We start from the raw sequence: 71,381 nt of genomic DNA, 5'->3' as shown, positions 1-71,381 counted from the left end.
ACAGTGAATTCATTCAAGGATCTGTAATCAATGCACATCCTCTTTGTCCCATCCTTCTTCTCCACAAATAACATTGGGGCGGCCCAAGGCGAGGTACTTGGTCTGATGTAGCCTTTCTCTAACAATTCATCAATTTGCTTCTTGAGTTCAACCAAATCTGGTCCGGACACTCGATAGGCTCTCATGGAAATAGGGGCGGTGCCAGGTATAAGCTCTATGGCAAACTCAACTTTCCTTTCAGGTGGCATGCCTAGTAACTCCTCGAGAAACACATCTGGGAATTCTGATACTACGTTGATAGTTTCTAATGGCTCGATTTCCTCAATATGGGCGGTGACTTGGTGACAGCTTCCTTTCCTTGGTCCAGACAAGACCAACTCCACTAACACTTCCTCTCCTGATAAGGACACTAACTTCACCATCCTATTGTCACAGCTAAGACTTGCTTGATATTTGGTTAGCTAATTCATCCCTAGGATGACATCTATAGTCGCATCCTGGTTAGCCATAACTATTAGATCAGCGGGGAACTCTATCCCCCCTATTTGGACTCTAGCACTGGGGAAAAATCTATTTGTTTGGGTTCTCCCACCAATTGAACTAATCCTCATAGGTGGATACATAGGTGCCACTGGTATATTGTGTGATTCTACCCATGATGCAGTCACAAAAGAATGTGTTGCTCCAGTATTAAATAACACATTTGCAGAATGGTACTTGACTGAGAATGTACCTAGTGCCACTCCTGAGGTCTCCTGGGCTGTGTCGACCTCCAGGTGGTTCACCTTTCCATACTGAGAATGAGGCTGCCCACGGTTGTTGCCTCCTTGTTGCAATGCATTTTGCCTGGCAGGAGCATTGGGAGCTAGCTGCTGCTGAGCTGCTTTCTTTAGGCAATGATTCGCCCAATGGCCTTGTTCCCCACAATGGAAACATGTGCGACCTCCTCCTTGCGCCGGAGCTGCTTGGTTGTTCTGGTCTGTTGCTAGGCCAGGAAGGCGAGGTACCTGGTTGTTCTAGCGCTGGTACTGATTTCCTCCTTGCGGGTTGTTCTGACGGTACTGCTGCTGCTATTGAGGGAACTGTCTCTGATACTACTTCTGGTGCCGACGCTGATGTTGGTGCTAGTGACCTTGCTTGAACTATTGAGGTGGGTTGCCTAAGTAGCGGGGACGGCTGCAACTCCTGGCATGAGATCCACCAATCTTGTGTTTCCTGTCATCCATCTCCCGATGCTTCCTTTCAGTAATTATGGCTCTGTCGATCAAGTGCTGGAAAGTAGAGAAAGTGTGGTTCATCAGCTGATAGTGAAGGGGATCAACCAAACCTCTCAAAAAGAGGTATTGCCTCTTAGCATTTGTATTGATATCTTCTGGTGCATAGCGTGACAACTGCAGAAACTTGTCCATGGACTCACTAACAGACAACGGAACTTGCTTCAACGCTAGGAATTCCTCCTTCCTTACTATCATCGGTCCTTCAGGCACATGGTAACGACGGAAGTTGTCCCTGAACTCCTCCTAGACGATGGCTTCAGGGTCAGCATGGGTGGCTAGGTAAGACTCCCACCAGGACTGTGTTGCTGCCCTTAGCTGACGGGGACCATACAAAACTTTCTCGCGATCGTTGCACTGAGCAGTGTGCAACTCATGCTCCACGGTACGCAGCCAATCCTCATCGTCCATGGGGTCAGCAGAATGGGCAAAGACTGGGAGATGGCCCCTCATGAACTCTATCCGCTTATCTCTGGGCACCTGTGGCATATGAACTTGCACCTGAGGTTGAGGTGGGGGTTGTTGCTGCTGTATTGCTGCTAAAGTCTGACCAATGGCTTGGACTACTTGGGTTTGCATCAAGAACATCTGCTCAATAGTTACGGGGGTGGCGGTGGCAACTACTTCTGAGCTGCCTCCTCTTGGGGTGCCTGCTGCTCCTGCTAAGCACGCCTTCCACCTCTACGCCTGTTCTCAGACATCTGTAGAAAGCACACACATCAGATCTGACTCTGAAGTCTTTCAGCATAAAGAAAGATATAGGGAAATCTTCATAGCACTGAACAATTGATCATCTTCACTGACTCTCAACATAGCCAACACAACTTCTCAGATAAAGAGGAAAGTGGGAATAAATATGTTGCCCAACTAAACGACTGACTTTATTAATAACTACACCAAGTTGCAGGGGATGCCCACACCTTGATGACAATCATTACAAAGATCCAACTTCATTACAAGTTCATCACGACAAGCATCAAAACTTATGATAAGCAAACTAACTATAACTAATATTGACTAAGACTAAAACACTGAATTAAACATTATTATAGACTCTGACTCTGTCGATCTTTGGCTTTAAATCTATTTGGGTCCTGCAGTCAGGGTGCCATAATCAAAGCGACCACGGGGGCAGCGAGTGGTAAGGGTGCTGAATCTCGATAGGAGCGGGCGAACCACCATCCTGATAATGGCACGCTGCGCGCTCAGAACACAATTCCGCAACCTCCGCCCGAACCTTGCCCAACTCGTCAAGGGTGTGGTCTAGCTCGGTGTTGAGCACGACGACCAAGATGACCATGTTGTTCAGCCTAGGATTGCCCTCACCAACGGGCGAGACAATCACACCTCTAGCACTGCCGGTTGAACGGCGAGGGCACTACTTTAGGTCGAGGCCGTCAGCTACCCCACTGAATAATGAGCAGTACTGCGAAAGTGCACGTCGTGCAGCATCTTGCATGGCTGCCTCGGCAGTATCCCTCTCAGTGATAGAATAATGCTCTGAGAAGGCCTCTGCACCATGGAGATCATCGTCCGGACGACGCACCAAGCAAGTAGCCTCCCACTGGTCCAGGTATAACCGCGACGATGCTGGTAGACTACACAACGATACTCAATAGACCAAGTGTGTTGGTCGAAGGCTCGACGCAGCAAGGTGTCGAGAGTGTCATGGAAGTGACACCCGTGAGCGGCGTCGCGAGTGATGGGTCTAGCGATCCATCCCTCCGGCTCCTGCTCCTCTAAGAGCTCCGTGCTATGGCTCAAACTGCCATCAGCGTCGTCGTTGTTGTCTCCGTCAGGGTCTCCTCTAGCAGCCGGGATGCCCTGTGGTGGTGCACGGGCATCTCTGGCTGAGGTGCAGGGGAAGGCTGCCTCCCAGACTCCACCTCTTGCTAAGGCGAGGGGGAAGAGTCCTACTGCTCCTAGCGTCGGCGCTCCTGCTCCTCGTGTAGGCGATGATGCAGTCTCTCCAGATGGCTATACTGACCTGTCACCGTGCGACACAGAGGGCGTTCTGCCAGGCGGGAGGGCAAAAAGGGGATCACTGACTTACGTGCAGTGCATCTAATACGGGCCATCTACAAAAGACATCGTAAGCACAAGAGGGAGACTAGGACTATGTGACCAGCAAGTAAACATAAAGCGAAGTGAGATAATTTTTTTATAAGATGAGAATATAGATAGTAATATAACATAGAATAGGTTAAATTAACCAACTTTTGAAATGGTCAAGGTAAGGGTAGAGGTCTATAGTCCTTAGGGCGACCATTCTAGTCTAGGTTAGCGGTCCTATAGTCAACAAGGCTTTGATACCACTTATGTCACACTCGGTTTTTGAAGGCAAACCGAATGCGAACCATGTACGTGCCAGGATCAGAAACTCACGTACACAGCGATTATATAATTGGACATCATCACACATTGCTCAAAGTAATAGTGGAAAGGTACTTTATTACATCAAGATGTCCAAGACATCCACAGAGTCTATAACATAGTCATTTAACATTATCAAAGTGTAGAATATGAAACGTAGAAGATAAGGCCTTCATAGGCAACTGCCTAGGGGTTTGCCACTAAGATAACTAGAACTCGCCGTAGTCCTGTAACTCCTCAAAGTTCTCCATGTTGCCAGCATCTCCTCCCGAGCACTGAATACAGTGGGGACAACCTGGGGTGGGGTGGTTTTTAAAGCAAGGGTGAGTACACATCAACGTACTCACCAAATGTCTCGTTTGGCTAAAGTGGACTAGCCTTATGTGGAGTTAAGGTTAAGCAGTTGCTTTTAGTTGGTCAAGTATTTATTACTAATGGTACAGCCAAATTTTACTAATAAACCCAGTTATTACCCAAAAGTATTCCCTCCAAGAGGAAATACTAGAGATCATAATTATAACCATCATTATTAACCATCATCATAAACATATCCAAAGTTCTTCTAATAAAAGAGGATCCCAAGGCCGCTCTTAATCGTGAGCTCGGCTGATATACTAGTTTCTAACACTCTGCAGAGGTTGCACACTTTACCCACGAGTCGTGATTCCCATTCTGCCTAGAGATCATGACTCCTCATTGATCACTACCAAGGTGACCTAGGAGGGTCTCACTAGGTAGCCTTTACAAAGACTCCCCTGGTGCATAGATGCTCATTAGGTTTCGCCAGTCGTACAAACGTAGTACACCTCCCCAAGGTGGGTGACTAACAAAACCAAATTAAATGAACCTCTGCACCCCCTTGCCAAAGCGAGCACTACGCCCCGGCCCCCATTGACGGCCCTCCGGCAAAGCCAACTACACCTCCAGGTTCATCTAATTATTTAGCTAAGGGCGTCCCATTCCACCCTCATGGTTGCAATTTTTATCCTGGGTGGTGACTCAACGAATAGGTCCTTACGGAGAGGTACTCAGGAAAATGGCCTGAGTCCCCTAAAATATCACAACATCATCATCGGGATAACATTATCGTATCATAAATATTCACATCATGTTCATTGATTAAGTTAAAGCAATAGCATAACGCTAACCATGATAACCAAAAGGTAAACAAGGATAAGGTAAATACAGACTAGTCAATCCTTAGGTTTCCATAAAGTAATGCAGGACAGTGAATTATAAAGTAAGCAGGACATAATAGGTCAGAGGACATTTGCCTTCACGAGGTTGTTGCTCATGAAGATCTTCGGCAACACACTAAGGAACCACGGGCTGCTCGTCGTCTAAATAAAGCGATCATACATTCAATATATTTGGAAAATGACAAATGAACATCACACCAATCATGTACAAACAATGGAACACATCTCAAAAGGAAAAGTATAAACTCAAAAGGTAGTTTAGGTTATAAGGTGAACTAATCACATTTAGTAGTTTGTTATTCTCTAAGTGTTGTCTATCTCCATGATTACATAATCTGATTCTACACCTTTTAATGAGACATAAAAGTTAAACCAGGGACAAATCCTTATACTACATATTATTAATCTCACAAGGTTAAATATCCATTTACCACTAGGGTTTATAGCCTAGGCATAAAATTAGAATGCACAGACAGTGAATGATCATAATTTATTTCGACAGAGAATAATCATATGAACATTTTGTAATTTGAATCACTAAATTTGGAGTTTATATGCAAAAGATAAGAAATAAACAAGTTTGGAAGTTTAAAATACAAAATTAGGCCTAAATCTGTGATTAAACAAAAGTCCAGGGATCTGTTTGCAAGAAACCAGGGGTCTGCGCGTAAAACTAAAGGACGATGGGTTGATTCCTACAAAACCGAGGGCTTCTTTAGCAAAACCGCTGCACGAAGGGGTATGGGGTCCCCTCAGCCGTCCGATCCATGATCAACGGTCGAGATTAGATCAATGGGCGAGCGCGCGAGCGTGCGCGAGCGAGCTCGGCTGGCAAGTGGGGTGGGGGTGTCAGCGACCTAAGGAGGGAGGCAGGCTGACTAGTCGGCCCCAGCGCCAGGGGGCGCAGGCATTGACCGGCGGGGCCCAGGGGCAGAGCGCATGGTGCGAACCGTTGTCCGTAGATCTAAACCGTTGGATCGGGGACAGACGGTTGCGATGGGGTGCGCGGGGCTTTGCAGCTCGGTGACCGGCGTTGCTCCCTCCGTGGTGGCAAGGTTGCCGAAGGCGAGGTAGACGCGGTCGCTGTGGGGGTCTAGGGTCGCCAATGAGGGCTGGAACGGGCGAAGAAGGTTCGACGAACTCACTGGCATGGTCCCGGCTACAAGAACGGGACCAGACACGGGAGCACGATGAAGGGGAGGTGCTTCGGGCGGGTCGGGCAACTCCAGCGAGGAATTCCGGCCGGAGAGAGGGGGGTCTAGGGCACGCTAAGGCCTAGACTAGCTACGACAGGGTAAGGGGAACACTACGGACCAAAGCAGGGGCACAGGGTCGGGCTAATTCAGTCAATCACCGCGCGGGCGCGGCGAACTAGTGCGGCCGAACCCCGGTGAAGCCGAATTGGCCAAGACAAAGCGGAATTGGGAGAAACCAAGCATGGGATCGGATTTCTCACCTCGGGACGGAGCTCGGGGTGGCTTAGCGTGGCTTCTGGCGAGCTGGACGGTTGGAAGCGCGACCGTGGAACTCCGGCGAAGCCAAGCGATGAGAGAAGAGCGTGAGAGAGGGTGAGCTTGCGCAAAATGAGGTAGGGGAGGGAATGCGGGTGCGGGCGGTGCTCAAAAGGGAGCTGGGGTGCGTGGGCAGGTAACGTGGGCGGGGATCTCGGCGTGCGTGCGCGCTGGTCCACGATGGTTCGCGGGAAAGGCGGAGTTGACAGGGCGGCCCCACGGCGCAGCGAGGGGGAGCAGGCGTGTAGGGAAAACGTCTCATTGTGATGATGAGACGGGCCCGCGAGACAGAGACAGAAAGGAGGCGCGCGGACGAGGACGACTGGCGCCGACACACTGGCCCCACTGGGAAGAGGGAGGGAGAGAGAGGGAGAGAGAGAGCGCGGGGGGGAAAGAAACCGCCGCTGACAGGTGGAGCCCACATGTTAGGCGGAGCGGGCGTGCGTGCGGCCCCGCTGGGCTGTACTGGGCCGATTTGGGCTGAAATGGGTTTTCTCTTTTTCTAGGGAATTTCTATTGCCTTTTCCGTTTTATTTTCTCTAGGGTTTTCAATTCAAATTCAAACCAAGTTTCAAATTCGAACCAAATCAAACATGTGCATCAATTCAAAGAGTATTTTGGGCTCAGCATGATGCAACAATTCAAGGCTCACACAAGTTTTGACAAAAATAAATAATAAATCCCTCATTAATTAAGCTAAATCTACTCAAAAGAAAAAGAGAGAGAGAGACTAGAGAAAGGCAAAGAGTAACACCTAAATTTGGTAGATATTTAGAAAGAAATTTTATACCCTCAAATTCAGGGTGTTACACTTCCCCTCGTCCCGCTGCTACTAGGGTTGGCAAGGTGGCGCGATGCATTGGTTTTGTTGATGGGGGAGGGTGAGGGGAAGCTGAATCATAAGAGGCAGGGTTGATTATTGGTTTTGTCAATGGGGGAGGGCGAGGGGAAGCTGAATCAAAGGATGCGCGAGAGGTGGGGTTGGTTGCCAGCGCGCGGGATATGTGAGCACATCTCTATCCACAATAGTGAGGCGAGCGATTTCACGTGGATGTGTCCTCGGGTGGGCGAGCGATATGGCGCGTGAGCAACGGAGGATGTAGATGTCGAGGCGGGCGGGCGATGTTGCGTCCTCGAGCAAGCGGACGATGGTGGGGGACGACACACGAGATAAGATGCGAGTGAGGCGAGGATCGAGCAGTGGAGGCGGTAGGGGGCTCAACAAGCTTTAGAGGGCGAGGGGCGAGCGAGGGGAGGGGGTTGCGATGGATGATGGCGGCCTCAGAGGGCGAGGGTCGAGGGGGCCTGGGTGGGGCGATGGACGAGCATTCGCGGACACGGCCTCGGGAGGGCGACAATCGAGCAGGGGGTGGGCCTCGGGAGAGCGAGGATCGAGCGACGGGGGTTGCAATGGACGATGGTAGAGGATGGAAGGATGTACGATACAGTTTTATCGAAGGCAGAACGACAGTAACAAACTACCCCTTACTACTTCAATAAGTAACAGAGATATTGTTGGGGACTTGTTCTCAAATGCTAAGAGTTAAGAACAAGGCAACACAAATAACGTTAAACGTTAAAGTCCTTCGTCCTTCGAAGCATTATTTCACTTGGGATATAATGATTTCCGGACGAAGGTTACGAAGGACATACCTTCGTAAGCATTACATATCATAATGAAGAAGGAATTACATGGAATATAAAAGATAATATAAACAGTTATGTATTGTTATCAATTCATTTCTATTTTATTGCTATGGAAAAATAGAAATGATATTAGATTACAAATATACCTTTGACTTGAAAGAAGGTAAAAGTACAAGTGTGACGCAAAAGCAAATGCTAAGTCCGCGTGAACAGTACTGGAGCACTGTTCATCTATTTATAGGCACAGGACGCAGCCCATGTAAAATTACATTCATGCCCTTTACATTTGCTAATAACTCTGTGATAATCCATAGGGGTCTAAATAGCCTTTTCTCCTTTAAGTCGGTTCCCTTTTCTGTTATCACGCCGAAGCTCTGCGTAGCTTCGTCTCTGCACCATCCTTCGTATTCTTTGTGCTTCTTCACCCAAGTCCGAAGGTCCAAGTCCGAAGATATCTGTTCATGAATTATACTCCAGAAACATTGTTAAATCATGTTTTTGAGGACCTTCGGAAGACGAAGGCCCCCAACAGTAGCCCCTCGCAATATTAATTTAGGATGATAAATTTAGATTGCGATATGGACGAAGGCCCTAAGCCGAAGGTCCAAAAAAACACCTTCCCTTTGCTAGAATAGCAACAATCAATGACAAGCGGGGCCCTTTCCCTTGCAACGCACCAGGCGTATACATACGTTACGACCGCGGGCTCATTTGGCACGCTTTCTTGCCATCTGCTTTGCCTGCTCAAACAGCTCTTTGCCTACAAACGCTTGACCAGCTTTCTAGATTTTTAGCTTCGGCCCTAAGAGCATATTTTCAGCATTTTCGAAGATGTCTGAAAATAAAAAAGCTGTTGCTGAGACAAAGCTGAGCCTTCTTGAGGAGAAGAATCTTGGCTTTCTTGAATCAATATCAAAGACGAATACAGAGAAGATTACAAGGGAAATTTTGGAAGGTTTATCTGAAGATACTGGTGATAGTGACAGTTATGATGTGGAAAGTGGGGGGAAGACTCGGAAGATCGACCCTGGTGCCCAAGCCATGCAGTTTTTGGAAAATCAACCATTAAACAAAGCCATCTTGCCAATATGAGGGAGAGATATTTTCGGGATATGTCTATTGTGAGGGCTGACGAAGGAGAGAAGACTTGTCCTACTCTCGAAGAAAATGAAGTCGTGATCTTCTGAAGCTTCTTCAAGGCTGGGCTTCGGTTCTCTCTAAGCAGTTTCGTGGTTGAAGTTTTGAAGATATTTGAAATCTGCCTTCATCGAATTACTCCCGAAGCAATCATAAGAATGGGAATCTTTGTCTGGGCCGTGAGGAGTCAGGGCTTGGAGCCAAATGCAAAAAGCTTTTGCAATATGCATGAATTGTTATATGAGACGAAACCTTGGGGCAAAGAGCAGTATCATAACAATTTTGGCTGTTATAGCTTCGTCGCTCGCTCTGGCTCGAGCGGTCCCGTGCCAACCTTCCGGAAAAGATGGCCTGGGGACTGGATGAAGGAATGGTTTTACGTAAAAAACGATTTAAAGGCACAAGAAGACATCAAAGATATTATCATGCGTCCTATCTGGCAACGCTTCGGCCTTAGGAAGCCGAAGGTGGAAATCGATGATGCAGCCGAAGAATGCCAAAAGGCCTTCGGCATAGTCTGCTCTTTCATCGGAACGAGGGATTTAGTCCAGGAGCACATAGCCTTCAGAGTGTGGCCTCTTGTTGAGCAATGAGAAATGCCAAAGGAAACCATCAGCAAGCCTAACGAAGGTGGACTGGTTAGGTTGAAATACACCTTCAGATACGAGGGTAAATTTATTGAGCCAGATGATGATTGGCTGAAATGCATCGAAGCTAGAAGCGACGAACTGCTTGGACCATATTCAAAGACAGAAGATAACGCTCTATCTGCGACCTTCGGAGGGCGGAAAAAGAAGAGGCTGAATAGAGTTTTCGATGCTATTGGGTTTATGTACCCTGATTATCGCTATCCGCTGAAAGGGCAAAAGAGAAAAAGCACAACTTCTGGAAAAGGTGACACTTCGGTTGCTCTAAGTGAGGCTGCGCCAAAGAGGAAAAGAGTGAAGGTCCTTACTCACCGACCACGCTTCATCGAACCGGCCTTGGTGCCCGAATTTGGCGGTGAGACCTCTACTGCTACTGAAGCCAAAGATCCTACACCTTCGCAGAAAATTGACAAGCTGACTGCAATGCCGAAGGCTGAAAGAATTGAAGAGCCAAGAGCTGAGAGGACAAAGACAACAGAAATTTTAAGTCCTTCGGCAGAAGCTGAAGTACCAAAAAGCCAAAAAGGTCCAGCAATGACCTCCAAAAGAAAAAGGATGGTTAATGTACTGGATGTATTGGAGACAATAAAGTCTTCAAGCACTACTCCGAAGAAAATTACCGAAACTCCCGAAGTGCAAATTGAAGCTTTTGGTGCCGAAGCTACAAAGCACCAAGCTGAGACTGAAGCTGGGCCTTCAGAGCCTGCCAAGGTGAAATCCTTGGAAACCAAAGAAACAAAAGCAGCAGAACAAATTTTGGCTGAAGAAACTAGCAGTACCGCCCCCCGAAGCATTTTCCGAAGCTTTCAATTATATTTTACGACATGCTTCGGGGAAAAAGTTGACTGAAAAAGAAAAGCAAGAGGCTCAGGTCTATGCCCAAAAATTGAAATATCCAAAGGGGGCGTTGATTTTCAACGATAGTGGAGAAGAAGACTTCTTGTATTGTCTCCCAGACAGCAAGGAGATCTCTGTCTGCCGGGAGATGGCAAGAAGCTTCGGATTCCCAACACTAGAAGACGGGCTCTCAGTGTTGTCAAAAGATGAAGTGGCCGACAGCTTAGCGTACAACAGCTTAAAGGTGAGAAAATAAACTTTTTGTGTGCTTAAAAATTCGTGTGCTTATTTTTTAATACCACTTTCCTTTTGCAGGGCCTTATTCTTAGCAATGCCCTTAGAGCGCAGAAAAGCGCTGAAGACGAGGGATGTACCATGTCATTGAATAACCTTCGTTCCGAAGTGATTGAGCTAAGAAACGAAGGTCTTGAGAAAGATAAAATATTACACTCATTGCTTAATAAAATAAAAGAAGACGAAGCTACTTCCAAGGCCCAAGCTGAAGCCCAGAAGTGCGAAATTGAAGATCTTCAGAAACAACTGGCTGAAGCGAAATTAAAGTGTGCAATTGCCGAAGCTGACCGAGACGCCAGCGATTACCAGAAAAATCATTTGGAGAAAACAACTGCAGAACTTCGGTCTTCAAAAGAAAAATGTTATGAAAAATCCATGAAATATGTGGAAACAATTAAGACTAGTTTCGCCAGCGTCGGCACATATTCGAGTGAAGGCAACTTCGTACTGGGAGATCCCGAAGGTCCAATCGAGTGGATCAACGGCGAGGCCGAAGCTTTTGAAGAAATTTTGAGTGGTCGCGGGGACATATGCGCCTTCTCGGGTGCTAGGGGGATTGCCACTATCTTGGAGAAAAGAGGCTGCGATCATGTGAAATCCTTGGCGCAAACCGAGGCCGCCTTATCTACTGAAGATATAAAAGACCCCTCGGCCGAAGCAAGCTTGGTTGGTGGAAAATTTTTCACCGACATCTGGGAAAATGGCGGTCGGGAGATGGCTCAAGAAATCATAAGGAGAAGTGAAAAAGGCATTCACGATGCTAGAAAAGTGGCAGAGGCCGCTGAGAAAAGTGCGGATCTCGAGAGGCGAATAGGTATTGACTACTAACTTTTGACTTTATGCTGTAATTTTATGACTTCGGACTTATTTACACTTTGTAACACAGCCGCACTATCTCCTCCCCCAGAGCCCGCCGAGCCATTGGCGGACCCCAAAGCAAAGGGGGATGATGAAATTAGAAAAATGACCGAAGCTATTATGGATAAAGTTGTTGATCAACTACTAAACGAAGCTGCAGAAGTAGTTTTAAGAGAAGATTAGCTGTTATTGTAAAGACATTTGGAATGTAATATCTGCTGGACAATATGTGTAATATTTTGTAATTTTGAATGTAATACATAAGCTGTTTATGATTCAACTCTTTACGATGCATGAAACTTTACGTACATACCATTTTTGAGCCTTCGGCGAAAAAACACCTTTCCTTCTTTTCATGCTTCGTGAAGAATATCCATGTTTCATAAAAACATCCAATCATCGTAAAATCAGTAAGCAATAAATCTTTTCATTTTAGAGTTTGATGAAGATATGCTTCTTCAATAATTATTTTGTGCCTTGGCACTGCTTCTTCGAGACAATGTCCGAAGATCAACATTGAACCCCCTTCTTGCGTTATTGATGCAATATGATGTATGATGTTATGCTATGCAAATGATGTGATGATGTGATGTTATGCAAAATGATATTTGTGCCGAGGATCAAGGCTGACTTTTCGCTGCAAGCCTCCCTTAGGAGCTTCTTCGCCTTTTACTTCGGCGGTATCAGCGTTTATTTTTCGCTGTAAGCCTCCCTTAGGAGCTTCTTCGCCTTTTACTTCGGCGGTATCAGCGTTTATTTTTCGCTGTAAGCTCTGCATTCCCTTTGGAATGACTTTTGAGCAGAAAACTTACGCTGCGCTCCCTTAGGAACGACTTTTTGTTGCTTCGGGAAACTTACGCTGCGTTCCTTAGAACGACTTTTTGTTATTTCAGAGGTTCTCCTTATAACCATAAATTCTTATGCTTCGGCAACTCCATTATTCTGTGGAGAAGGTATATTTTTACTATGGCAAAAACAGAGCTATTACAAGAAATTGAAAATGACAAAAAACACTTAGGATTTCAATAATTGTTCCTTATTAAAAAGAAAATGATACTGAATGCAAAAACTGTTGCCGAGGTAGGATATCTGTTAGTAGATATGCTTCGATTCTGGCACAGTACTATTGACTGTGCGAGCTTCGGACTCCTCTCTGAAGTCTTGTTGGTGGTGAGTATGCTGACTCCCTTCTGGCTGCTGGCCTCGTTGCATTGGTGGTGGAGGTGGAGGCTGTTGCCAGGATGCCTGAGGTTGGCTTGCCGAAGCGACAGAGCTGCAGGGTGGTTACCCACATACTCTGGAATATACGGTGAGTGGTACGAAGCAGTATGCATAACTTGCTTCGGCTGGCTCTGTTGGGCTGCAGCTGCAGCTTCTGCTATCTCTTTCTGTTTCTGGATGGTGACATGGCACATCCTGGTAGTGTGGCCCTTGTCTTCACCACAGAATAGGCAATAAATTTTTCTGGGCTGATCACCAAACCTTCCTTCGAAGCCCCTGGCGCCTCTGCCCCTTGGAGCTGGGGGGCGAGGGTAGCTCTGTTGCTGCCCCGAAGCCTGGGAGGAATGTTGCAGCCTCTGCTGCTGACTTCCCCTGTCGTCATTCTGAGTGGAATGAATTGATCTGACATGCCTAGGATGGATTCTCCCTCCGAAGCCCCTGGCTATTTTGGAGAACCTGTAAGCTTCCTCCCTTCTCTGTCGAAAATCATTGTCAGCGCGGATGTATTCATCCATCTTCTGAAACAGTTTCTCCAGGGTCTGAGGGGGCTTCCTGGCGAAGTATTGGGCTGAAGGTCCTGGCCGAAGCCCCTTAATCATGGCCTCAATGACAATTTCATTGGGCATTGTTGGCGCTTGTGCCCTCAGGCGCAAGAACCTTCGGACATACGCTTGAAGGTATTCTTCTTGATCTTGCGTGCACTGGAACAAAGCTTGAGCGGTAACTGGCTTCGCTTGAAACCCTTGAAAACTGGTGACCAGCATGTCCTTCAGTTTTTGCCATGATGTGATTGTTCCTGGCCGAAGAGAGGAGTACCAGGTTTGTGCAACATTTTTGACTGCCATGACGAAAGATTTCGCCATGACCGCCGTGTTGCCGCCATAGGAAGATATTGTTGCTTCGTAACTCATCAGAAACTGCTTCGGATCTGAGTGTCCGTCATACATGGGGAGCTGGGGTGGCTTGTAAGACGGAGGCCAAGGTGTAGCCTGCAGTTCTGCTGACAGGGGAGAGGCATCATCAAAAGCAAAATTTCCATGATGGAAATCCTCATAGCAGTCATCCTCATTGAAGAAGCCTTCTTGTTGCAGCTCTCTGTGCTGGGGCCTTCTGTTCTGCTCATCTTGAGCGAGATGACACACTTCTTCGGTAGCTTTGTCAATCTGCCTTTGCAGGTCAGCTAGCCGAGCCATCTTCTCCCTCTTCTTCTGTACCTGCTGATGAAGCACCTCCATGTTCCTGATCTCTTGGTCCAACTCGTCCTCCTGGGGCGCTGGACTAGTGGCCTTTCTCTTCTGGCTTCGGGCCTCTCGAAGATAAAGGGTTTCCTGATTCGGGTCCAACGGCTGCAGAGCTGCAGCCCCTGTTGCTGAAGCTTTCTTTGGTGGCATGACGAAGGTCGATGCTTACCGAAGGTGTTCGAAACTCAAAAAGTGGAAGTGAGTTCACCGGAGGTGGGCGCCAATGTTGGGGACTTGTTCTCAAATGCTAAGAGTTAAGAACAAGTCAACACAAATAACGTTAAACGTTGAAGTCCTTCGTCCTTCGAAGCATTATTTCACTTGGGATATAATGATTTCCGGACGAAGGTTACGAAGGACATACCTTCGTAAGCATTACATATCATAATGAAGAAGGAATTATATGGAATATAAAAGATAATATAAACAGTTATGTATTATTATCAATTCATTTCTATTTTATTGCTATGGAAAAATAGAAATGATATTAGATTACAAATATACCTTTGACTTGAAAGAAGGTAAAAGTACAAGCGTGACGCAAAAGCAAATGCCAAGTCCGCGTGAACAGTACTGGAGCACTGTTCATCTATTTATAGGCACGGGACGCAGTCTATGTAAAATTACATTCATGCCCTTTACATTTGCTAATAACTCTGTGATAATCCATAGGGGTCTAAATAGCCTTTTCCCCTTTAAGTCGGTTTCCTTTTCTGTTATCACGCCGAAGCTCTGCGTAGCTTCGTCTCTGCACCATCCTTCGTATTCTTTGTGCTTCTTCACCTAAGTCCGAAGGTCCAAGTCCGAAGATATCTGTTCATGAATTATACTCCAGAAACATTGTTAAATCATGTTTTTGAAGACCTTCGGAAGACGAAGGCCCCCAACAGATATATATGCATGAGAGCATCTCCAAGAGACTAGCTAAATAGCTTGTCAAGCTAAATTTTAGCTACTTAATAGCAAAATAGCTCTACAACAGACTAGCCATTTAACTTGTCAAGCTATCCGCTTCTTTAAATTGACTCCCTTACTAGCTAAATTTGGCTAGCAACTCTCGCTAGCCAAGCTAACTCGCATATGAGAAAGTCTGTTGGAATGAGATGTTATATATAGAGTTTAATATTTATGTAGAAACAAATAAAGAATTAAATAGAAAGTAAAAATAAAGAGTATTTTGGACTCTAATCACTTAACTAAATCCTATGGCCGACGTGGCCTCTCCCTCGCCGCAACTGCCAGTCTACCACCAACCCGGGCTCCTCCATTGAACCGCCGTCTCCTCCATTCCTGGCTTCCCCTCCATTGAACCGCCACCAGTCTCTTCCATTGAACCGCGGTCGTAAGACGCCTCACCCAACACCGCGCCCACCACCCCAAACGACGCCTACATTCCTGACTTCCCCTCCTACGCGCAGACGCCGTCCCACCGCCGGGATGCCGCCGGCGATCCCAAGCCTGGTCCACCCGTCCCGTGTGCGGATTCTCCACCCGGGCGGAAGCCATATTCACGGGCCGGTGGTGTACTGGATGCTGCGGGACCAACGTCTCGCGGACAACTGGGCCCTCCTCCACGCGGCCGAACTCGCCGCTGCGTCCACCCCCGCGGCGCCGCTCGCCATCGCTTTCACGCTATTCCCACGGCCTTTCCTCCTAGGCGCGCACCTCCGCCAGCTAGGTTTCCTCCTCCGCGGGCTCCGCCGCCTTGCCGCCGATGCGCACGCCCGCGGCCTCCCGTTCTTTCTACTCGAGGGCGGACCTGCGGAGCTGCCGTCGTTGGTGCGGCGGCTCGGGGCTTCGGCGCTCGTCGCCGACTTCTCTCCGCTGCGGCCGGTGCGGGAGGCATTGGATGCTGTCGTCCAGGAGCTTCTGCGTGACGCCGCCAACATGGCCGTGCACCAGGTGAGTACACCGGGATTCCGACAAAGTTTGAATCGTTCGGGTTGAATTGGGTGGAGCGCATTGGTGAGAGTGTATTGTCCACGCAGGTGGACGCACACAATGTAGTGCCTGTCTGGACGGCGTCAGGGAAGCTCGAGTACTCGGCCAAAACCTTTAGAAGTAAGGTGAACAAGGTGATAAACGAGTATCTGGTGGAGTACCCTGAGGTTCCGCAGTGGGCGCCTTGGTGCATGGAGCAGCCGAAGAGTGTTGACTGGGATGCACTGATCAATAGCATCTTCAGGTGCGGTAGGGTGTTCATTTGTTGAATTGGTTCATACTCTTGTGTGGGCTTTAAATATAGCATTGTTAGTGAGGGCTAAATGATTCTGCACTCTTGGAACAGTGAGGCTGAGAATGTGCCGGAGATTAACTGGTGCGAGCCTGGGGAGTCCTCAGCGATGGAGGTCCTTCTTGGGAGTAAGGATGGGTTCTTGACGAAGAGGATTAAGAACTATGACACTGGCCGGAATGATCCTACAAAGCCACATGCATTGTCGTGCCTTTCACCGTACTTACATTTTGGGCACATTTCTGCACAAAGGTGTGCTCTTGAAGCAAAAAAACGCCGTCATCTTAGTCCAAAGGTGCGCTTACTTAATTTCATGTTACTCTTCTAAAATACAAGATTAAGAGCCATATTAAATGGTCAATATGTCTTTTTACCAGCCGGAGGCAAACCTTAAGATTAGCATCAAATATTGAATCCGTCTGTCTAACAGTGAACTAATACATTAGAAAATACCATGCTTTTGGATACAGTCAGTGGACACGTTCTTGGAGGAGCTGATAATAAGGAGGGAACTAGCTGACAATTTCTGCTATTACCAGCCTCAATATGATTCACTGGCTGGTGCATGGGAGTGGGCTAGAAAGACGTTAACGGATCACACTGGTGATAAAAGAGAGCATATCTATACGTGAGTTAGTGTATCTGCTAATTACGTTTATCTGCTTGCTTGGCATGATTAAGGTGAAAGGCTCATGTTCGGCAAGGCTATTTGTTAACTTGCATTCTATTTTGGCGAACAGGAGGGAGCAGCTCGAAAATGCCAAAACATCTGATCCAGTTTGTATTAGCATATTCCTTGTACTCTACTGAAGTTCTTGAATTCATTTTTATCTAGTTCCTGACTGGACTATCTGTCCCTCATTTCCCAAACTTTATCAGCTTTGGAATGCATCTCAATTGGAGATGGTGCACCATGGGAAAATGCATGGATTTATGCGGTAACATAATTCATACCTGTATTAATATGTCATGGTTTTAGCCCATTTATGTGTTGTTTGTTACTTTTGTGATGATAGGTAGTGTTGGAATTGCCTGATTGTCATTCCACATTGCTGGTTGAAGAATTAAGCATTGTTTGGTCTTTGTTTATCTACTTGGTAACACAATTAGTGCATAATGCAGTCAAATATTCATGCATTGGCCTCCATCTGCCCATAGGCTTTACATGTTGAATTGGTGGCAATTTTTTATGTGAAGTCTTCTCGTATACAGCACAGACAATGTAGTTATGCATTTCTGTTCCTATTGGAACAGTGTAGCCTTTCAATTAAATTTGACGGAAGTGTGAGTTAGATTACAACAATCTTTGGAATATTTTGTTTATACGAAGTATTTTTCCAAGATCCCGCCGAATATGGATGGAGCTTACTACGAAGCAAAAAAAAACCAAGCATTGTATTCTGATCTTTATTTCTGCATGCATATCCTCTTTATAAGAGACTACTTTGTGTTCATACTGTAGTTTTCTGCAGAATGTATTGGGCCAAAAAGATTCTAGAATGGACCAGTCAACCTGAAGAAGCACTTTCCATAGCAATATATTTGAACGACAAGGTAAATTTAGAAGAATGACATACATTGTAGAGTTGTACTACTTTTATTTTTTATCATATTGATGGAAAATTGTCTTTATATTCACCAAATGTAAGAAAAATTAGGGGAAACAGAAACTACTGTTACCTTTTGTGTTGGGTTCTATAAATTACTAATAACATTGTACTGCAAGAACCTGCAATTAACAAAGGGTACATTTGGTTCAGCAAGCACAAGTTTTATCAAAGGAGTTAAACATTTCTGCTACTACATTGAAAACTTTTTTAGTACAAATTTGAAAGCACATTGGGTCCTGCTTTTGCTGCTTATCCAAGTTCGATATATTAATAAAGAGATATGGCAAATAGAAATTAAAATGAGTTTAAAAATAATTAAGTGTTATAATAAATAAAATAAAATATTTTGGGGCAATTGTGATTGTACCCTTCTCCGGTGTTGTTTACCCCTCAATTTTTAACTTTGTGATTTTACCTCTCTGTTTTGAAAACGAATCTGCCATTTGCCCCCCCCCCCCTTTAACACCGATAGTGAAAATCAGAATTAATGATAAAAAAAATAAAAAACGAGGGGTAAAATCACAATTACAATGTGAGATAAGGGTATAATCACAATTGACCCTGAAAATTTTCAGGGTCAATTGTGATTATACCCTTCTCTCACCTTGCAATTATGATTTTACTCGTTTATTTTTTATTTTTTAATCACTAATTCTAATTTTCACTAACGACGTTAAGGGGGAGGGGCAAACAATGGTTTCGTTTTCAAAACAGAGGGGTAAAATAAAAAATGAGGGGTAAAATCACAATTGCCCAAATATTTTTAATAAAAAATATTAAAATTAGATTGGTAAAATTGATTTATTAATTCAATATATTAATGAAGAGATACGAAAAATAGAAAATAAAATTTGATTAAAAATAATTAAGTCTTAGAATAAATGAAATAATCATACATTTCAATAAAAAATAAATAGCAAGTGGCGTCTAGTTTTATTTGTTAAAAATATCAAGAATACAAATGTGAAATCGGTTTTTTAAATTTGGTACATTGATTAGGAGATAGTTGAACAAAGTGCATATAAACAATATATAGTTTCGTCACAGTTGACAACTCACAACAGTTTGAACCAAACGACTTTCAACCTTTTTACAGCAGATAACTCAACAATTTTTTCACAACAAATAACTCACAACAACTTTTTTTTATAGTTTACGGCTGAACCAAACCAAGGTTATATTAAGCGCTAGGCGTTAGGCGGGCGTTAGGCCACTGCTTAGCGCCTATAAAGCTTAAGCATAGATTAATCGTGCTTAAGCGTTTGTAGGAATATTACAATATAATATATATTTGCACAGAAAAACAGTTTTACCTAGAAATTATGGGTACTTACCTGGATTAATAGACATGTTTTTGCAGCCTTTCTGCACGTTCCCAGCTTCTTACCTTCAGCCCTTCACCAAACAGCAGCAGCATCACAAATCAACAAACAATAGATTAAACTGTAAAAGAGATGAACAAATCAACAAGAAGACTAAAAGAAAAGAAACTTATCTTCTTCTCATCTTCTTTCCTTCAGCCTTTCACCAAACAACAGCAACACAAATATAAGAAAGATCTCATAATCACAATTCACAAATAAACATTAACAGCTCATAGCAGACTTAAACTAATTCAAATAGATAATAGACTAGTTCATGACACACAACACACTAGTAGCGCAGTGGAGCAATATAAATATTACAAACTTAGATTAGTTCAAACTTCAAATAAACTGATAAACATAACAGCAGGTCAACTGCAGTCCTGCAATTCACCATTACTCCACATGGACATAGTCACTGGTGTTTGAAATCTCACAGTTGTCCTCTTCATAATCAATATCCTCAAGCACATTGTCTTCATCTTCTTTTTCAGATTCCCAATCTTCTTCGTCCACCTCTCTAGCCACTCTTGCGCTCCTGCGAGGTTGAAGCTCATCCTCTACTCCCATTGCATCTCCTAGGACAGACCATGGTATACCTGTCCCTTGCATTTCTCCCTCATCCTCATCCCTGATTTGAACTAATGCTTGTTCATCACCTCCCTCAAAGAAAAATCCTTGAGCTTCTGAACAATCAGAACTCAAGAGCACCTCATAGTTCTTGTTTCGGGAAATTCTCTCTTTCTTGGACAACATTCTATTGTTGAATTGGATGAAGACAAGATTGTTGAGGCGTTCTGTTGTTAATCTGTTCCTTCTCTTAGTATGAGTCTGCAAATATGCTCACAGGTCACAATCCTTGTCATAAGTGTAAACAATTGGTACTAGAAAGTCATTTTAAGAGTTAAGGAGCAATCTGACCTGTTCAAAAACGCTCCAAGTTCTTTCACAACCGGATGAGCTAGTGGTTAATGAAAGGATCCTAATGGCAATTGCTTGCAAATCAGGTGCTCCACCCCCATAGAGCCTCCACCAAGATGCTGTAATGAAGAAATGTCATGCCTCAAACCATGAAACAAGGAGCAGCTGCAATTCAAATATGATTTATGGCTTTATTCACAGCACAATATTACCTGGATTGAAATCAAAGCGTTGGCAGCTCCTTGCCATATTTTTTGAGAAAGATCCTTGTTTTGTTTGAAACCTATCCAAGTCATCATTGACAGCTCTATATGCTTTCTCGTCCTCACCATGATAAAATGTCTCAACACATAGCATGAATTTTTCCATAATGGTTGAATCACAGAAGATGCTGCTGTTGGTGTAACTATAGTATGGATTCAGCATATATGCAGCCACATGCAGTGGGGAATCAAGCCTGTTTTTCATTTTTTTCTCAACAATGGACATAACTTCTTTGTATTTTATCTCAACATTTCCAAATGCTTCCTTAATGGCCTTCTTTGCATTGATTAGTTCTCCATAGAGGAAACCCATAGATGGCTTCACATCCCCATCTACCAAACGAAGAAGTTTGACAAGAGGCTCAAATACCTTCAAGCAAAGTGACACACCTTTCCAAAATGGTATGCTTAACACCATTGCTGTTGCCTCCTTTCCCTTCTTAGACTTCACATCGGGTAAGTCATACCACTTTGAATCGACAACCATCTTTCTAAGGTCATCTTTCTTCTCCATCATGCTTTGCAAAGTAAGGTAGGCTGTAGCAAATCTTGTTACCCCAGGTCTTATAATATCTCTCTTCAATGTGAATGATCTCATACATGCCAAGGTGCGGTGGTGACCATAGACAAAGATGGTGAATGATTTAGCTTGGTCAATTCTCTTCTTGAATCTTGGAAGGTTGCCAATGCCTTGTAGCATTAAATTTATTGTGTGAGTTGCACAAGAACTCCAAAAAATATTAGGCCTCTTGTCATGCAACAATGCCTTAGCTCCCATATTGTTAGAAGCATTGTCCGTGACAACTTGCACTACTGAGTCCGGTCCTAAATCCTGAATTGCTTTATCCACCAACTCAAATATGACCTCACTTGTGTGTGACACATTTGACATCTCCTTTGACTTGATAAAACTTGTCCCTGCAGTGGTATGTGTACAAATGTTCATGATGCTTCTCCTCTTCATATCTGTCCAAGCATCGGTCATAACAGAGCAGCCATACTTGTTCTTCTCGTCTTCACGGTCTTGCAGCAAGCTTTTAGTTCTAGCATGCTCCTCTTCTAGCAGCTTCTCTCTATAATGATGTTGAGATGGTGGCTGAAAACCAGGGCCAAATCGACCAATAGCCTCAACCATTTCCTTGAACTCATCATTGTCACAAGCATGGAATGGAATACCATGTGTGTACACCCATCTAGCAACATATTGCTGCACCTGGTGTGTTCTCTCTTTCCAAAGAGGCTCATTAATGTTTTGTTGCCTCTTGGCTTCAGCTTGATTTGCTTTAGGATCAATGCGACGAGCAAAACTGTCCATGGGGCCAAGTTTGCTTACTGAGTCTGAGCTCCCAACAAGAGACTGCACATATGTGGGTTCATCATCAATCAATTGCACATTGTCTCTAACATCTCTATCATGTTGCAGCTTCTCTTTTTTTTTTTTGAATTGCTGATTCCAAATCTTTCTTGCACTTGGCCTTAACATCATCACTCACTTTCTTGCACTTTGCAACAGCACTACCAACATGACCAAGATGCTGTTTGAACCTGTGTATTCCTCCTGTGCTCTCATGGCCACAAAGCAGACACTTCACTCGGTTCTTATCATTTGGATCAACTAATCGCCCCCATTCCCATCCTATATCACTTGATTTCCTCTTTAATTGACTCTCAGGCTCAGTGGTTGCATCAACTTGAGGCTCAGATAAAGACATCCTACACAAAGCATGTGCATGTACTAATTAAACATCTAAGCCAAAGTGTCCATGTTAAACATTGCATAGAACATAACAGAAGAGGTGGAGGAGCAGCAGAAAAATAGCAAAGGCGGGAGAGGGAAGAACGCCTGGAATACTGGATGATTGGGGAAGAGGAGAAAGGTTGTGCTGACCTGGACGATTGGGGAAGATCAGAAGAGGACAATCCGGTCCGGCAGGCAGCAGCAGCAGACTTGGATAAAGTGGAAATGCAGCAGCTCCCACCGTTTCCCTCCTCTGTCCTCTCCCGCTTTTTTTCCCTCCTCTGTCCTCTCCCGCACAGCAGCTCCCTCCACTTTTTCCTACATGCAGCAGCAGCTCCCGCAGCAGATAAAGTGGAATTCCCGCCACTTTATTTCCCGCCTCTCTTCCACTCTTTTTTTCCCGCCACTGCTTTCCCTGCGCAGAAACTGCATGCACTTTTACTGCATGCGCTTTTCACTGCGCCCAGACCGCTTTAGCGCGCGCTTTTCCGCTTTAGCGCGCGTAGCCCAAATTAGGCGCCGCCTAAGCGCGCCCGACGCTGAAAGCAACGCCTTTGGCCTAAGCGCAGCGCTAAGGCACCGCTTAGCATCTAATCGTGACTAAGCGGACGCTTAAGCGCGCTTTTTTGAACATTGAACCAAACACACCCAAAATGTGTTGTTGTATTAGTCTCTATATTACAATTACATATGCACCAACTGAAGTACACTTTCAGTTGCCACGCTTAGGATGCAGTAGTTTGATATTTTACTGTTTCGTGTGCTTTTGAGTAAGATGTTTTTGTCTAAATTTTGTACTTTTGTCCCTCTTCTAGAGTTTGTGATTTTAGCATGTCAAAGTCACAAAATAGTTATAGATTTGGATGTGGTTAAGAATGGTTGCTTGTAGCACTATTTTTTATACAACAACAAAGACTTTTACTTTAAAGCAAGTTGGGCTAGGCTGGAGTTGAAATGTAACACAAACCACAAGTCAAGGTTCAGGCACGTGGCTACCTCTTTTTCATGCACTCCTATTAAAAGCTAAATCATTGGGTATATTTTATTCTTTCAAGTCTCCTCTTACCGCCTCTTCCCATGTTAACCTTGGCTTCCTCCTCCCTCTGTTCCCATTATTATCGCAAGTTAGGATCACTCTATGCTGGTGCCTTTGATGTTCTCCGTTGGACATGTCCAAACCATCTAAACTCGTGTTGGATAAACTTTTCTTCAATTGATGCTACCCCTAGCCTATCATTTTTTGCAACATTTATCCACTGAGCATGTCATCTTTTTGTAGGTCAACATTCTACACCATAACAGGTCTAATCATCATCCTATAGAACTTGTCTTCTAGCTTTTATGGTGCCCTCTTGTCATATATATAATGCAAGATGCTTGATGCCACTTCATCCATCTTGCTTTGTATTCTATGGCTAACATCTTCATCAATATCTTTGTTTCTCTATAGCATTGTGTCAAGGGCGGTATTGCCCAAGGTAGGAGGACCTCGGCTACGTAGATCGTAGCCTTGACCCGTGGTTGCCGGCAGGGTTATGCCCCCACGCCGAGCTACCCGTCGACAGGAGAAGTTCTCCTGGTCGCCGGTTTAGAGAAGAGAGGAAGAGACTTGATAGGTAATTCTTTATTGATTTCCAAGTGCCCCCATACATGGCTATATATAGCCGGCGGCTTACACAAATGGAGAAGGTTCTCCTTGATTGAAGATCTAATCAAAATAGGAAGGATACTAATCAGCTAGCTACTTTCTCTCCTAGCCAATCTCCTTCTATGTTTGCTGCATGCACAATCAATCAGGCGGTCGCCTTCTATGTTTGCTGCATGCGCAATCAATCAGATGGCTACTTTCCATCCTAGCCACTCACCTGCTGCGCATGTGCCTTTGCTGCCTGCTCAGCTCGGCGCACATCGCGGGCTCTCCTACGCCTGGCGTATGTGTGGCCGTACATGACATCTCTCCGCTCCTCGAGAAGCAGCTCGTCCTCGAGCTGAAAGGTTGGGAATTTGTCGGTGAAAGTGTCCATGTCCTCCCAAGTCGCAGATGCAGGCGACTGATCTTTCCACTGCACCAGCACCTGGCGTACACCGCGGTTGAGCCGGGTTCGGATGGCCCTAGCTGGCTCCAAGGTGACTGCCCCATGGTGAAGTGGGGGTAGTGGCGGTGTAACCTGCGGTGGTGTGCCGTGATACTTTTTGAGGACGCCCACATGAAACACGTCGTGGATGCGAGCGCGGCCCGGAAGCTCGAGGCGGACAGCGACCTCGTTGATGAGTTCCAGCACACGGTAGGGCCCATAGAACCGGGGCTTCAGCTTGCCGGTGGAGTCAGTGGCGAGGGAGGCAGGGGAGCGGTGTCGGAGACGGAGCAGCACCCATTCGCCCACCTGATACGTGACGGCGCGGTGTCCCTGGTCATAATACTTCTTCTGGACAGCCTGTGCCTGTTCCAGTCGATGGCGGACATCAGCGAGGAACTCTTCGCGCTCCTCCATGGTTCTAGCCACTGCCGCAACACGTGTGTCCCCCGGTTCATAGGACCGGATGGACGGAGGCACACGCCCGTAGACGATCTTGAAAGGCGTGTCGCGGAGAGAGCTCTGGTAGGCGGTGTTGAAGACGTACTCCGCCCATGGGAGCCATTGGAGCCACTGGCGAGGCCGATCGCTCGTTAGGCACCGCAGGTACATGATGATTACCCTGTTTGCCGATTCGGACTGGCCGTCCGACTGAGGGTGGAAAGCCGACGTCATGTGGAGACTGGTCCCCATCAACCGCATGATCTCCTTCCAGAACTTGGAGGTGAACACGACGTCGCGGTCCGACACCAAGGACTGTGGCACCCCATGAAGGCGTACAATCTCCGCGAAGAATGCCTGAGCCACGGACTCTGCTGAGTAGGGGTGTGCCAGTGGAATAAAGTGGCAGTACTTGCTGAATCTGTCTACCACCGTCAAGATGACGGACTTGCCGCGCACTTGGGGCAGGGCTTCGACGAAGTCCAGCGCCACATCCGTCCAGACTCCCTGCGGAATTGGTAGGGGAAGGAGGAGTCCGGCCGGGTGTAGGTGCTCTGACTTGTGGCGCTGGCAGGTAGGGCACTCCCGGACATAATCTTGGACCACCTGCTTCATGTTAGGGAAATGGAAGTCACGTCGAAGGCGATGTAGCGTGCGCTGGACCCCTTCGTGGCCCTCGGCATGCACAGCTGCGAGTAGTTCACGGAGCAGCGGTGAAGAAGGGGGTAGGTAGAGCCGGCCCGCGTACTGGACCATCCCGTCAACCACCTCCCACGGCGTGCGCTTGGTGCCGGCCTGCACCTCGTCACGAATGGCAGTGAGTGCTGGATCGGTGGGCTGTGCCTGACGAAGACGGTCCAGGACGTCGAAACGCGGTGCTGAGAGGGCCAGCAGCGCCCCATCGTCCGGCGTGTCGCGGCGGGAGAGGGCATCCGCCACCACATTGGTTGACCCCGGCTTATACTCGACGGAGAAATCGAAGCCCAGGAGCTTGCCGACCCAATGATGTTGCGGAAGCGTCGCGAGCCGCTGGTCCAGCAGGTACTTGAGGCTGTAGTGGTCGGTTTTGACGATGAACCGGCGTCCCCAAAGGTACGGCCTCCAGTGTCGGACCGCCAGGACGAGGCCGATGAGCTCCCGTTCGTAAGCCGCCAGCGCCTGATGCCGGGGTGCGACAGCCCGGCTGAAGAATGCGATGGGGTGGCCCCCCTGGACCATCACCGCGCCGAAACCGTGGGACGATGCGTCGCACTCAACGACGAATGGCTTGGAGAAGTCCGGCATGGTGAGGACGGGGGCCGAGGTGACCGCGTCCTTGAGGGCGACAAATGCCTCCGCGGCTCCTGCGCTCCAAGAGAATCCATCCTTCTTCAACAAGGCCGTCAATGGCGCTGCCACGGTACCGTAGTGGTGGACGAACTTCCGGTAATAGCCCGTCAGTCCGAGGAAACCCCGTACCGCCCGTGCGGATCGCGGCGTGGGCCAGTCCCGGATGGCCTGGACTTTGGCCGGATCCATGGCTACGCCTGCCTCGGAGATGACGTGGCCAAGGTAGCCGACCTTTGTCGCGCCGAACGCACACTTGGTGCGTTTTAGGAACAGCTGGTGACGTTGGAGCTCCTCGAGGACGGCGCGGAGGTGTCGAAGGTGTTCTCCCCAGCTCTTACTGTAGATCAAAATGTCGTCAAAGAACACAAGAACAAACCGACGAAGAAACGGTCGCAGCACGTCATTCATCAAAGCCTGGAACGTCGCTGGGGCGTTGCACAGCCCGAACGGCATCACCAGGAACTCGTAGAGGCCGTCGTGGGTGCGGAAGGCCGTCATGTGGACGTCCCCCGGGCGCATCCGGACCTGGTGGTAGCCCGAGCGTAAGTCGAGCTTGGTGAAGAACTTCGCGCCGTGGAGTTCGTCCAGCAACTCGTCCACCACCGGAATCGGAAACGCATCCTTGACGGTGAGCGCGTTCAGCGCCCTGTAGTCGACGCAGAACCGCCAGGAGCCGTCCGGCTTCTTGACGAGAAGTACTGGTGAGGAGAACGCCGAGTCGCTGCGTCGGACAATGCCTTGCTCGATCATGGCGGCGCACTGCCGCTCGAGCTCATCTTTGTGTGCCGCCGGGTATCGGTACGGGCGGACCGCCACAGGCAGCGCTCCCGGTTTGAGGATGATGCGGTGGTCACGGGAGCGCTTGGGTGGAAGACCGCGTGGCTCGGTGAAGACGTGGCTGAGGGAGTGCAGGAGGGCGTCGAGGAGGGGCTCCTGGGCTGGCTGGAGCTGTAGTGTTGGCGTCGGTGGCGCCGTGACTGCGCGGACGACCGGCTTGTCCGAGGATGCGAGGCCGGCCCAGCAGACAGCGCGTCCCTCGCGCTGGAACTGGATAGTCCGCGCGGCGACGTCCCAGACGATGGGCCCGAGGGTTCCCAACCACTGCGTGCCGAGGACGAGGTCGAAACCTGCCAAGGGCATGACGAAGAGGTCGATGTGGAACGTGTCGCCCTGCACCCTGATCGGCGCGTCGCGGATGACCCCCGGGCAAGTGACGCGCTCGCCGTTAGCCACGGTGGCGGTGAGCCTTGGGCGCGGTTGGATGTGCATCCCGGAGCGGTACGCTGCACGCTCGCCGATGAAGTTGTGCGTGGATCCCGTGTCGAGGAGGGCGACCAGCACTGCGGTCCCGAGGAACGCGCGGACTTGTAGCGTGTCGAAGGTTGGCACTCCGGCCACGGCATGTAGGGAGTAGATGGGGCCCTCCTCTGCTGGGACAGCATCGCACGCGGCGTCGACTGCCATCTCCAGTTCAATGCCTTCAACGTAGAAGAGGCGGTGACAGGTGCGGTTGTGGCCGCGGGAGTACTGCTCATCGCAGTTGAAGCACAACCCGAGCCGACGGCGTTCCTGCTGTTCTTCCACGGAGAGACGGCGGCCCGGTTGCCGCTCGCGTGCGGCTGGCGCAGCACCCGCCGGTGGTACCGGCAGCGCAAGGAGTGGGGGCGCCTGCTGAGGTTTACTGGTGGCCGGTGGAGCGCGGTGCGCCGGCCTGGCCGGGGCTGCCGCCATCTTGTCGAGCTCCATCAGCTCCACTTGCCGGGCGAGGCTCATGGCCGCGGCCAGCGTCTCCGGGTTGTGAAGCCGGACGGCGTGGCTGAGGGGTGGAAGCAGACCTCCCGTGAAGAGCTGGACTCGCTGGGCCTCGTCGAGCCGCCCAGCGCGGAAGAAGAGGCTCTGGAAGCGGTTGGAGTATTCCTCCACCGTCCCGGTGCGTCGGCACTCCGTCAGCTCGAAGAGGGGCGCCGAGCGCAGCGCTGGTCCGAATCGCAGATCAATGAGATCTTTGAAACGTCCCCACGACGGCGTGCCTTCGTCCTCCTGAAGTTGCATGAACCATTCCTGGGCGACGTCTTCGAGGTTGTATGACGCCATCCCGACGCGCTCCTCGGCCATGGTACGCTGCTGACGAAAATATGACTCACATTTGTTGAGGAAGAGGCGCGGGTCAGACTTCCCGTCAAAACAGGGAAAGTCCCACTTCTGGAACCTGGGGGGCCGATCCGGTTCACGAGGAGGCTCCATGCGATTGCCGCCACCAACGCCAGATGACGAGGATGCCTTGTCCTTCAAGGAAGCCATCTCGATCTTCATCTCCTTGATCTCCATCTTGAGCTCCGAATGCCATGATTTCATCATCTCCATGAGGTCGGTCATGGAGGGCTCCGACATGGTGTTGGAGTGACCGGTGGAAGTGGTGGAGGCTGAGGGCGAGGGTGGGGTTGAGGGCTGTTTAGTGGCTGCGGTGGTGGAAGTTGATGGTTGTGAAGAAGACGAGGATCGTCGGCTTCGTGATACCAGGTTGTCAAGGGCGGTATTGCCCAAGGTAGGAGGACCTCGGCTACGTAGATCGTAGCCTTGACCCGTGGTTGCCGGCAGGGTTATGCCCCCACGCCGAGCTACCCGTCGACAGGAGAAGTTCTCCTGGTCGCCGGTTTAGAGAAGAGAGGAAGAGACTTGATAGGTAATTCTTTATTGATTTCCAAGTGCCCCCATACATGGCTATATATAGCCGGCGGCTTACACAAATGGAGAAGGTTCTCCTTGATTGAAGATCTAATCAAAATAGGAAGGATACTAATCAGCTAGCTACTTTCTCTCCTAGCCAATCTCCTTCTATGTTTGCTGCATGCACAATCAATCAGGCGGTCGCCTTCTATGTTTGCTGCATGCGCAATCAATCAGATGGCTACTTTCCATCCTAGCCACTCACCTGCTGCGCATGTGCCTTTGCTGCCTGCTCAGCTCGGCGCACATCGCGGGCTCTCCTACGCCTGGCGTATGTGTGGCCGTACATGACACATTGATTTTAAATAGCGAAAGGTATCATATCATATATTTGGTATTTTATCGTAATCCTTCTTTAAATCAATTGGAACCATGTGGAGGTCCTTCTTTTGCTTCCTATGATGTTCCATCACTCGTCTTATTAAGAAAATGGCATGTTGACCTTTTAGACATGAAACCAAATTAGTTCATAGAGATCCTCGTTATTTTTCTCACACAATGCTCGATAATTTTCTCCCACAATATGTTCCTTATTCTTGTAGATCAGTACTAATATACTTTTCCTTTTTTGGTATCTTGTTCGACCGAAAGATGTGGTCGATTAACTTGGTTAGCCATATCATAGCTATGTCCCCGAGGCACCTCCATGTTTCAATTGGGATATTATTAGGGCAAAAGATGTTAAGATTTCCTTTGATAGTCTGACAAATAGTAGTAATTTGTTAAGTTGGTTATTTATTTTTATTTATTTTCAATTAAGATATGAAATTGTAAGTGGAAATGGTATTCTTTTTTGAACGTAATGGCAGGAGCTCTGCCTTTCAATTAAGAAGAAGAATGGAATTGACCCAGTTTTAAGGAGAATCGAGCCCGAAACCTACACAGAGTGCACGAACAACCCAGAGAACGACAACCCCACACATAAAACCCATCTAGAGTCATCGTTGCCGAGCTCAACACAAGTTATGAGCAGCTCCAACTCCACCAAACAGGCCGCACACGGCCAAAGGAACTCGACGACGCCTACACCTAAAAGCCGGTATAAAAGGAGGAACACCGCGGTGTGCCATCATTGCCAAGCCTCAACACACCCCACACGAGGAAGCTCTGATTCTTCACCAATTACCTTGAACCAACGTATTGTCCCCGGCTTTGCCAACCTCAAACAATCCAGTCCACGAGGGAGGGGGGCTTCGCCAAATGTCATTGTTGCCAAACCACACCCCTGACGTAGCATCTTCGACTTCACATTGAAAAACCCTCCACCTCCACCCGCAAACCAGACGCCTCGAAGCGAAAGCATCAACCGAAGATGAAGTCGAGGCCGAGACGAACCAAAAGCGATGCCTTCAGGAGGGGAATGACTTCTGGGACACCACCATCGCATGTCCGAGATGGACCGGGTTGTCACCCATGGATGACAGAGCTGGAGAATGCGACGCCCCCATCAGGGGAACGACGCTCACGGGCGTCATCGTCGCCAAGGATTTCGCCCAAGAAGTCCTCCAACACATCGTCAGGCCAGGACCCTGGGTCAAAGCATCGACAGCACCGCATTGACATCCCACACAAAACCCTTCCAAAGGGGCTACGACGCGCCGACTTCCGTAGCAGCCGCAAAGCTGCGTCGTCCACCCCCCCCTTCGGCTGGGCATACGGAACCAGGCAACACCATACCGCGAGCGACACACTGTCGCGCGTCAGAGCCGGAGCCAGCCTTACACCATGACCACCGCCAAACCACCCACGAGAGAATGGCAACAAACATGGCCCACACCGTCAATGGGTGCAACTGACTCGGGTGTCTCCGCCGTCTCCTGACACCATGTGATATCCTGGCCCAAGGCTCAATAGGATTGATAGAATACTCATACCAACAAGGTATATCTTGTTTTTCGGAAGCCTGTCTCGAAAGAACCTATAGGTTAAGCGCGTTTGGCCTAAATCAATCTTGGGATGGGTCACCGACCGGGAAGTTTTCTCGGGTGCGCATGACTGAGGACAAAGTGCACACAAAAGACCTGTGTTGGTCTGTGGGGACGATAATGATCCTAGAAAGCTGTCAGGAGTAAGTACTACCGGTCTGGGAGTAGACGGGGTGTTACAAATGGTATTAGAGTCAACCCTCACGGTTTCACGACGCGTGTGTGGGCTAGGGGTTCGGGCATATGACACATGACGCATGTGAGCCCAGAGTGGTCACATGGCATGGCATATGACGACGCTAGACATACAGATGTGGCCAAGAGGGGAGGTTCCTGGCTTGGGGTTAACTGACGAGGACGTCGATCTTCTAAGGGGGTGGATTGTGATATCTTGGCCCGGTGGATTGTGTGATATCCTGGCCCAAGGCTCAATAGGATTGATATAATACTCATACCAATAAGGTGCATCTTCTTTTTCGGAAGCCTGTCTCGAAAAAACATCTAGGTTAAGCATGCTTGGCCTAAAGCAATCTTGGGATGGGTGACCGTCCGAGAAGTTTTCTCGGGTGCGCATGAGTGAGGACAAAGTGCACACAAAAGACTCATGTTGGTCTGTGGGAATGTATGGTCCTAGAGGGCTGCCAGGAGTAAGTACCGCCGGTCCAGGAGTGGACGGGGTGTTACAAAGTACCACCGGTCTGGGAGTGGACGGGGTGTTACACACCGCCGTGCACGTCACGGGCGTCCCTGCCATGCACGTCAACAGCAAGCCAAGAACCGTCGCCACACCCGGCACCATGACACACCATCACAGGGCGCCACCACAGCCGGACTATGGAGGCACCGACCATCGGTCTCGTCGCCGCAGCAAGCCGCGACGCGCCCCGATGCGCCCTGGCCACGGGCGCGGTCACTCGCCGCGACCACTGCCTCGCCCACTGACGATGGGCCACGCCGTCGTAGCAGGTCTCACCGTAGCATGGAGTAGGGAGGCTCACTGCTAGTGATGGCAATGGGGGCTCCGATCCCTGATTCCCCGTGGAGAATTCCTCCATTAGGGGACCGGGATGGGGAAGTTTACAGGTAAAATTCTTCCCAAAGGACTAGTTTGGAAACTCAAATCCCCTTCGGGATTGAAGGGGATTAGAGAGGAAATTAGTTCATTTCCACCTCAACCCCCTCCAATCCTGAAGGGGATTTCAGGTTCCCAAAGTAGCCCTGACGGGTAAACGGGGAAGGGGACGGGGAAGCATCCTCCCTCCCGTTCCTCGCGGGGACCCGTTAAACCTACACGTGACGATGTTTTCATGTACTAGTTAATGATAAAAATAAATAGTTATCTTGTCAAGAGATCAATCATTGTACGGATGTGTTCATTTTGATGTACACATAATAATTTTTTATATCTAATAATATGTATAAGTGAAAATGTTTTGCATTAATAACAAAGGATGTATGTCCTAATAATAATTTATAAACGGGGACAGGGATCCCCGTCGAGGATTTATCCCCGTGGGGGACTAGGATGGGGAAGAAATGTCGCCCGCAAGCGTTCGTAGGGATCCCCGCGGGGAAATTTTTTCGTCACGGGACAGGTATGGCCCCGACGGCGAATTCCCCATTGCCATCCCTACTCGCTGCGCACCGGCTTCGGCGCAGCCAAGCCGAGCCCCGGCGCACGCATGACGCCGGGCCGCGTCGCCATAGCAGGCCCCAAGCGCTGCCACAGAGAGTACGGGGAGAGCAGATCCGTAGTCCGAGGTGGCAGATCCGGACTTGCGGCGGTCGTCGGGTGATGCGGGTTGCGGCAGTACATATCGTTAGACCTTTAGGTTTGCTTGTACCTGAAACTGTGTTAATGCCATTGAGATCTTCGAAGTGGATTGACGTCCTATGGAAAATGATATTCTGGACTTAAAAACAACTCGATGGTGTACCTGTAGTGCAGATACCTGCTGTCCAATTCATTCCCTGGTCAATAGATCTGATTCTGTAATAGCACTTTGCCTTAACGTACTTATTCAAGTTGGTTCTTTATCAATATTTCGCAGTATCATATCGATGGCAGGGATCCCAATGGCTATGTTGGTTGCATGTGGTCTATTTGTGGCCTCCATGACCAGGTTGGTGAACTTTGATAGTTCCCTTCAGTGGTCTATTTCTGCGGTTCCATAATTAGTATCATTCTTAAAGCTTACGAGTTAGTCTACGCTTCTATTTTTTAGGGTTGGAAGGAACGTCCGGTATTTGGAAAGATACGTTATATGAATTATGCTGGTTGCAAGAGAAAATTTGACGTTGATGCTTATATTTCGTACGTTAAAAGATTGGTTCCTAGGGCCAAGAAGAGGAAAACTGAGGAAGGTGAATCCACGGTCAAAGAATCCAATGTCTGAGTTGGCTCAGCAGTTCAACATTGTCTAAAACATTGGTATAATTTAAATTTGGCGCAGTCAAGTGACATACTTTTCTTTTGCTGGTAGATGTTTATACGGCTAACTGAAGAGTTGCTAAGTAGAGATAGACATTATACAAGGTTGTGCTGAGATCAGTTTGCCTCGCTGATATTATAGGAAAAACATATTAACATATATGTTTTATAATAGTTTTAAAAATACTAATGTTATTCTGTCGACGTTTGATTTTATTTTTTAATAAATTTGGTTAAACTTTGTGAAAAAACTATTAACAACCAAACTAGCATTGTACTTTTGGACGATAGGTGGCACTACTAAATTAATGTCTCGTATACATTACAGGAAACTTCTAATAATTGGTAATATATCCTTGATTCTAGTTTTTCCAATAATTCGTAAATATGTCCTTCCCAGGTTTGCGTAGTTTTCACTTATATGAAAATGTTTTTGTGAGACACTTTAAATATTAATTAATGGAGGCTGTACATCAGGGTGTCGATACTATCTAGGGCTGGAAACAAAACTAGAACCATACATATGGCAGTGATGATTTAAAGCACTTTCACATGATTAAAGATCTACAGACAGAGCAACTACCAATTAGTTTGTTAGAAATCTTACAGGTCCCAGAATTTTAATATTCCGCAAATTACGAAATTGGCTGGTTGTGCGTCTCCAATCAATTTAGTTCCCTATATAATTTCAATTAATTGTCTTCAATCAATTCTGTTCAGTAACATTTCTATTCAACTTTCTAAAAATCTAGAATGTCACCAAAATATAAGGATTTAGACATGTAAATATGTCAGGCACAAATATGTGGCCTTCTTGTTAGCAGCAACAAGAAAAGCTACTCTCCGCTTCCTACTATACACCTAGAATGTGAAAACAACACATTCTATTTCTAAATCTTTACTGTAAATTTAGTAAAGCTTAGAATTGAAATTATTTAGCTCAAACAAAATTATTTAGCATCATGGTGGCAACACAACAATAACTTAGAAATGTTTTTCTTCTTTTTTGCTCACATCAGTGCCTCTGGCCATTTTTTCCATTCAACAATCGAGCAGTGGTTACATAGTATAGATGTTTAAATATTGATATATACTACATGGATAGGTGAAGATCGATAGTGATAACGGTGGAACATGTCCAAAACTGAAGGCTGCTGCATAATCCAAAACTTACTACTAGTGATATGCTCCTAGCAGTATATAACAGTATAGCAGGACATGGTCCAAAACTGAAGGCATAATCCAAAACTTACTAACCTCTTGTTCAAAGTGAAGGCTGCTGCATCTAACACCTTAGTCAAGGACATCACATCTGAAAATGTTGCAGAAATTAGTAAATGTGGTCATGAAGCAAAAAATGTTGTAGAAATTGAGTGCTTTATATAAACTACCTGCTTGTCGATCTCGTTCCTAAGCCACATCAATCAGTACACACTTCAACAACTTCTGGTAGATAGGGCGGAGCACCGGGCTTTCATGACTCGTATCCTTCAGCACACCAGTGTTCCAATGCCTCCAGTACAATCCGCTCCATCACTAGCTCTACATACTTCCATGGTGCCAGCGATCCAGTCCAGACCCAAGCTACACTCCTTTGGTACGATTTTCTCTCCATCCTGGTCGGTTACCATGGACTTCTCGACTCAGGTCGTCGGAGCTATAAGTACTCAGCCGCCAGTGCAACCAGTTTCAGCAGTTTCTACTCCTGTCGTGACCATCTCTGTTTCAGCTCCAGCGCTAGCAACTCAGGCACCGCAGACAGCGTCAGAGTCAACACCAACTCTCCTAGATCCGAGATTGACTCTGATCCCCAGCCTACTTTTGCTCTGACTGCTCTCCCTCGCTCTAATGCGCATGCACCTCCTCCTTCTACTTCTGGTCTCTAGGTTAGGGTGACCCTTTTGGTGCTTGCCGCCAAAGGGAGAGAGATGAGAGTTGTGAGTGCTAGGGGAGTTAGTCGAGAGATTCATGATCTTTTGTTGTAATATATGCTTGATACTCTCTGTTATGACTCTTCGCTTTTGTATGCTTATGCCTCACAAACTCAATGACATGCTCTCAGTATATTTTGATGACTATGTGTTTATGTTTTCACTTATTTTGTTCACCAGTCATGCAGTTCTTGTTCATGGTTTTCACTTACACTTTTGTGAACAAGATTCTTATGTTATGTATGCACTTATACTTCTTATATTTTTACATGACTTTTCTCTGTCAACTTGTTGAGTATCACTATCTTCTAATGTTGATAGAAAACAAAGAAAATACTCTCATACTCTTGTAGGGTTGTCATCAATCACCAAAAAGGGGGAGATTGAAAGCATCTAGGCCCCTGGTTGGTTTTAGTGATTAATGACAACGTAAGATTACATGTGACTAAGTGTTTTGCGGAGAAAATAGTAAGTTAGGTCACATTGCAGGGAGTTGCGCTACAATGGTGAAAATAATCCCTCATATGAGAACTTGAAGCGACGTCTGAAAAAGGCGAATCAAAAGATAAAGGACTTCATATCCTAAGTGTCGAAGGAGTTATGGACACTTGGTATAGAGTTAGGTCTTCTATTTTTGTTTTAGCCATACTATAAAGATGGGTTGTAGATGAGTAGTTTGACTAAGAGAAATCTAGTGTAGTGTCGGTGTATGTTCACACTCACAACTAGTGCTAGGTGTCACTCTATAACTCACTCATAAGTTAGAATCGAAAATGGTTTGGAAAAACCTAAGAAAAGAAAATGGGATTGCTGACCTAGGGGAACCGGACTGTCCGATGCTCCCCCTAGCAGCGGGTCCGAGAGCGCCCGAGAGCATGCCCTCAGGTACAAGAAAACCCGAGAGCACACAGTTCCTAGACTAGATTTTTAGCTCGGTACCGGACTCTCCGATGCACACCAGACATGAATTGTTCACTTTCTGGTGCGACATCAGAGCAACGGTTGAACTAGCCGTTGGAAGCGCACTTGTGGCACACCAGACTGTCCGGTGCGCCCATGCACAACAGCTTATAGTAATAACTAGTTTTGGTTGGTGGGTGTATTTATACCCTCTCCACCAGCCATTATGAGTGTCTTGCTTTCCCTTCCACCTTGTATTCATTGCTAGAGCATTGCAAGTCCATAAAGCATAGTGAGGTGATTAGCAAAATCATAATCCCATGTTAGGACCTCATTAATGCGCATGAGAGCCACCTAGAGCACACACCACATGCATTAGGCTTCTCTTGGTCAAGTAAAGGTCAATGGCTTATTAATATTGGTGATCGACATCACCTAGACGGCTCGGTGGTGATTGGAGTTCGATGATCACACCAGAGGATTTGTTGGTGACCCAACTCGACGATTGTACGCGGTCATGAGGGATCCACCGTGCCAGAGAGGTAAAGGATCATCTCATAGTGAGCATTTGGTTCTTGCGAGGACTAAGGGGGAGCGATACCCTTGCGCAGGTGCTCCAACGAGGACTAGTGGAGAGTGCCGACTCTTTGATACCCCAGGAAAAATTGGAGGAGTCTTCTTGTCCCTACTTTACTTTTCGCATTTACTTTGAGCATTTTACTTTGTGTATTTTCTTAGTTAGTATTTGCAATAATGACTTAGGGTTGTTCTCTATTTCATAGCTTTTACTTGTTGCTAGTAGTTCGGGTGAAGTTGGGCTCATGCTTAGGGTTTAATCTTTTGTTAGAAATTTAGAAAAACCCAATTCACCCCCCTCTTGGGCATCCTTATTGGCTGACTTAAGTTCCTTTTATTTTTCCTGGATATGTGCCTTTGTAAACTTAGCCAACAGGCACTTATCATTGAACATCTGCATCATAGAACGCCAACCTTCTAGTGCTCAACCATTCTGGCCTCGGTACTTCACATGATTGTGCTCATGCAAGATGTCAACTAGAACCTTCTCATAGTTTATATTCCACGAAACTCTTGCCATCACTACATAATATACAATAGCCATTGACTATTACATCAGAATAATACTAAAAATTATTATAATCATTCCACATTTGCATTGCAATTTGATCTTTAAGAGCATTTCTAGCATTGGACTGACTACTATACAAATAGCTATCTCCCTCTGGTAATTCAACAAATTGACTATAATTGATATTAGTTGGGTGCTGATCCAACCATCCATCTTCACCATTTAAACCTCTAATCATGTTATGAAATGAAATTTCTGCTGATGGTCAAAACCTGAGTCTCTATGGGATAAAAGGTGCCCACTTTGAGGATGGGAAATCGCTCCTTCAAGACACCGATGGATCTTTCTAAGTGACTGCGAAGGAGGGCATGAGAATGGTTAAATAACTCCTCATAGTTAGCATATACAGTTCTCGACCCTCGCCTTCGATATTCACTAAGATGTAAGAGACTCCTCGATATGGGGCAATAAAAGGAGTGTTTGCATATCCCCCATCTACAAGATAGTATTTACCATCTAGTACTGTAAAACCCTTTCTTAAAGCTGATTGAAGAACCCCGTCATCAGATGCAGACCCTTCCCACCAACATGAGATGAACGTGAAAATCAAATCGAAGTAGCACACCAACATAACATTTTGAGAAAGGGTTCCTTTTTTATTTCTAAATGGAGGGGCTCTCTCTTCACTAAAAGTTATAGGGATGTGTGTCCTGTCAATTGCACCAATGCAATTATGAGAATAAGGCCAAAACCGAGGATTGGATGTAATATTCACATGTAGATGGTTTACACGGGAGCTTCACAAATCTTTGAGTTAGAGCAGGGATTATACCAAAGAACTCGCTTATCTTTCTATGTATGGTTTCCTCGCTGCGCTGAAATTCTTTTTACAAGATCGCATTGCTAGCATTTTGAGATATCATGTACATGAATATCCCAAGATGCTACTCAATGGTCAAATTTGAAGTGCCTTGCAACAGTCCTTCCCTTCTAAGATAGTTTGCTACGGCTCTAAAGATCTCTGGCTCCATTCGAAATTTAGATTTGCATCAACTCTCATGACCATCAAGCAATTCACTATTTTTTTGTGCACCACTACGACAAGAAGTGTGTACTGGCCTCTTTTTAGAATAAAAAGAATCATATATAGCTAGAACTAACACAAAAAAACAACTCTTCATCATCCTCCTATTCCAAATATTTCCTTATCAATGTTGGAGCGAAGGCCATCCGCTCCCCTCGCTCAGTTTATTTAAAACATAAGCAAAATAGGGCATGTCAGTCACAGAGAGCGAAGTCTACCTCAACCCTCACCCGAGGTAGCTCCTTGGTCGGTGCATCGGCAAAGGCTTGGGGGAGAAGGGACCGGTCGATCCAAGCGGAGGCTCCTCGAGACATCGCTTACCTCAACTCCAGGCGCCGGCCATGGCGAAACTCGAAGACCCGGAGCCCCGAGTGAAGACCGCGGTTGATACCCACACGTGTTAACAAGGAGGGCCCATGTGGCACCCTGCTGGATCCCTCGGGCCCATGTGTAAGCCCCATTCTGGGGTAGAGTTGCTGGTGTGTTTGTTCGGATTGTACTTAACCCCGCTGTAATGACCTATAATGGCCCCTAAGGGGGAATAATCTGGGATAGCATAGGTAACTAGGGGTATAACTGTACTTATAAGGGCATGACCACTCTCCTGGTTACCTATAAATACCCCTGCACTGTACCTTGACGGGACACGATTAACAACACCGTTGGCCCCAGCCCATTGTGATGCTGAGCATCAGAGCATTCCAATTGTAACAACCTAAACCATCAATTGAAAAATAACTTAGTTTATATTATTAATTTTTAGTAGGAAGGAATATATTTATGTTTCCAAACAATGAAATGGTGATATGACTAAATTGAACAATTTCTTGATTAGATAAAATTTTGCCAAGTGATTGATGCATTTATAAATGGTGCATAATTTTGTTTGTTAATATGTTGTAAAGATTTTGTTTTATTTTTTTATCCTTTTATGAAGGCCAGTTTATCTAAATAATAGACATTAGCCTAAAAATCATTTATTCATTAAAATTGGTAGTTTTATTTATGAAAAAATATTATTGGATTTATTATAATTTTTGAAATATTTAAATACATATTTTTAATGAATACCTATTTTAAAACAGAGAGAGAGAAAAAACAAAATCCAAAAAACAAAAAACAACCTCATGGGCTGTTGGTGGCCTTTCTCTTCCGATGGTCTAAAAAACGTGACTGACCATATGTTTTCAGTATGACATGGATTATTACAGGGGCTTCAGTTTCAGGATGAATATCTTTTCTCATGACAAAGACATACACGATGTGAAGATGTAGCCTGAAGGTGATAAGAATGGACGCTGAAGCTATGGCCGAAGAGCTTTGGTTTAATATGGTGACGAAGACCAAGTACGATGCTGACCAAAAGGAGAAAAGACTACTTAGTCTTAATGATTTGTGTTATGTTTATAAGTAAATGTCAGGGACATGAATGTAATTTTACCTAGGCTGCGTCCCGTGCCTATAAATAGATGAACAATACCACCGTATTGTTCACGCTAACTGTAATAGCTCCTTCGCGTCTTCACCTTCGAGCAAGTCAAAGGTATCAATGTAATATGAATTTCATTGATATTCTTATATGTCTTATGGAATGCAAATATTCATGAATCGATGAATGCATGTTTATCTCTTCACATTATTGTTTATTTATGAGATGATGAGGGTTTGTCCTTCATGACCTTCGTCTAAAGATCATTATATCCATGAGGAGATAATGCTTCGGAAGATGAAGGTCTCTTAATACTTAACGATTGTGTTGCCTTGTTCTTAATTCATAGTATTTGAGAACAAGTGAACAACATTGGCACCCACCTCCGATGAACTCAAACGACCACCTTCGGCAAGTATCCACCTTCGTCATGCCACCGAAGAAGACAACAGCGCCAGGGGCTGCCCTGCAGCCACTGGACACAAATCAGGAGACACTCTCCATGCGAGAAGCTAGGAGCTAGAAGAGAAAGGCTACCAGCCCAACACCTCAGGAGGAGGAGTTATACCAGGAGATCGGGGACTTGGAGGCTATTCACCAGCAAGTGCAAAGGAAGAGAGAAAAGATGCCTCAGCTAGCCGACCTTCAGAGGAAGATCGACGAAGCTGCCGAAGAAATGCGTCACCTTACTTAGGATGACCAAGACCGAAGGCCCCAACATAGGGAGCTTCGTCAGGAAAGCCCAATCAATGATGATGAATGGTACGATGACTTTCATCATGGTAACTTTGCTTTTAATGATGCTTCTCCTCTAGCAACAGAGTTGCAGGCTACCCTATGGCCACCATCTTACAAGCCACCTCAGCTCCCCATGTATGATGGGCACTCAGATCCAAAGTAGTTCCTGATGAGCTACGAAGCAACCATATCCTCACATGGGGGCAACACCGCTGTCATGGCGAAGTCCTTCATCATGGCAGTCAGAAGTGTGGCTCAAACATGGTATTCTTCTCTTCGGCCAGGAACAATTACTTCGTAGCAGAAGCTGAAGCATATGCAGTCACCAGTTTCCAAGGCTTCCATACGAAGCCAGTCACTGCCCAAGCTTTGTTCCAGTGTACGCAGGACCATGAGGAGTACTTGCAGGCGTACGTCCTAAGGTTCTTGCGACTGAGAGCTCAGGCGCCTACAATGCCCAATGAGATTGTCATTGAAGCCATGATCAAGGGGCTCAGACCAGGACCAACAGTGCAATATTTTGCAAGGAAGCCACCACAAACCTTGGAGAAGCATCTCCAGAAAATGGACGAGTACATCAGAGCCGACAATGACTTTCAGCAAAGAAGGGAAGAAGCCTACAGATACTCTGAGATGATCATGGGCTTTAGAGGAAGGCTCCACCTTAGGCATGTCAGGACGATCCATAATCCCAGCTCAAGCGACAACAGGGGAAATCATACCCAAGGGCAACAACACAGCTCCCAATCATCAGGGGCACAACAAAGTTCCTTCAGGCCACCAGCTCCAAGAGGTAGAGGGAGGAGAAGCTTCGGAGGAAGATATGGTAATTAGCCCAGGAGACTGTTCTGCCTATTCTGTGGCGAAGATAAGGGACACACGACAAGGACGTGCCAAGTCACGATCCAAAAGCATAAGGAAATCGCTGAAGCCGAAGCACGATAGAACCTGTCGAAGCAGGTCTTGCATACTGCTTCATGCTATTCTCCGTATATCCTGGATTATGTCGGCAATCAAAATCCTACGACTTCTGTTGCTTCGGCAAGTTACTCCCAAGCCTCCTAGGCTCAGTTGCTACCATCGCCACCATAGGCGCCTGCCTTGGTTCATAACCAACAGCCAAAAGGGCATCGTCAGGCTCAACAACAGTGTGACCTTCGGGAGGAGTCCGAAGCTCGCACAGTCAACAACACTATGCCTGAGTCGAGGCATATCTACTGAAGGTGGCACAACGCTTCGGCCAAAAGAGTGCCTTGATCCAATGTATTTTTACTCTTTTTGCCTTTATATTTTCTTCTAAAAATACAATACAAGAAGGTTTAACCTTCAACTTGATGTAATAAGCCTGTGGTTACACCATCGAATGTAACAAGAACAGATCAAGAAGCTCAAAAGTCGTTCCTAAGGGAATGCAGAGCTAAGTTGCCACCCAAGTAAAAGGTGAAGAAGCTCCAAAGTCGTTCCTAAGGGGATACAGAGCTTAGCTCTAAAGTCGTTTCTAAGGGAATGCAGAGCTGAAATACCACCTAAGTAAAAGGTGAAGAGACTCCAAAGTCGTTCCTAAAGGGATGCAGAGTCTGGGTGTGTATTCGTACGAGTTTTTATCTTTGGCATAAACATCATTTTGCATCATACCATCATATCATATCGCATAGCATCACATCATACATCATTTTGCATCAGCAAAAGGCTGTGGAGAAAAAGGAAAATTGCTCCTTCGAAAATATCTGTTGGATCATGAAAGAATGTGTTGTAGCACAAAGTATGCCTTCGGCGGATATATTTTTACACATGAGGGGAATCTTTGTCAGTAGTATTACTATACAACAACCATGGCAAAATACTCAGCATTGAAACGATAGAAGGGGAATCTTTTTCTTCGTGAAGCATGAAAAGAAGGGAAGGTATTTTTTTGCCAGCGGCTCAAAAACGGTATGTACGGAAGTTTCATGCATCACAAAGAAATATATTACATCAATATACATACAAATTGTTTACAAGTGTTTCTTACAAGACTAGGGATCGTGCTCAAGGACATTAAACTAGCAAAAATACAAAGTTTCAGTCTTCATTCAGGACCTTCTCGGCAGCTTCGTTTAACAGCTTGTTGACAGCTTCGTCAATAACTTCATTGGCAGTTCTAATAGTCTCGAGCGCTTCCTTCAGGGACGAGTCGGCCTCTGGATCATATGGATCCGAAGGGGGAGATAGTTCAGCTACACCGGAGTATGTTTGTTAGTTCCGAAGCTAAAACAGATTATGAAGCTAAAATACAATAGATGTACCTATAAGCCTGTCGGCGTTTCGAGACAGGGGGGTCCCTAAGCCGACGAGTGAGTGTGCTGCGTGCCCCAGCCCAGATGGGTCGAGCGCGTGAGCGAGCGCGAAGGGGGGAGAGGCAAGGTGGCCGGAGCCGAGCGTGAGAGAGGTGGAAGTCCCGCGGCCTTCGTGTTCGTCCAGCGCCCAGGTCGGGTGCGCTTGCAGTAGGGGGGTTACAAGCGTCCACGCGGGTGAGGGAAGCGAGCGGCCCCAAGAGAGCGCCTGTCCCGTCCTCGGTCCCGCGCGGCCAACCTCCTCTAAGAAGGCCCTGGTCCTCCCTTTTATAGTCGTAAGGAGAGGATCCAGGTGTACAATGGGGGGTGTAGCAGAGTGCTACGTGTCTAGCGGAGCGAGAGCTAGCGCCCTAGGTACATGCCCATGTGGCAGCCGGAGAGGTCTTGGCACCTTGCTGGCGTGATGTCGTGGCTGTCGGAGGTGCGACGGAGCCTGGCGGAGGGACAGCTGTTGGAGCGGTCGAGTCCTTGCTGACGTCGCCCTGCTTCCGTAAGAGAGCTGGGGGCCGCCGTCGTCACAGAGCTTGTGGAGCGCCATCATTGCCCATCCGGCGGAGCTGGCCGGATGGGACGCCGGTCTTGTTCTCCGTGACCCGAGTCGATTCGGGGTAGGACGATGATGGCGCTCCCTGTTGATGTGGCGGGTCTGTGCCCTAGGCAGGGTGACGTGGGGGCTCCTCCGAAGCCGAGGTTGAGTCTGTCTTCTGTTGCCGAGGCCGAGTCCGAGCCATGGGGTCGGGCGAGGCGGAGGTCGTCCGGCCGAGGCCAGGGCGGAGTCCGAGCCCTGGGGTCGGGCGAGGCGGAGTTTCGTCGTCTTCCGGGTCTTAGCCCGAGTCCGAGCCCTGGGGTCGGGCGGAGCGGAGTTCGCCGTCTTCCGGGTCTTAGCCCGAGTCCGAGCCCTGGGGTCGGGCGGAGCGGAGTTCGCCGTCTTCCGGGTCTTAGCCCGAGTCCGAGCCCTGGGGTCGGGCGGAGCGGAGTTCGCCGTCTTCCGGGTCTTAGCCCGAGTCCGAGCCCTAGGGTCGGGCGGAGCGGAGTTCGCCGTCTTCCGGGTCTTAGCCCGAGTCCGAGCCCTGGGGTCGGGCGGAGCGGAGTTCGCCGTGGCGCCTTTGGCAAGGCCTGACTACCTGTCAGATTCACTCTGTCGAGTGGCACTGCAGTCGGAGTGGCGCAGGCGGCACTGTCCTTCTGTCAGACTGGTCAGTGGAGCGGTGGAGTGACGGCGGTCACTTTGGCTCTGCCGGGGGGGGGGGGGGGGGGCGCGTGTCAGGATAAAGGTGTCAGGCCACCTTTGCGTTAAATGCTCCTGCAATTTGGTCAGTCGGTGTGGCGATTTAGTCAGGGTTGCTTCTGAGCGAAGCCAAGGCCTCGGGCGAGCCGGTGATGTGTCCGCCGTAAAAAGGGGGGCCTCGGGCGAGACGGAAGTCTCTCGAGGTCGGCTGCCCTTGGCCGAGGCTAGGCTCGGGTGAAGCGTGATCGAGTCACTCGTGTGGACTGATCCCTGACTTAATCGTACCCATCAGGCCTTTGCAGCTTTATGCTGATGGGGGTTACCAGCTGAGAATTAGGCGTCTTGAGGGTACCCCTAATTATGGTCCCCGACAGTAGCCCCCGAGCCTCGAAGGGAGTGTTAGCACTCGCTTGGAGGCTTTCGTCGCACTTTTTTGCAAGGGGACCAGCCTTTCTCGGTTGCATTTTGTTCCGGTGGGTGCGCGCGAGCGCACCCGCCGGGTGTAGCCCCCGAGGCCTCGGAGGAGTGGTTACACTCCTTCGAGGTCTTAATACCTTGCGTAATGCTTCGGCTGGTCTGGTCGTTCCCTCATGCGAACTGGCCGTAGCCCGGGTGCTCGGTCGGGGCCCAAGCTCTCGGGCTGGTTTGTTGACGCTGTCAACGGTTTGGTCGGAGCCGGTTTTTGCGAGAGCAGCCCCCGAGCCTCTGCACAGGGCGAGAGGACGATCAGGGACAGACTCGACTTTTTACATACGCCCCTACGTCGCCTTTCCGCAAGGAGGAGGGGGGAGTGCGCCATGTTACCCTCGATGGGCACCGAACATGGTGTCTCCGGTGAGCTGCAAGCGGGTAATCCGAGTGGACGTCCGTGCCCCGTTCGTTGGGTTCGGCTAGGGGCCCGGAGGCACGCCCAAAAGTACCTGCGGGTGATTCGCCGGACCCGGTCCCCTGGCGACGGGGTCCGAGGGCTCGATGCCTCCCTCCGATGGGATTCCGTTACAAGATCGTTCCCGCTGGTCTCGGAAATGTCCTAGGGTACCTCGGGAGCGCAGCCCGAGCCTCGGTTATGTATCGAACGTACCCCTGGTCATCCCTCGCTCGGTGTCTGAGGCGACTGTGAACCCTTCGGGGGCCAGCCTTCGAACCCCTGATCAGTAATGGGCGCAGAGCCCGAGTAGCCTGAGGCGGCCATGGAACCCTTCGGGGGGCTGGCCTTCGAACCCCTGACCAGTAGTGGGTGTCGGGCCCACGCGATCTGAGGCGACTGTTGAACCCTTCGGAGGGCCAGTCTTCGAACCCCTGATCAGTAGGGGGGGCTCGGAGCCCGGTTCCTTTTCGGAAAAGGATCCTTTTCGGGGTATCCCCCTTTCCCGGTCCCTGTTGCAAGAGATAGAGAAAGAGGAAAAAGAAAAAGGATACGAAATCGAACGACGTGGCATACCTTTTCTGACGCGGTTATTACGGCGAAGGCGAAGCGTCGCGCGCTCCTCCCGTCGGAGGCGCCGCCTGTCCCGCCGCGGAGTTAATGCGACGGGGCGAGTGGTTGGCGGGGCGGCCGCTGCGCGTGCGCGATCCGTTCGAGGAACGGGTCATGGGTGCTCCGTCTTCACGCCGTGGGAGGAGGCTCTCTTGCTGTCCCAGGATGAGACGTGAGCCTGGCTGACGACGTGACTGCTGCGCCCGCCCGCCTGCCACCGCCATTACTGCCGGCCCACTTTCGGTCGCTTTGACCGACGCGCCAGGCTGGCGCTGCTGGGTCGCCTCGAGTCGCGGCATAGGCTCCGCAACCGAAGAGGCGCGACGGTGGCACAAGTGGTGGCGCGGTTGCTTGCATGCAGCAACTGGCGCGCCGGTTGCTTGACGCGTGGGCCTGGGCTTCCAAGCTGTCGTGTCAGAAGTCGGAGAAGCGCGTCCACCTGGCGCGGTTGCACGCCGCCTGCATGGCTGCCCGCCCCTTCCGCCCGTTGGTCTGGGCAAAAGTGGGGGGTCGCTTATAACCGCTGGACGGTCGTGCGCACCACGCGCGGCGGTTTGGCTTCTTCTGCCCTGAGCCGGTTTGCATGACATGCGGGACCCAGCCCCCGAGTCGCAGGGGAGGGCCTTGGAGCGTGTTGGAGAAGACTCAGCCCGCGGCGTCTGGGGGCGCACGTAGGGAGAGTTGCCTTTAAAAGGAGGGAGACTCCTTTCAGAAGGCAACCATGTCTTCTTCCTCCCTTATGCGTCGTGTCTTTCCATCTTCCAAGCCCCCGGGTGGGGGGTATCCGCCGCCTTTCCGCCTCCTCGTTGGAGGAACGCAACTCCATGGGAGTTGGTACCTCTCAGCCATCGTTCGGCTTCAAGGATTTTCATCATGCAGCCCGGCTGCTCCCCTCCACCGGCGGTCACCCGAGATGGTGACCCCCGGCTTGATGGTGGGGGAAAGCGAGCCGGGCTGCGGCCTCTGCCCCTCCCTCAGCCTCAAGGATTTTCATAACCAGGGCTGGGGAGGGGAGTGCGCCGAGTTGAGGTCGGCCCCGGCTATCGCGCCGGCGGAAGAACCTCTTCCAGCTGCCGTGGCGGACGCCGGCGCCGCGAGCGGCTCCGAAGCCACTCACGTCTGAAGACCGGGCACGCTGCAGCGCTGGCCGGACTGACCTTCAACTCTACGGCCTTCTGCCCGTCCTTGCCTCACGAGTTTTGTCGTGGGCGGGGGCCTCCTGGCAGCAGCATCCGCCCTGAGGTCAGTGCTGCCGCTGTTCGACCCCCCGGAGCAGAAGTCGTCGTCGTCGCCGCTGCTGGGGCAGGTGACGGCGCACCATTCGTCGGCCTTCCGTTGCTCCGCAGGCCTTCCCCCTCGGAGTGGGGTCGTTCGTACCTGCGGAGGGGGAACCGGAGTTCTGTTCGTAATGGCACTTCGAATGCCAGTGTATTTGTTCATTGCGGCTGTCGAGGCCTGAACATGTATGTAATTTTGGCGCGGAGCCGTGTTTTTTCCTCATTTTCGAGCGCTAAGTCTCGCCTGTTGATTATCTGAACCGCTTTTCCAAGCATGAGTCGCCCCGTGTCAAGGTGACGAGTGAGGTATCCGTATCCCGGAGGCGTAGGAATCCCTCGGCCCGTTCGGCCTTGTTGTCTGGGGCTCCTCTAGCTTAGTTAAAGAGACCCCTCGGCCGCCCTTCGATGAGCCGAGGCCAGGGGTAGCGATATCAGTATGAACAGAGAAGAAGTTGGCTCGAGAATGGGAACCTAATTGGCCGGAGCCTAGCCGTGTTGTCCGTCAGCAGAGCCGACGCCAAAGTCGATCAGCCGAGGCCTCGGGTCGGGCTGGCGCCCTTGGACGCCGGTTGGCCGAGGCCCCAGGGGTAACCGGCCGAGCCGCCTGCCCGGGCCGGATTCCCGGAGGAGTCCCTGGACCGCGTCGCCGTCCGAGGCTGGGTCGGACTTTGCTGAAGACGTCGTCGATGCCGAGGGTGCTACGGCTCCCTTCAGCGCGAAGACCCGAGCCTGCAGGATCAGATCGTCTTGTAGCGTGTGCCTTCTGCGGCCGCCGAGGCCAGAAAAACACACCCTCGCCGTGCTTGCGAAGCTGCGTCTTTTTTCCTCTTGTTTCGAGCATCTGGACTCTGTCGGTAACAGGGATGTTTGTGTGAGCGAGAGTTGCTTCTCGCGAAAGGGACGAGTGAGGTATCCGTATCCCAGAGGCGTGGGAATCCCTCGGCTCGGTCGGCCTTGCCGCTTACGCGTACTTTCACCCATTCATGAGGCCCTGTCCCCGACTTAGTCGAGAAAGCTTGAAGGACTGCTTCGGCAGGAGAGCTTCCGAACGTGAAGACTTGTTCGGTCCACGGAGTCGCTTTATCCGAGCGCGAGTTACTTCTCGCAGAAGGTGATGAGTGAGGTATCCGTGTCCCGGAGGCGTAGGAGTCCCTCGGCTCGGTCAGCCTTGGCTGCTTACGTGTACTCCGTCGTTTCCAGGATCCGCTTTCCGAAGTAGTCAAGAAGCACGAAAGTAATCCTGTTGAAAAGAGATCCTTTTTCGAGGAAAAATTCGACGCAGAGGGGGTCTCCCCCCTTTTAGCCCCCGAGGGAGGGTCGGGCTTTGCCGAGGCTAGGCCGACCCTTCCTTGACGACTAAACTTTGCGTAGGTGCGAGGTATATGAACAACTTGGAAACATCTTAAGGGTAGAAGCGACGTAGCTGTTTGATGTTCCAAGCGTTGCCGTAGATCTCGCCTTGATTGTTGGCCAGCTTGTATGTTCTGGGCTTCAGAACTTTGGCGATGACGAATGGCCCTTCCCAGGGAGGCGTGAGCTTGTGCCTCCCTCGGGCGTCTTGCCGCAGCCGAAGCACCAGATCGCCCACCTGGAGGTCTCGGGACCGGACCCCTCGGGCGTGGTAGCGTCGCAGGGACTGCTGGTACCGCGCCGAGTGTAGTAAGGCCCTGTCCCGAGCCTCCTCCAGCTGGTCCAGCGATTCTTCTCGGCTAGCTTGGTTGCTTTGATCGTTGTAGGCCCTCGTCCTCGGGGAGCCGTATTCCAGGTCAGTGGGCAAGATAGCTTCAGCCCCGTAGACCAGGAAAAACGGCGTGAAACCCGTGGCACGACTCGGCGTCGTCCTTAGGCTCCAGACCACCGAGGGGAGTTCCTTCATCCACCGCTTGCCGAACTTGTTGAGGTCGTTGTAGATCCGAGGCTTGAGCCCTTGTAGAATCATGCCGTTGGCACGCTCTACTTGCCCATTCGACATGGGATGAGCCACGGCTGCCCAGTCCACCCGGATATGGTGATCCTCGCAAAAACCCAAGAATTTTTTGCCGGTGAACTGGGTGCCGTTGTCGGTGATGATGGAGTTCGGGACCCCGAAGCGATGGATGATGTTGGTGAAGAACGCCACCGCCTGCTCGGACCTGATGCTGTTCAGAGGTCGGACCTCGATCCACTTGGAGAATTTGTCGATGGCGACCAGCAGGTGCGTGTAGCCCCTGGGCGCCTTCTGCAAGGGACCGACGAGGTCCAGACCCCATACAGCGAAGGGCCAGGTGATGGGTATCGTCTGCAGAGCCTGAGCGGGCAGGTGGGTCTGCTTTGCATAGAATTGGCACCCTTCGCAGGTGCGGACGATTCTAGTGGCGTCAACCACCGCCGTTGGCCAGTAGAAGCCTTGCCGGAAAGCATTCCCGACAAGGGCTCGGGGCGCTGCGTGGTGGCCGCAAGCCCCCGAGTGTATTTCTTGCAGCAGTTCCCGACCTTCGGCGATGGAGATGCATCGCTGGAGGATGCCCGAGGGGCTGCGATGGTAGAGCTCTTCTTCATCGCCCATCAAGACGAACGACTTGGCGCGTCGCGCTACCCACCGAGCCTCGACTTGGTCGGGGGGTAGCTCTCCTCGACGGAGATATTGCAGGTACGGGACCCGCCAATCTCGATCAGGCGTGGCCCCGCCCTGCTCCTCCTCGACGTCCAGTGCCTCGCCCTCGGGGGCCGAGGGTACCTCGGGCTGTGCCGAGGGTGCCTCGGGCTGAGCCGAGGGTACCTCGGGCTCGGGCGCGTCGTCGATCTTGACAGAGGGTTGGTGCAGATCCCGGGAGAAGACGTCTGGGGGGACCGTCGTTCGCCCCGAAGCTATTTTAGCCAGCTCATCTGCGGTTTCGTTGTAGCGCCGAGCGATGTGGTTGAGCTCGAGGCCGAAGAACTTGTCTTCCAGGCGCCGAACCTCGTCGCAGTAGGCCTCCATCTTCGGGTCGCGGCAGTGGGAGTTCTTCATGACTTGGTCGATGACGAGCTGCGAATCACCGCGGGCGTCGAGGCGTCTGACCCCTAGCTCGATGGCGATCCGCAACCCGTTGACCAGAGCTTCGTACTCGGCCACATTGTTGGACGCCGGGAAATGGAGGCGCAGCACGTAGCGCAGGTGCTTTCCAAGGGGCGAGATGAAGAGCAGGCCCGCGCCGGCTCCTGTCTTCATCAGCGACCCATCGAAAAACATGGTCCAGAGCTCCGGTTGGATCGGAGCCGTCGGCAACTGGGTGTCGACCCATTCGGCCACGAAGTCCGCCAACACCTGGGACTTGATGGCCTTCCGAGGGGCGAACGAGATCGTTTCGCCCATGATTTCCACCGCCCACTTTGCGATCCTGCCCGAGGCCTCTCGGCACTGGATGATCTCCCCCAGGGGGAAGGATGACACCACAGTTACCGGATGAGACTCGAAGTAGTGTCGCAGCTTCCGCCTTGTCAGGATCACAGCATACAGCAGCTTTTGAACTTGTGGGTAGCGGATCTTGGTCTCGGACAGTACTTCGCTAACGAAGTAGACCGGCCTCTGAACGGGCAATGCATGCCCTTCCTCTTGCCTCTCGACCACGATCGCGGCGCTAACCACCTGAGTGGTCGCGGCGACGTAGACCAAGAGGGCTTCTCCATCCGCCGGGGGCACCAAGACAGGTGCCTTCGTAAGGAGCGCCTTCAGGTTGCCGAGGGCTTCCTCGGCCTCAGGGGTCCAAGTGAAACACTCGGCCTTCCTTAAGAGGCGGTACAGAGGCAGACCTCTTTCACCGAGGCGTGAGATGAAGCGGCTCAGGGCCGCGAGGCATCCCATAACCCTCTGTACACCTTTTAAGTCCTTGATGGGTCCCATGCTGGTGATGGCCGCGATCTTCTCCGGGTTGGCTTCAATGCCTCGCTCGGAGACGATGAACCCTAGGAGCATGCCCCGGGGCACCCCGAAGACACACTTCTCAGGATTGAGCTTGACTCCTTTCGCCTTGAGACATCGGAATGTCACTTCAAGGTCGGAGAGGAGGTCAGAAGCCTTCCTTGTCTTGACTACGATGTCATCGACGTAGGCCTCGACTGTGCGACCGATGTGTTCGCCGAACACATGGTTCATGCACCGCTGGTACGTCGCGCCCGCATTCCTCAAACCGAACGGCATGGTGACGTAGCAGTACATGCCGAACGGCGTGATGAAAGATGTCGCGAGCTGGTCGGACTCTTTCATCCGGATCTGGTGATACCCTGAGTAGGCATCGAGGAAGGACAGGGTTTCGCACCCAGCGGTGGAATCCACGATTTGATCGATGCGAGGCAGAGGGTAGGGAACCTTCGGACATGCTTTGTTGAGACCAGTGTAGTCTACACACATCCGCCATTTCCCCCCTTTCTTCCTCACAAGCACAGGGTTGGCAAGCCATTCGGGATGGAATACCTCTTTGATGAACCCTGCTGCCATTAGCTTGTGGATCTCTTCGCCAATCACTCTGCGCTTCGCCTCGTCGAATCGGCGCAGAGGCTGCCTGACGGGTCGGGCTCCGACCCGAATATCCAGCGAGTGCTCGGCGACATCCCTCGGTATGCCGGGCATGTCCGAGGGACTCCACGCAAAGACGTCGGCGTTTGCGCGGAGAAAGTCGACGAGCACTGCTTCCTATTTGGGGTCGAGCCCGGAACCGATCCGGATCTGCTTGGTGGTGTCGCCACTGGGGTCAAGAGGGACGGCCTTAACCGTCTCTGCTGGCTCGAAGTTGCCGGCATGGCGCTTCACGTCTGGCACCTCCTTGGAGAGGTTCTCCAGGTCGGCGATGAGGGCCTCGGACTCGGCGAGGGCCTCGGCGTACTCCACGCACTCCACGTCGCATTCGAACGCGTGTTTGTACGTGGGGCCGACGGTGATGACCCCGTTGGGGCCCGGCATCTTGAGCTTCAGGTAGGTGTAGTTGGGGACGGCCATGAACTTCGCGTAGCATGGCCTCCCTAATACGGCGTGGTAGGTTCCTCGAAACCCGACCACTTCGAACGTCAGGGTCTCCCTTCGGAAGTTGGAGGGCGTCCCAAAGCAGACGGGGAGGTCGAGTCGCCCGAGGGGCTGGACGCGCTTCCCAGGGATGATCCCGTGGAAGGGCGCAGCGCCTGCTCGGACGGAGGATAGATCGACGCGCAGGAGCTTGAGGGTCTCGGCGTAGATGATGTTGAGGCAGCTGCCCCCATCCATCAGGACCTTGGTGAGCCTGACATTGCCGACAACGGGGTCGACGACGAGCGGGTATTTCCCCGGGCTCGGCACACGGTCGGGGTGGTCGGCCTGGTCGAAGGTGATGGGCTTGTCGGACCAGTCTAGGTAGACTGGCGCCGCCACCTTCACCGAGCAGACCTCCCGGCGCTCTTGCTTGCGATGCCGAGCCGAGGCATTCGCCGCATGCCCTCCATAGATCATGAAGCAGTCGCGGACCTCGGGGAACTCTCCTGCTTGGTGATCTTCGTTCTTGTCGTCGTCGCGGGCCCTGCCACCCTCGGCGGGTGGCCCGGCCCTGTGGAAGTGACGCCGAAGCATAACGCACTCCTCGAGGGTGTGCTTGACGGGCCCCTGATGGTAGGGGCACGGCTCCTTGAGCATCTTGTCGAAAAGGTTTGCACCTCCGGGGGGCTTCCGAGGGTTCTTGTACTCGGCGGCGGCGACAAGGTCCGCGTCAGCGGCGTCGCGTTTCGGTTGCGACTTCTTCTTGCCTTTCTTCTTGGCGCCGCACGGAGCAGACGCCTTGGGAGCCTCTTCCGATGGGCGGCCCTGGGGCTGCTTGTCCTTTCGGAAGATAGCCTCGACCGCCTCCTGGCCAGAGGCGAACTTGGTGGCGATGTCCATCAGCTCGCTCGCCCTGGTGGGGGTCTTGCGACCCAGCTTGCTCACCAGGTCGCGGCAAGTGGTGCCGGCGAGGAACGCGCCGATGACATCCGAGTCGGTGATGTTGGGCAGCTCGGTGCGCTGCTTCGAGAATCGCCGGATGTAGTCCCGGAGTGACTCTCCCGGCTGTTGCCGGCAGCTTCGAAGGTCCCAGGAATTCCCGGGGCGCACGTATGTGCCCTGAAAATTGCCAGCGAAGGCCTGGACCAAGTCGTCCCAGTTGGAGATCTGCCCCAGAGGCAGGTGCTCCAACCAGGCGCGAGCAGTGTCGGAGAGGAACAGGGGGAGGTTACGGATGATGAGGTTGTCGTCGTCCGTCCCACCCAGTTGGCAGGCAAGGCGGTAGTCCGCGAGCCACAGTTCCGGTCTCGTTTCCCCCGAGTACTTTGTGATAGTTGTCGGGGGTCGGAACCTGGTCGGGAACGGCGCCCGTCGGATGGCCCGACTGAAGGCCTGCGGACCGGGTGGTTCGGGCGAGGGACTCCGATCCTCCCCGCTGTCGTAGCGCCCCCCACGCCTGGGGTGGTAGCCTCGGCGCACCCTTTCGTCGAGGTGGGCCCGACGGTCGCGTCGATGGTGCTCGTTGCCGAGGTGGCCCGGGGCCGCAGGCGCGGTGTTGCGTGTGCGCCCGGTGTAGACCGAGGCTTCCCGCATGAATCGGGAAGTCGCGGCATGAGGTTCCGAGGGATATCCCTGCCTTCGGGAGGCAGTGCTCTCGGCCTGTCGGGCCGCAGCGCCTTCCAGGAGATTCTTGAGCTCTCCCTGGATTCGCCGACCCTCGGTGGTTGATGGCTCCGGCATCGCGCGGAGGAGCATCGCTGCGGCTGCCAGGTTCAGACCAACCCCGCTGGATGCGGGCGGCGGCCTGACCCTGACATCATTGGCGACGCGGTGCTGGAGACCTTGGGGCAGGTGACGTATTTCTCCGGCCAGGGGTTGGCCCGCCCATGCTTGCCCGACGTCCCGACGGATCGGCCCAAGCGCTCCTGTTCCCTCGTTGAGCCTGGCCTGCGCCTCGCGGACTTGCTCGAGTTGTGGGTCGTAACCCCCCGCCGGAGCGGGGACCACAGCTAGCTCCCGTGGGATGTCGGCGCGAGGCACCGGCCTAGGAAGATCACCGTCCTCCGGCATGCCGAGATGGTTGCCTTCGGAGGGATCCCCTAGCTCGATGTGGAAACATTCGCGGCTTGGGCCGCAGCTCTCGTCGCCAAGGCTGCGGCTTCCGTCGGAACAGTCGGATAGGCAGTAGTCACATGCGGTCATGAAGTCCCGCATGGCACTGGGGTTGCCAAGTCCGGAGAAATCCCAACAGATGCTGGGATCGTCATCTTCCTCGGACCCAGAGGGCCCGTCGGTCGAGACGTCCGTCAGTCGGTCCCAAGGCGACCGCATACGAAACCCCAGTGGGGTTGCACTCGCCTCAACGAGAGCGCCCGCCAAAGCGAAGTCGTTTGGCGGGTTGAGGCCGAGTCGAAATGACGTAAGATGGGAGTTAGTCGGTACCTTTTGGTCGACGAGGAGCGACGTAGTCACATCGGGGACTGGTTGCACCGTCATCTCAGGTACGAGGGCGACGTCCTGCAGGCTTTCCGCGAGCGCGCCGACGTCGTCTTCTTGCTCGGGATCAGCGTGTCGCAGGGGGACGGCGCTTGCCTTCGTCTTGAACGCGAGGTCGACGTCCGGCGTGCCTTCCGTCGGAGCGTCGGGGGCGTCGATTCGCTCGACGGCCGACGAAGCGCGGCCTCCCGCTTGGCCTTGATGGCCCCGCCTCCTCCTCCGTTGGCAGGGGAGAGAACGGAGCGAGCTCGAAGGTTGCTCTTCCACCACGCGGGGAAGATGTCGTCGATTCCGCCGCCGGCGGGCGGGTTGTCGGCCGCCATTGTCGTTGTCGCGCGGCGGTGGAAGAAGTATCGTGTCGTAGCTGCCGTCGAAGGACATGAACTCAAGAGTCCCGAAACGAAGCACCGCCCCGGGCCGGAGAGGTTGCTGGAGACTGCCCATCTGGAGCTTGACGGGGAGCTGTTCGTCAGCACGCAGCGTGCCCCTACCTGGCGCGCCAACTGTCGGCGTTTCGAGACAGGGGGGTCCCTAAGCCGACGAGTGAGTGTGCTGCGTGCCCCAGCCCAGATGGGTCGAGCGCGTGGGCGAGCGCGAAGGGGGGAGAGGCGAGGTGGCCGGAGCCGAGCGTGAGAGAGGTGGAAGTCCCGCGGCCTTCGTGTTCGTCCCGCGCCCAGGTCGGGTGCGCTTGCAGTAGGGGGGTTACAAGCGTCCACGCGGGTGAGGGAAGCGAGCGACCCCAAGAGAGCGCCTGTCCCGTCCTCGGTCCCGCGTGGCCAACCTCCTCTAAGAAGGCCCTGGTCCTCCCTTTTATAGTCGTAAGGAGAGGATCCAGGTGTACAATGGGGGGTGTAGCAGAGTGCTACGTGTCTAGTGGAGCGAGAGCTAGCGCCCTAGGTACATGCCCATGTGGCAGCCGGAGAGGTCTTGGCACCTTGCTGGCGTGATGTCGTGGCTGTCGGAGGTGCGACGGAGCCTGGCGGAGGGACAACTGTTGGAGCGGTCGAGTCCTTGCTGACGTCGCCCTGCTTCCGTAAGAGAGCTGGGGGCCGCCGTCGTCACAGAGCTTGTGGAGCGCCATCATTGCCCATCCGGCGGAGCTGGCCGGATGGGACGCCGGTCTTGTTCTCCGTGACCTGAGTCGATTCGGGGTAGGACGATGATGGCGCTCCCTGTTGACGTGGCGGGTCTGTGCCCTAGGCAGGGTGACGTGGGGGCTCCTCCGAAGCCGAGGTTGAGTCTGTCTTCTGTTGCCGAGGCCGAGTCCGAGCCATGGGGTCGGGCGAGGCGGAGGTCGTCCGGCCGAGGCCAGGGCGGAGTCCGAGCCCTGGGGTCGGGCGAGGCGGAGTTTCGTCGTCTTCCGGGTCTTAGCCCGAGTTCGAGCCCTGGGGTCGGGCGGAGCGGAGTTCGCCGTCTTCCGGGTCTTAGCCCGAGTCCGAGCCCTGGGGTCGGGCGGAGCGGAGTTCGCCGTCTTCCGGGTCTTAGCCCGAGTCCGAGCCCTGGGGTCGGGCGGAGCGGAGTTCGCCGTCTTCCGGGTCTTAGCCCGAGTCCGAGCCCTGGGGTCGGGCGGAGCGGAGTTCGCCGTCTTCCGGGTCTTAGCCCGAGTCCGAGCCCTGGGGTCGGGCGGAGCGGAGTTCGCCGTGGCGCCTTTGGCAAGGCCTGACTGCCTGTCAGATTCACTCTGTCGAGTGGCACCGCAGTCGGAGTGGCGCAGGCGGCGCTGTCCTTCTGTCAGACTGGTCAGTGGAGCGGTGGAGTGACGGCGGTCACTTCGGCTCTGCCGGGGGGGCGCGTGTCAGGATAAAGGTGTCAGGCCACCTTTGCGTTAAATGCTCCTGCAATTTGGTCAGTCGGTGTGGCGATTTAGTCAGGGTTGCTTCTGAGCGAAGCCAAGGCCTCGGGCGAGCCGGTGATGTGTCCGCCGTAAAAAGGGGGGCCTCGGGCGAGACGGAAGTCTCTCGAGGTCGGCTGCCCTTGGCCGAGGCTAGGCTCGGGTGAAGCGTGATCGAGTCACTCGTGTGGACTGATCCCTGACTTAATCGTACCCATCAGGCCTTTGCAGCTTTATGCTGATGGGGGTTACCAGCTGAGAATTAGGCGTCTTGAGGGTACCCCTAATTATGGTCCCCGACAAAGCCTAGCCCGCTCGGCAGCTTCTTCATCCCTTTTTGCCTCTTTTGAAGCATCATGTGATTCCTTTTCGTTCCTTTTGATGGCTTCATCAGTGACTTCTCGTCCGCCCTTTAGCCATATCTCGGAGTAAAGTTTCCCACCTAGGGTAGTAGCTTCAGCTGAAGGGTTTTTGATACCATCAACTGAGAAGGCGAAGTTTGACTGAGCTGCAGCCTTAGTATCATCGCAACCAGCCTTCTCCAAGATGGACGTGGCCCCCGGACACCAGCAAAGCCACATAAATCTCCTCGATCACTAAGAATTTATTCAAAAGCTTTGGCTTCCCCGCTGATCCACTAGATAACTCCATCGGGGTCACCACGGATAAATCTTTGCTCAGAGGAATAGGCTCCAACCTTAGCGAAGTTGTTCTTTAAACTCTTTGCACATTCCAAGGATATTTCGTAACATTTTTCTTTGGCAGCACGAGCTCATCGGTATTCTTTTGCACTCTAAATCTTTCGATCTCGCATATCTCATGCTTCACCACTTCAACTTAAAATTTTTTGGTTGCTTCAGCAACCTTCCTCTTTAGTTCTTGTACTTCGGCTTTGTGAGCCTTGGCTTAGGAAGCAAGCTTAGCCTTGTTAGATTTCAGTCTATCTACTTGTCACACCCGAGTTTTAGGGGTCCAAAACCCGGGCGCGAAATAAACACCAGGTGTGCTAGGACCAAATCTCACACATATGATGAATAGTGGTACAAAAATGAATGTCACACCTTTACTATATAACAGGAGTTCTGTAAAAATAAATAAATAATTACATCATAAGGAGACAACGATCCAGCAACCCAAAGTTGACTAGGAGACGACAGCCTAGACCTCTCACGAACTCGTCACAGCATCCTCCATGCGCCTCATCCTGCGGTGCCTTTTCTTGACCTGTGGGGGTGAGACAGCAAGAGTGAGGTCACATACGTTCATCGCTCAATAAGTTGTGGGGAATAATGTGCATGAACTCGCCAAATGTGGGAGCTTATGTGAAGTGTAAGACTTACTAAAGAGGATGGTTGAAGCTGAGCATTGCTTTTAAAGTTGGTCAAAATTTTATTAGCAATTACTAAGTATAAGTAAATACCAACCCAATCAAGTAGTAGAACAAAAGTAATAACAACACCTGCGATGCAATGCATATGACAAATTGAATTTAGTTCCATAGATTAATCATGTGAGTGTCCGAGCTGCTCATGACCGTGAGCACGGCTAGTATACCAGTTTTACACTCTGCAAAGGTAGCACATCTTTACCCACAAGTCATGTTATCCATCTGCCAAGAGACGACCAATCCCATACACCTCTACCGAGGAGGCGAGGCAGGGTAACACTACGAGGCCTTTACAAAGTTCCACTAGCTTCAGAAAACCCGCTACAGTTTATAGGAAGCTCCAATGCAGGAATTCTCTCGCCTGACCGCCATCGTAGCAAAATCAACCCAAGGACCTCCCTACACTGACCACACCCCTACTGCCCTTGCCCCTTTCGGGTAAGGTATTCCTCCACTAGCTTTCCTTATTAGTCAGCCAAGGGCGTCCCATACCACCCTTGTGGTAGCACTGTTTTCCCAGGTGGTTCTTCATGTTCCAATTAACATAATGATCTTAACATGAATAGTAAATATCAACTGATAATAAAAGTATAATCATGAATACTGTGTATCTCTATACCCAAAACCACATAAAGAAATAGCAGGTACTACCCAAAAATTCAGTGGTAAACAAGGTATAAAGATAGTCAAACTAGAGTAACCTATTGGGTCCCATCAAAATTAACCTATGCAGATCATTATGATTAATCAGAACATGACTGGGTAAAAAGAAGTGATCAAGGCACAACTTGCCTAGGACTTGAGATTCTAGGTACCAGGATGATCTTCAGATTCTCGTGACCTCACGCCTAGTCGTAGCAATACATAAAAACATGGTATAGACAACATTAACATCACACCAAACATAAGTACAAACTGCTTAATAATAATCTACGTGTTGCTACAAGATCGTGGGTTCAAGAACTACTAAGGTCATAGTTACGGTTAATGGGTTATGATTTATAGGAGATCTATGTGATTTAAATATTAAACTATATTATAAATTGGTTAGTGTAACTCATATGAGAGATTATTCTATAAATAATTATCTCAACCTTAATCTTTATTATAATTTAACTAGAGATCATGTTTTAACCACATTATAATTATGGTCAGGTTAGTTTTGATTTAGAAGAGCTAATCTAGTAGACATATGATAAATAAATATCTAACTATAAAATTATGCAATATGGTACAATTTATATTGTTACTGCGTAGTAAATATTTATACGAAACTAACGCAACTGGAATGAGTCAATTCAGAATTAAAACGAAGGAGTTATGAATTTCCAAAATTATTAAGTGCTTAGTATAGAATAATTCAAGTGAATTATTTTAATTCAAGTTTCATGGCTAAACAAAGGTACTAGATGATAAATAATATTAAAAAAATTATTGCAACTGGAATGGGCCAAAAAGGAGCAAAAATGAATTAGTTATGAATTAAATAAGTTTCTGGATTTATTTTTGTATTAAAAACCAATTTCTATAATTATTTTTCGCTTTTCATTATTGTTGGGGACTTGTTCTCAAATGCTATGAATCAAGAACAAGGCAACATAGAAATTGTTAAATGTTATAGTCCTTCGTTCTTCGAAGCATTATTTCCCTCAGGATATAATGGATTCCGGACGAAGGTTATAAAGGTTATACCTTCATAAACACAACAAATACTGAGGAAGCGTAAAAAATATGTAAAATAATTTAAACACATGATTATTATTAACTCATTTCTATTTCATTATTGTAAAAATGATAACAAATTACAAATGTACCTTCGACTCGAAGGAAAGCAAAAATACCAGCGTGAAGCAAAAACAAATGCCAATGCGTGATTACAGGAGAGCATGTGAACAGTACAGGGGTACTGTTCACCTATTTATAGGCACAGTTCACAGCCTGTATATAATTACGTTTATACCCTTTACAATGAACTATAATAATGACACAGAATATCATGAGTCTTTAAGTCATTTCATCTTTAAGTCGGTTCACCCCTTCGTCTTGATGCATGTCACTGTACCGAAGCTTTATAGTTGATAGCTTCGACGCTGTTTTTGGAGAGGATCTGCCGAAGGTGTTTATTTCTTTAGGATCTTCGGCTACGAAGCATACCCCCAACAATTATCCTCTGGACTGCGCACCAAATACCAAAACGATCAGGGGCTAACCCGTAAGATTTACACAGACTCAGAAATCCCCGAGTTGGACGGCGGGTTATTTTATAAATCCTGCGTGGGTTCTTTTAGAAAAAACGCCTCGCCGATGGGGTACAGGGCGCTATGATCCGTCCGATCCAATCCGAACGATCCAAATTAGATCAATAATCCTGCCCTCGCCTGAGCCGTTGGATCAACACCTAATGGCCGAGATCAACTTTAGCTAAAGGGGTACGCTACTTCTAATCCGACCCGTTCGCCAAAGATCCAGCGATGGAGAACCCCCATCTAATCCCCGTCGGGTGTAACCCATTCAACGCGTCAGCGATCGTCTTCCTCCTATCGCCTAGGTCTAGAACGACCGCGCGCCACACAGGCATTCGTATCGCCCCCGATGAATCGCATGGTCGTGCAAGCGAGGGCCGCCGGGACAACACCGAGGGGGGGCTCGGCCACGGTTCCGCCCCCACTGGAGTTAGGCGATGAGCTTGCCTAGGACGCACGACTGGAGTTAGGCGATGAGCTTGCCTAGGACGCACAACAGTAGCCCCTTCGCGGCGCTAGATCGTTTTTCGTAACGAGCTTGATCCGTGAAAAATCTTCTAAGCTTCGGGATGCCGAAGATCCAAAAAACACCTTCCCTGAGCTCGTTGGCGAGAAACGATTAAAATAGTCGTCGGACGTGCGACCCATCTTGCACTGATTACACTCTTGCCAGCGATTCACCTTCTCGAGCTATGTGGCCCACCGTTCAGTGAGCGCGGGTAACTGTTTGTTCGGTGTTGGAGACCTTGCCGATTCACCTTCCCACCTGCAGCACTATATAAACAGACGGGTAGGTGTGAAGTTACCGCAACATTCATTGCTATTGTACTATTTTGCTGCCAAATTTTTAGTCATAGCCGAAGCTTCATCATTGCGCTCATACAAAATCTGCTTCGGCGCAAGTGTATGAGCTTCAGAAAAGACAAAAAAGCCAGTTCAAAAAATTTCAAATAAGTCATAATCAAATGGCCAGAGTTCGCTCTACTGCAAGAGTCGATCGCGAGGGAGACGAAACTGAAGCTGTGGAAACTGTTCCTATCTCGGAAGCAATGAAGCGATCTGGGTTGATGACACCGGAAGACGTCCCTGCTGCTGAAGCAGAGCAAGCAGATATTGAAGAGACCGATTCTGAAGATGATTACAACATCACAGTGCCGAGCAAGCCTAGCCACCTGGACTTCGGAAAGTCGACCATCTCCAAAGCTGATTTTCCTAAGATGGTGAAGTCAGGCTACTTTAGCGAAGATAAAAAAGAGCTGATTCGCTTTGGTGGAGAAGAAACTACTCCGAAGCCACAGAAAGATGAAATAGTGATTTTCAAGAGTTTCCTCAAAGCTGGTTTGAGATTTCCTTTGAATAGGATGATTGCTGATGTGCTAAAGAAGTTTGGGATCCACTTTCATCAACTAACTCCTAACGCTATTGTTAGGCTTAGTGTTTATATTTGGGCTCTCCGAAGCCAGGGGGTGGAACCATTTGCCGAATGTTTCTGCCGGGTGCACGAGCTACATTACCAAACCAAGGCCAGAAAGGATGGGCTACATGAAAATTTTGGTTGTTACAATTTTGCCTATCAGAAAACTACAAAATTTCCTGTGATCAGCTACCGAAGCAAGTGGCCGGCAGGCTGGAAATCAGAATGGGTCTACGTTAAAGTTGATGATGACAAGGAAAAGCTGGTCCAGAGTCCGCTTGAACTGATCTTCGGAGAAACCAGACCCCAATGCAATATGACACCAGAAGGTCCAACCCAAACTGCGTTGGCTGAATTTAGGATTATCGCAGAGCACATTGGCACTAGAGATTTAGTGCAGGAATTTCTGGCTTACAAAATATTTCCAACTATGAAGGAATGGGTTATGCCGAAGCTTGAAAAAGAGAAGAAAGAGGGGGAGCTTGTCCGACTGCCCTACCACTATAAGTTCAAGAAATATTTCAAAGCACCCTGCCAAGAATGGCTCGAAACAATCGAAGTAATGTGCACTGAAATTCTTGGGAACTATTCTAAAAAGGAGGATCAATTGATGACAGCAGCCTTTGGCACCCGGCCGAAACAAAGGCTAAACAGAGTGCTTGATGCTATAGGCTTTGAATATCCTGATTATGAGCGACTCGACAAGGGTGCCGAAGGGCAGAAAAGGAAAAGAGTACCTGGCGCTTTGATCAAAGACGACGAAGATCAATCAAAAAAGAAGAAAGAAAAGTTTGAATCGAAAGTGTTAACTTCGAAGAAAAGAAAGGAATCAATCCTGGAACAAAAATCAATTGATGAAGAAGAGAAGACTTCTGCGACATCTTCTGATGCTGAAATAGAGGAAATTCTAAAGGTAATGACTGAAACTTTGCCTGTCAAACTAAGTCCATTGGGGCTTCATCTGACGAAGCTTTTTTATAATGAAAAGGAGCCCACAAAGACAAAGGCATCTAGGCCAAAAAGACAAAGGATTGTTACCGTGACTGAAGTGATTGAAACAACACCACCAAGAGCTCCAACTCTGAAGATGTCGGCAATTGAAATCATGACAACTACTGAAGTTGTACCTTCGGAGGCTGCCGCAAAAGAGGCCAGAGCCGAAGATGCTAACTCCGAAGGTATTAATTTAGAGAGCATAGCCGCTGATATAGATAATATGCTGCTAAACATGGCCGCTGAAGAAACTGCTGCAGCCATAGAAGAGACCACGGCTGCCAAACCCGAGAAAGGAGGAATAACCGAAGATACCTCGGAAGATGAAACTTTTGACTTCCGAAACTTAGTTGGCCATGAGCTGACTGAAGCTGAAAAGAGGAATTAAAAGAATATGCTATATCTTGTGGATATCGGCTGGGGGCGCTTCTCTTTGGTGGTATTGATGATGAAGGGTTAGGCTGTATACGAGACCAAACCGGTGCAAAGGTTGTCGGTACCTTATCGAAGAGTATCGGCTTCCCGAAGCTTGAAGCGGATATCAGCCGCTACCGTCGACAGCATATTGTCGGCAATTTATTCTATTCTAATTTCAAGGTAAACATTTTGTGTCTAACTCTTATTACTTGTGGTACGAAAATATTTTCTAACGAAGGCTATTTGTGCACAGAGCATGCTTTTGAGCAAGGCATTAAAAATGCAACAAGATTTAGAGGATAAAAGGCAAGAAGTTATAATTGAAAATTTAGAAAACAAAATAAAGGAGCAATCTGCTGCCATTGAGAAGAAAGACCTCGAGCTACAAATAGCCGAAGGCTTATTAGTGGATGCTGAAGCAAAAATAACAGAATTAAATTTGAAGCTTCTTTCCCAGTCAGAAAATTTTGAACAAGAGAAACTGAAGCTTGATGCAAGGCTTGAAGCCGAAACTCAAAGAAACTTGGAATTGAAAGAATCTTTGAAAAATCTTCAAAATAAATGTTTGGAGTTCTGCACTCGATGCATTCATCAGCTAAAGCAAGTGTTCCATTTTGTCGGAGCCAGTAGTGAAGAGTTTACTCCTTCGGCCGAAGACCTGCCTGGTGCCTTCGAGCACATTGAAGGTGAAATTAATGATCTTGACGAAGTTATAGCTGGGCATAGCGACTTTTGTGCCCTGGCAGCTTCTCGGGGCATAGATGTTTCTTTTTTGAAGTCTGGCTGTGAACACGACAAGATTGTTAATAGACCCAACTTCAGCCTGTCACCGGCAGACTTAGATGATGTTCCGAATCTAGCTCGAAGTATTGCAAATAGATTTATAAAGTTAGTATGGACAAAGGGTGGTCGGAGCAAAGCTGGTGACGAAGCTCGGAGTCACCTCAAGCTGGTAACAAAATCATACCTTATTCTTACCTTTTCCTTTGAATTTTTGAATTTGGCTTATAATACTTTCGTACAGATTGACCAGGCCGAAGCTGCAGCTGCAGAGTAGAAGAACGAAGCTCCAGAGATAGTGTCGAAGCTTGAATGGTCTTGTGAAAGTAGCTCAAAAAACTCCTGTAATAACTTGTATAAAATATGATGTAATCTGAGTTTTACTTTGTAATATAATCTTACTTTTCCGTCCATGTATGAAATGCTTTGGTGTGGACGAAATTAATACTTTTGAGCCATAGGCGAAAAACACCTTCCCTTCTTTGCGTACACAGCGAAGCATAAAATTGCCTTCCTTTTGGGACCGAAGCATGTTTGCACGTTATGCTGATGATGATCCTATGTATGTCTAAGTGAATGTTTATGAATGCATTTGTCATGATGTAATGTATCGTGCAAATGAATGTTCAAATACATATTCGAAGCCATATTCCCTTGAGAATGACTCAAACCTTCTTTGCCGCTTATTTTTCGGCTTCATCATTTATTTTTCGGTGTATCAGCGCTGACTTTTCGATGTAAGCCTCCCTTAGGAGCTTCTTCGCCTTTTACTTTCGGCGGAATCAGCGTTTATTTTTCGCTGTAAGCCTCCCTTAGGAGCTTCTTCGCCTTTTACTTTCGACGGAATCAGCGTTTATTTTTCGCTGTAAGCCTCCCTTAGGAGCTTCTTCGCCTTTTACTTTCGGCGGAATCAGCGTTTATTTTTCGCTGTAAGCTCTGCATTCCCTTAGGAACGACTTTTGAGCTTCTCCCTGTTTTTTTTTCTTTTTCCTTTGCACTTGATGTGCGTTGTCAGCTTTTACATTTACATCTTTGGGGGATATCACTCTTATAGAATTAAAATAAGGAAAAGAAAAATTACATGTTGTGGCCCCATTAAAAACCTTTCTCCCCCTTTAGAAATGAAAAGGGTGCCACAAGAAAGAATAGAAAAAATTACATCAAGCTAAACGTAATATCACCGAAGCTCGTCTGCATTCCATGATCTAGGAATGTCGTTGCCGTCCATATCCTTCAACCTGTAGGAACCGGGTCTTGACGAAGATACTACCAGAAAATGTCCTTCCCACTTCAGCTGTAATTTGCCTACTGTCTCTGGGTTGGCTACTCTTCGAAGCACCAAATGTCCTGGTTTGATGTTCTTTAGCCTGACCTTTCTATCATGCCATTTTATTGTTTCAGCTTGGTATTTGTTGATATTTTCCACAGCTTGAAGCCTGATCCCCTCTATAGCATCTTTTTCCACAGAGTAATCAGCTTCAGCTTCGCCTTCTGCCGAAGCTACTATTCTTATTGATCCTGCTTTGGCTTCTTCCGGAGTTATTGCTTCGTCACCAAACAATAGTTTGAATGGTGTAAAGCCTGTTGATCTTGATATTGTTGTGTTGTGGCTCCACACCACTTTGATTAATTCGTCTGGCCACTTTCCCCTGGGCTGATTGAAGATTAACTTCATTATTCTTGTCATTATGATGCCATTAGCTCTTTCAACAAGTCCATTCGACTCCGGATGTCGAACTGACGCGAAATGGATCTTCGTGCCAATTTGATCACAAAATTCTCTGAAAGCTTCGGAATCAAATTGTGTCCCATTATCTACAGTAATAGCATTCGGTACTCCGAAACGACAAACAATATTTTGCCAGAAAAACTTTTGAATAGTGACCGAAGTTATTGTGGATAAAGGCTTTGCCTCAATCCATTTAGAAAAATATTCCACTGCCACTACAACATATCTTAAGTTCCCTTGTGCTGGTGGTAACGGACCTAACAAATCAAGGCCCCACCTTTGCAACGGCCAAGTGGGCTGTATTAATTGAGTTAGAGACGAAGGTTGTTTTTTATCTCTTGCACATTTCTGACAACCTTCGCACTTTTTGACTAATTCCGCTGCATCCGAAGCTGCCTTTGGGCAATAAAATCCTTGACGAAAAACTTTTCCAAGCAAAGGCCTAGATCCAATGTGAGATCCACACAGGCCTGCGTGTATTTCCTTCATCAGTTCTATACCTTCGGCTCTGGATAAACACTTGAGTAACGGAGAACAGACCCCACGTTTGTATAGCTCCCCTTCTATTATAACATATGGTCGAGCTCTTGCCTCTATCCTCCTGTTATAAGCTTCGTCATCTGAAAGAAAGTTACCCTGAAGGAAGGAGATGATCTCAGTTCTCCAGTCTTCACTATAGACAAGGGATATGTTGAGGACTGCTCTTTCAAGAGCTCAACCGAAGGTGCTTTTATTGTTTCGAAAAATACTTCCGAAGGTAAGGGCAGCCCCTGTGCTGGCTAATAAATCAGCATATTCATTTTCTCCACGAGGAATATTTTTAACAGAAAACCCCTCAAAGGAAGCCTCAATCCTTCGGACCGTGTCTAAATATTTTTCAAGCTTCGGATCTCTTGCTTTATAACTTTTGTCAATATGACCAGAAATAACCTGGGAATCAGTTTTAAGAACCGCCCTTCTGATTCCCATTGCCTTTAACTTCCGAAGACCCAAGAGCAAAGCTTCGTACTCAGCAATGTTATTTGTGCAACTGAAATCAAGTCTTGTTGCGTAACAAGTTTTAACTTTGGAAGGTGCGACCAACACAGCAGCTGCTCCTGCTCCGAAGGTTCCCCAAGATCCATCGCAAAATACTGTCCAAACTTCGGCATCTTTACTCGTTTCTTCTTCATGAGCCCCTGTCGTCCAGTCAGCAATGAAGTCTGCCAACGCTTGGGACTGAATCGAAGATCTATGCACATAATCAATACAAAATTCATTGAGCTCCGCAGCCCATTTTCCAACCCTTCCAGTAACTTCTCTATTTCTCATAATATCCTTCAACGGTTGTGAAGAAGGAACAACTATATTGTATGCTTGAAAGTAGTGCCGAAGCTTCCTGGAGGCCATCAAAACAGCATATAGCACCTTCTCCAATTCTGTATAATTTTTCTTTGATAAACTAAGAACTTCGGATACAAAGTATATTGGGGGCTTGCTTTTTGACTTGGCCTTCAAGCTTCTCCTGAACAAGTGCTGCACTCACCACTGAGTGCGAAGCTGCCACATATAGCAACAGAGGAGCCCCTGGCGTTGGTGGAGTTAGTGTTGTTAGGTCTATCAAATATTGCTTCAGCTCTTCGAAGGCTCTCTGCTGGACTGGTCCCCATTGAAAAACTTTGGCTGACTTCAGCACTTCGAAAAATGGTAAATTTGTCTCTGTTGATCTAGATATGAATCTGTTGAGAGATGCCAGTCTTCCTGTTAATCTTTGAGCCCCCTTCTTTGTACTTGGTGGTTCCATTCGAAGGATAGCTTCGATTTTATTTGGATTAGCCTCAATCCCTTTTGTTGAAACTAGGCAGCCAAGAAATTTCCCTTTCTTCACTCCGAAGACACATTTTTCTGGATTCAACTTTAAACCGGCCTGTCTAAAATTAGCGAAGGTCTCCTGCAGATCAGTAATGTGATTCTCTTGCTTCGTGCTTTTTACAATGATATCATCAACATAAGTTAGCACATTTCTGCCTATCTGAGATTGAAGAACCTTCGCTGTCATTCTGTTGAAGCTTCCTCCAGCATTCTTGAGCCCGTCAGGCATCTGAAGGTAACAATATGTTCCACTAGGGGTTATGAAGCTGGTCTTCGGCTCATCCTCCTTCTTCATCCAAATTTGATGATAGCCTGAATAACAATCCAGCAGACTCATAAGCTCTGATGAAGCTGCTGCATCAACTAGGGAATCTATCCTTGGCAATGGAAACTCGTCCTTCGGACATGCCTTGTTGAGATCAGTAAAATCGATACACATCCTCCATTTACCATTGGCCTTCTTTACCATAACAGTGTTAGCCAGCCATTCTGGGTATTTTACCTCTCTGATAACTCCGGCACTAAGGAGTCTTTTCACTTCATTCCTAGCACCTTCGACCTTGTCATCAGACATCTTTCGAAGCCTCTGCTTTCTGGGTCTGAAGGATGGATCAACATTGAGCGAGTGTTCAATAACATCCCTGTTAACTCCGCAAAGATCATTAGTTGACCATGCAAAAATATCTTTGTTGTTGAATAGAAACCTTATCAAGGTTTTCTCATGTTCTTCGGACAGTTGGGATCCCAACAACACCTTCTGCTCTGCTATGTCCTCGCATAAGAGCATGGGCTTCGGCTGATCGGCCGAAGCAGCTTTCTCCCTTCTGAACTTGTATTGCTCACAAGCTTCAGCTCCATCTATGTTATGGATTGCTTTTGAGTCTGTCCAGTTTCCTTCGACCCTTCTGGCAGCTTCCTGACTTCCATGAATAGCAATGGGTCCTTGGTCCGAAGGTATCTTCATGCAAAGATATGCTGGATGAAGAATTGCTTCGAAGGCATTGAGAGTACCACGACCAATGATTGCATTGTAAGGGTATTCTATGTCAACAATATCGAATACAACTTGTTCAGTCCTTGTGTTGTTGATAAATCCGAAGGTTACTGGCATTGTGATTTTTCCGAGTGCTACAATCTGCCTTCCTCCGAAGCCACAAAGGGGATGTGTGGCATCATGGATCTTGTCTTCGGGCTCTTGCATCTGTCTGAAGGCCTTAGCAAATATGATATCAGCTGCACTGCCTGTATCAACCAAAACATTATGGACCAGATCTCCTTTGATCACACAAGAGATAACCATAGCATCATTGTGTGGGTAATCCTTGAGCTGAAGATCCTCTTGAGAAAAGGTAATTGGGATGTGAGACCATCTTGATTTGATGAAGGGTCCTTGTACCCCTACATGTTGTACTCTTCTCTGTGCCTCCTTCTTCTGTTTCTTGTTGGCCGGCTCTGAGCATGAACCGCCTGTTATCGGGAGAACCAGCTTCAGAGCCGAAGCAGTTCCAGCACTACACGACGGTTCACTTACAGCGACCTACGGTTGGTTGCTAAAACGACCTTCAGCAACCTACGGTTGGTCGCTAAAAACTTTTAGCGACCCATAAGGATGGTCGCTGTAAGTGCCGTCGCTAAAGGCTTTAGCGACCGACATCTTTTTAGCGACCGACCGTCCGTTGCTAATATTGTACATTTAGCGACCAACTGTGGGTTGCTGTACTATAGATTTAGCAACCAACCGTAAGTCGTCATACTATACATTTAGCAACCAACAGAAAGTCGCCCTTTTTACAGTTGTTATTAATAATAATATACATTTAATTAAGCACCACAAATCACAGATTTTTATACACAAATCATAAAGACATACACAGTTAATCAGTATACCACAGTCATAGATCTATCACATAAACACAAAAGCATCACAATTATAATATCATTCACAACTAGATCATTTACAGATAGCTAGCTAGATCATTCACAAAAGCTCCAGAGATGATCAGTCACAAAAGCACCACAACGACATCACTCCAGCTTGAAGCAGTTCAAAAGCCCACAACTACATCACTAATGTTTCATATCACTCCAGCTATTGTTCAAAAGCCCATAACTACATAGTTAACATATAAGCATTCCAGAAATTCAGTTACGGGATCCTTGTAGCTATGGTGCTCCTGTTGAATGACCTTAATCAACTCTTTAAGCATATTCCTTCTCCTTTTGTTGACAACAACTGCAGTAGCTAGATACCTAATAAGATGGTGTGCATTTGTCTGTATAGCATTCAAGTACCTGCAAGGGAAACAAGTGAATGTAAATTTACTAGTATATTCTGAGCATACATAATCTTAAAGACAAAAAATAGTAGCGACTCAAACTGGATTACACATAATCCAGGATCTCATCTAGCATAGCTACCCTATTTGTCTGCGTAGTCTAAAAATAAAACATAATATTAGGAGTTTCTTTGTGTCATATTTTAAGCTTACATGATGAATAACACAATGGCAAATACCTCAAAGTCCAGAGAAACAATGAAGAAGACTATGTAATCTCCAAGTACTCAAGCTGGAGGAATTTGCCTAACATCATTGGTGTATTGGTAATATGAAAACAGAGATGCCCAAAGGTTAGTCATGTGCAAAAATATAATGTCAAAACAGATATACATATTAGAGGATGTTGAGTCATGTGTTACATCACAAAACTTAATGCCAAATGACACATACCTAGACTTTCATGGTTTTTAGTGGATACGCTAAAGTACATCAGTCACTAGTCACTAAAGCCAAAGATATTCGAAGTTGAATATTTTTCTGGATGTCCATATCAAAGCAATAATACCAAGTAATCATATGGTTTGCACAAGTTGCACAATTTGACAAAGAATCAATTAAAGCATGGCTAGAAACATATGAGAAAAAATCAGTACACATCGACAAGTTCATCAGCTCCACACACACGTGGGATGAAGAGTGGTTGAGGTCGATTGGATGCTAGGCCGGACAGTTGCATTCGAGCGACCTACATGTGTAATGAAGCATGTGCACAAAAGAAGTTCAAGAATAATGAAATTAGACCAGAAGTTAGTGCAAACTTCATAAATCCAATCATTATTATACAGAAGTCGTTAAGAATTTTACTTAGAAATGAAAAAAGGGATAATAATGCACACTATAAGAAATTTATTTCACCTTTTAGTGACATCACAACTAAATGTTTTTCAATCAATGAGTTTAAATTATAAACTCTAACAGAGGTCATTGGTTATAACCTAAACACTATAAAAGGCAGTAGTGAAATAGCTGGTTAAATTAAAATAGAGACAAAGGCACCAATAATTTTTTTTCTTGTAACATCAGTGTAGCAATGCATCAGTATTAAATGCAACTCAAAGAGTCAACACAATTTATTCCAGTTAGTAGATTGCGGTTGATGACATATATATGCCAGAATTAAAATGTACTGGATTTGAAATGTCATACAGACTGTCATTCTATCATAGGCTCATAGCCATTTAAATTGCGTCAGCACTATCGCAGAGTGCCTCATACTTGATTGAGTCACTATTTGAACTTTATAGTAATGGCTATACGAAGGTGAATAAAATACTTTAAGGATATAGAATGCCTACCTCACCAAAATATAACTCCTCTTCTTGAAAGAAGTCACTAAAATCTCCAAACTCTGTGAGAAGTATATTTATGTCCATAACGAAACCCTCATGATCCCAGCCCTTAGAGTGTCCAACCTGACCATTCATGTCTTGTATGTTTACAGAAACATCTTTGCTAATATGAGAAGCTGCAGACAAAATGACCAAAGTATAGGCACTTCAATCCCCAAGGAATCACATATCATTTCAAATTCGTCATCAAGAGAACATGACACTATTCCAGCTACTACTACACAACACAAGAGTTTCTTATTAAGAACAAAATAGCAGTACCGAAAATCAAAAAGAGATAAAGAAATTGGTTTGAAAAACAATCAAAGTTGTCATCACACTAAGAACCGTCCAAATCCAACCTCCTCACCATCCTAAACAAAACACCAAAAAGCAAAGCAGACGTGATCCATCCTCTTCGATCCAAATAAAGCCTGCAACAAGAATACTTGTATCAAGCCTCATCAACCATAACAAAGAACTATAGAAAAGGCACCAAACTTGTCTCAAGACTGAACTAATAAAATGATTTGTAATGAGAAGGAAGGTCTACACACTGTCCAATCCGACAAAAGGACACTTCCTTGGTTTTTAAGAAATTGCTTATTCGAATATGTTCAAAATACGAACTGACGAATAGCAGCAGCCCACCCTGCATTGCACTAGACAGTTAGCAAATCTTGCAAGAGATAGTCGTTGTAGGAGCATGAACATTATATAGAGTTGTGTATCGTTTCGTTAATAAGAGTTGTAAATTGCAACACCCATACCACACAGACACACCCCTTAACATTATCAATATTTACAGTAGATGATGTCGAGCATTAAAAACT

The 71,381-nt window shown here is 48.5% G+C and overlaps 2 protein-coding genes across 3 annotated transcripts; one reads left to right on the top strand and one right to left on the bottom strand.

Moving 5' to 3' along the window:
• The first annotated feature begins 15,449 nt into the window (after positions 1-15,449).
• Positions 15,450-33,475, top strand: LOC100191679 (type II CPD DNA photolyase). 2 transcript variants are annotated; one of them, NM_001137108.1, is made up of 9 exons: positions 15,551-16,141; positions 16,228-16,424; positions 16,527-16,767; positions 16,943-17,100; positions 17,213-17,249; positions 17,352-17,410; positions 17,945-18,026; positions 32,917-32,988; positions 33,091-33,475. In NM_001137108.1, exons 1-9 carry the CDS (start codon positions 15,677-15,679, stop codon positions 33,259-33,261), a joined length of 1,482 nt encoding a protein of 493 aa, NP_001130580.1. In that variant the 5' UTR covers positions 15,551-15,676; the 3' UTR covers positions 33,262-33,475. The 2 variants fall into 2 exon arrangements, with proteins under 2 accessions (XP_023157618.1, NP_001130580.1); XM_023301850.2 differs by lacking the exons at positions 32,917-32,988; positions 33,091-33,475 and adding an exon at positions 19,941-20,033 and having other exon boundaries at positions 15,450-16,141.
• LOC103633377 (uncharacterized) lies at positions 18,672-22,500 on the bottom strand. Its single transcript, XM_020546476.3, has 3 exons — positions 20,580-22,500; positions 20,368-20,486; positions 18,672-20,277 (listed from the first exon to the last, which is right to left on the bottom strand). The coding sequence occupies exons 1-3, from the start codon at positions 22,114-22,116 to the stop codon at positions 19,843-19,845; spliced, it is 2,091 nt and encodes a 696-aa protein (XP_020402065.2). The 5' UTR covers positions 22,117-22,500; the 3' UTR covers positions 18,672-19,842.
• Positions 33,476-71,381: the final 37,906 nt, after the last annotated feature.

Source organism: Zea mays, chromosome 1, assembly GCF_902167145.1.
Source record: "Zea mays cultivar B73 chromosome 1, Zm-B73-REFERENCE-NAM-5.0, whole genome shotgun sequence".
Lineage (NCBI taxonomy): Eukaryota > Viridiplantae > Streptophyta > Magnoliopsida > Poales > Poaceae > Zea > Zea mays.
Note: the sequence above shows the minus strand (reverse complement) of the source record. Positions and strands in the feature narration are given on the sequence as shown.

Coding starts and splice junctions, on each gene's coding strand:
- LOC100191679 (NM_001137108.1), top strand. CDS start 15,677: ATGCCGCCGGCGATCCCAAGCCTGGTCCACCCGTCCCGTGTGCGGATT. Junction 17,411..17,944: donor AAAATGCATGGATTTATGCG/GTAACATAATTC, acceptor AGTTTTCTGCAG/AATGTATTGGGCCAAAAAGA. Junction 18,027..32,916: donor CAATATATTTGAACGACAAG/GTAAATTTAGAA, acceptor AATATTTCGCAG/TATCATATCGATGGCAGGGA.
- LOC103633377 (XM_020546476.3), bottom strand. CDS start 22,116: ATGATGTTAAGGCCAAGTGCAAGAAAGATTTGGAATCAGCAATTCAAA. Junction 20,487..20,579: donor ACGCTTTGATTTCAATCCAG/GTAATATTGTGC, acceptor TCTTCATTACAG/CATCTTGGTGGAGGCTCTAT. Junction 20,278..20,367: donor CTTGGAGCGTTTTTGAACAG/GTCAGATTGCTC, acceptor GCATATTTGCAG/ACTCATACTAAGAGAAGGAA.